Source organism: Lathyrus oleraceus, chromosome 4 (genome assembly GCF_024323335.1).
Source record: "Lathyrus oleraceus cultivar Zhongwan6 chromosome 4, CAAS_Psat_ZW6_1.0, whole genome shotgun sequence".
Classification (NCBI taxonomy): Eukaryota; Viridiplantae; Streptophyta; class Magnoliopsida; order Fabales; family Fabaceae; genus Lathyrus; species Lathyrus oleraceus.
In genome coordinates this window covers 50,216,664-50,288,752 of record NC_066582.1, presented here as the reverse complement: position 1 = coordinate 50,288,752, position 72,089 = coordinate 50,216,664, and the positions used below count along the sequence as shown (strand labels likewise).

The window sequence follows — 72,089 nt, the reverse complement described above, 5'->3', positions numbered from 1 at the left end:
TTAGTTCTTGCATTAAACTCATTTCAAATTCTGCCTGCATTAACTTAGAAAATTCTTGGCAAACAGAGATATTAGCAGAACCAAAAATAATATCATCAACATAAATCTGGCATATCATGAGATCATTATTAAGGTTTTTACAGAAGAGTGTAGAATCAACTTTCCCTCTGATAAAATTTTGTTCCAGAAGAAAATTGCTTAAGCGTTCATACCAAGCTCTGGGAGCTTGTTTAAGTCCATATAAGGATTTCTTAAGTTTAAAAACATGTTCTGGAAAGTTTGAATTTTCAAAACCTGGAGGTTGATTGACATACACTTCTTCTGAAATATAACCATTAAGAAATGCACTCTTGACATCCATTTGGTATAATTTGATAGAATGATTAATAGCAAAAGATACAAGAAGACGAATAGATTCTAACCTCGCGACTGGAGCAAAAGTTTCATTATAATTAATACCTTCTTGTTGACTATAACCTTGAGCTACCAGTCGTGCTTTGTTTCTGACAACTTCTCCTTTCTCATTCAGCTTGTTTCTGAAAACCCATCTGGTTCCAATGACATAAGTGCCTCTGGGTTTAGGAACGAGATCCCAGACATCATTCTTGGAGAATTGATCTAATTCTTCTTGCATAGCTGCCACCCAATCGTTATCTTGAAGAGCTTCATCACAGGACGTAGGCTCAATCAGAGACACTAGTCCCAGAGGAATATCTTCAGAAGTTCTGAAGGTAGATCTGGTTCTAACAGGTTCATCTTTGTTTCCCAAAATCAAATCTTCAGATACGTTAATACGACTTTTAACTTTCCTTGGAATTTCTGGAGATTTAATTTCTTCAGAGTCTTGAGTGACAGTTGCTTCTGGAGTTTTCTCAGATTCTACAAGAGTGATTTCCAAATCTGCAAACTTTTCAACTAGCTTTGACTTTTCAGGGTCAAGCTTATCATCAAATCTGACATGAATTGATTCCTCCACAATTTTGGTTTCTGTGTTGTATACTCTATAGCCTTTAGAGCGTTCTGAGTATCCTAACATAATACCTTTCTGTGCTTTGGAATCAAACTTGTTCAGATGTTCTTTAGTATTTAATATAAAACAAGAGCATCCAAAAGGATGAAAATATGAGATGTTGGGTTTTCTTCCTTTACACAGTTCATAGGGAGTCTTTTCTAGAATAGGTCTTATAGAGATTCTATTCTGAATGTAACACGCTGTATTTACAGCTTCTGCCCAAAAGTGCTTTGCTACATTAGTTTCATTGATCATGGTTCTGGCCATCTCTTGGAGTGTCCTATTCTTCCTCTCTACAACTCCATTTTGTTGTGGAGTTCTAGGGCAGGAGAAATCATGGGATATTCCATTAGAATCAAATAATTCTTCAAAATCTTTATTTTCAAATTCTCCACCATGATCACTTCTGACTCTAACAATTTTGGAGTCAAATTCTTTTTGCACTTTGGAACAGAAACTGGTGAATACAGAGTGAGACTCACTCTTGTGCTTTAGGAATTTTACCCATGTCCAGCGACTGTAATCATCAACAATGACTAGTCCATACTTCTTTCCATTAACTGATGCTGTTTTCACAGGACCAAATAAGTCAATGTGAAGAAGTTCCAGAGGCTTAGAGGTAGAAACAACATTTTTCTTTTTAAAAGATGTTTTTGAAAATTTTCCTTTCTGACAAGCTTCACACAGAGCATCTGAAGAAAACTTCAGTTTAGGTAGGCCTCTGACTAACTCGAGTTTAGTTAGCTGAGAAAGTTTCCTCATGCTAATATGGCCTAAGCGTCTATGCCATACCCATTGCTCTTCATGAACTGACATTAGACATTTAACATTTTGATCTTTTAAATCAGAAAGATTTATTTTGTAAATGTTGTTTTTCCTCTTGCCTGTGAAAAGGACAGAGCCATCGTTCTGATTAATGGCTTTACATGTTTTTTGATTGAAGATTACATCATAACCGTTATCACTTAATTGACTTATGGATAACAAGTTATGCATTAATCCTTCTACATAAAGAACATCAGATGTAGAGGGAAGAGTACCATTACCAATAGTTCCGGAGCCTCTGATCCTTCCTTTCTGATCTCCTCCGAAGCCTACAAATCCAGCGTCTTTAAGTTCCAGACTTTGGAACATAGACTTTCTTCCCGTCATGTGTCGCGAGCATCCAGAGTCCAGGTACCATGACTGGTGTCTGAACTTCGCTGCATAGGATATCTGCAACATAGATAATCTTATCTTTCGGTACCCAGAATCTCTTGGGTCCTTTTAGATTAGTTTTCCCAGAGTTTCTTACAACTTTGGGTCTTCTAGCATTTTTAAATTTGTGTTCTTGTGTGTGTGTGTAGTGATATGAAAAAGGAGATTTAATTTTATCACTTGCAGAAGTTTTATCTTCATTAGGATCATACCCAATTCCCCTTTTATTGTTCTGACTTACTCCATAAATCATGGATGCCATAATACTCCTATCTATCCCATTCTTCAGAAATTCTTGAAAGGCTTCTTCATATTTATAAATAATTTTATTTGAAATTTGTGGTGCTTGAGATAACGTTTCTTCTAATTTTATTTTTGCTTCATTTCTTTCTAACATTAAAGATTTGATTGTATCTTCTTGTGATAGAATTGTTATCTCAAGTTCACTACACTCTTCAAATTTTGCTTTAAGACAGCCTTTAACGTTTTTAAACTTTTGTTTTAATTTCTGATAAGAAGTAAGAGTTTCTGACAAACATGATTCTAAGTCAGATCTAGAAAGTTCAGAAAATACCTCTTCAGATTCTTCGTCTGAACAGCTGGATGTGGTAGCCATAAGTGCTACGTTGGCTTGTTCATCAGAGTCAGATTCTGATGATCCAGATTCACTGTCATCCCAGGTAGCCATCAGTCCTTTCTTTGTTCTGAAGGTGTTTTTCTTGAAGCTTTCTTTTCTAGGGTTGTCTTTCTTCAACTTGGGGCATTCATTTCTGTAATGACCTGTTTCTTTACATTCATAACAGGTAATATCTTTGTTAGCTTTACCTTTTGAAGTTGACTCTGATCGATCCCCTCTGGGTCTTGGTCTTCTGAAGTTGTTGTTCCTCTTTTTCCAGAGTTGCTTGACTCTTCTGGTTAGTAGGGACAACTCTTCTTCATCATCAGAGTCTTCTGGTTCAGAATCGTCAGTATCTTCAGCTTCTTCCTGGAGAGCTTTGGTTCTGTCAGGCTTCCGTCTTTCAGATCTGGACTTCAGCGCTACTGACTTGTTCCTTTTCTGAGGCTCATCCTCCTCTAGTTCTATCTCATGGCTTCTGAGAGAACTAACAAGTTCTTCAAGGCTGATATTGTTCAGATCCTTTGACAGCTTCAGAGCAGTAACCATAGGTCTCCATTTCTTTGGCAGACTTCTGACTATCTTCTTAACATGATCTGCAGTTGTGTATCCTTTGTCCAGCACCTTGAGACCTGCAATAAGAGTTTGGAATCTAGAAAACATAGCCTCTATAGCTTCATCATCTTCCATTTTGAAGGCTTCGTATTTCTGGATAAGTGCCAGAGCCTTTGTCTCTTTGACTTGAGAGTTTCCTTCATGAGTCATCCTCAGAGAGTCAAGTATATCTTTGGCAGTCTCTCTGTTGGTGATCTTTTCATATTCATTGTATGATATAGCATTTAGAAGTATTGTTCTGGCCTTGTGGTGATTTTTGAAAATACGTTTCTGATCTTCTGACATCTTACTTCTGGGAACTTCAGCTCCATTTAAGACTGGAGGTTTGTATCCATCTGTGACAATGTCCCAGAGGTCAGCATCATAACCCAGAAAGAAACTTTCGATTCTGTCTTTCCAGTAATCAAATTTCTCTCCATCAAAAACAGGAGGCTTGGCATTGTAAGAATCTCTTTCATTTGAGTGGGCCATTGTTTTTCTCGAACTGGATCTCTCTACACGGTTAAGTGTTTGATTAGAAAATCAATAACAGAGCCGGAGCTCTGATACCAATTGAAGGTGAGAAAAACAAGAAAGGGGGGGTTTGAATTGTTTGGAAAAATAAGCGCTTTTCAAAATGAAAATCACACAATGATTTTATACTGGTTCGCTTATAACACAAAGCTACTCCAGTCCACCCGGCCAAGGTGATTTCGCCTTCAACAAGGACTTAATCCACTAATCTTGAAAGATTACAAACAACGTCTAAGATAAAAATCTCTTAGCCCTCTCAAGTATACAGACTACACAGAGTCACTTGAGGAAATTAACAAACAATAGAAGAAGGATTTATGTAAACTAGAGTGCTTCTAAGAAAGCAAGTATTACAAAATTAAGAACAAGAGTTTTTCACGTAATAAGCAAAAGCTTCGTGAGATAGAGAGCAAGAGTGTTTTTCTTGTTGATGTTTCAGTATAATTTTTCCTCGTATGTGTGTTACTGAAAATTGATTTTCAATCCTTTATATAGATCAGTTGAAGTAGTAGTTGAAACTGGTGGATATTGAGATGAAGTTACGCCATCACATAATTAGCTAATGCAGGATGACTTTTTCTTCTTGAAATGACTACTTACCACAAGTAGTATTTTCTTTATTGAGATTGGAGATTAACGTCTCTTTCTCAATTAGGAAATCCATTTGAAAATCTTTACTTGTCTTCAACGTTACTCTTTCATGATTAGCAAATCCATAATCAGAGTATTTGTGTTTCTGGAGAACCTTGGAAACTTGCTTCTGATGTTGATCTAAATAGATTCTTCAGATAGCGTTGTTCAGAGTCAGAGGTTCTAGGACTTACTTCCTGTTAAGATGCTTCTGATACTTGTTGTTTAGTTCAGAGTTTGACTTTCTTGAACTTGTTTCTTCTTCAGAGCTTCTGATCATTTGATAATATACTTCTGATCTGGTACTCTATCTGATGATGTCATCAGAGTCCTGCACACTTAGAAACTTTTCGTTAGGGTGCCATTTTTGGTTTCATCCTTTGTTATCATCAAAATCAAGGAATCTGTTGTATCACAATTTTTGTTCTTACAAGGAGAAGGCGTATAGCCTCGAGTCGGGCAACCGGCGCATAAGTTTCCTCATAGTCGATGCCTTCCTCTTGGTTATACCCTTTCGCGACTAAACGCGCCTTATTACGGGTTATTACCCCGTTTTCGTCCAGCTTGTTCCTAAACACCCATCGGGTGCCGATTACTCGATGATCTCGCGGAGGAGGGACAAGGTCCCAAACCTCATTTCTGGTGAACTGATTAAGTTCCTCCTGCATTGATAAAAACCAGTGTTCATCGAGTAGGGCTTCTTTAGGGTTTTTAGGTTCCATCTGCGAAACGAAAGCGAAGTGATAACAGAAATTACTTAGCTTAGATCGAGTTGTTACACCCTTTGAGATATCTCCGAGAATGTTGTCGATTGGATGGTCTTTGGAAGACTTCCAAGCTTGAGGGAGATCATCGTTTGAAGGCGGATGAACTACCTCGGTTTCCTCATGGTGTACATCTTTGTCCTCCTCAATTTTGACTATGTCGGGTTGATCAATCCCCGGCTCGCCACCTTTGAGTATGTCTTCGGTAGATGTACCTGCACCATGAAAAACACTACCCTTTCCGACGTTTCTCGGATTGGATTCATCAAAAGTGACATGTACAGACTCTTCTACAGTAAGTAATCGTTTGTTGTATATTCTATATGCTTTGCTAGATTGAGAGTATCCGAGGAAGATACCTTCGTCGGCCTTGGAATCGAATTTCCCTAAGTTTTCCTTTCCATTGTTCAATACAAAACATTTGCAGCCAAAGACATGTAAGTGAGAAACATTTGGCTTTCGCCCTTTTAAAAGTTCATACGGTGTTTTGTTTAGAATGGGGCGAATGAGCACCCTATTCAGAATATAACAAGCCGTACTAATGGCGTCGGCCCAAAAATATTTCGGTAAGCCACTTTCATTGATCATTGTTCTTCCCAATTCTTCCAAAATTCGATTTTTACGCTCCACAACCCCATTTTGTTGAGGAGTACGTGGAGCGGAGAAGTTATGATCAATACCATGGTTACCGCAATATTCTTCAAATAAGTGATTTTCAAACTCACCCCCATGATCGCTTCTAATTGCAATAATGTTTGTATTTAGTTTATTTTGGGAAAGCTTAGCAAATCGTTCAAAGGCGGCGAACGTGTCGCTTTTACTTACTAAGAAAATAGTCCAACAAAATCGAGAAAAGTCGTCCACTATTACGAAACCGTAATAGTTTCCTCCTAGACTTTTAATCCTAGATGGCCCAAATAAATCCATATGAAGAAGCTCGAGAGGTCTCGTTGTTGAAACGATATTTTTGGATTTAAATGAGATCCTCGTTTGCTTCCCCTTTTGACAAGCATCACAAAGATGATCCTTGGTGAACTTAATTTTGGGGAGACCTAGGACTAGATCTTTTGAGACTACTTTGTTAAGTAAGTCAAAGTTAACATGTGTTAAACGCCTATGCCATAACCATGAATCTTCACTCATTGTTACAAGGCATTTGTCACTTGTTAACGATACTTCATTTAAGTCAAGCATATAGACATTGTTCACACGTAGGCCATTAAACATACTCTTCTTATCATCATTATGTACAATTTTGCAACAATCTTTTGAAAACGATACATTGTATCCTTTGTCACATAATTGACTGATGCTAAGTAGATTGTGTTTAAGACCTTCAACAAGCAAAACATCAGAAATAGTAGTAGAGGAGGGATTACCTACACTACCTTTACCAAGAATTGCTCCACGGTTGTTGTCGCCATAAGTTACATATCCCTTCTTCTTAGCCACGAAGTCAATGAAGAGAGATATGTCTCCTGACATGTGCCTTGAGCATCCACTGTCGAGAACCCATCTTCTCTCGGTAGTCTCGAGGCATTGTACCTATGGCAATATAATTAACAAGAGAAGGTACCCAATGGCTTATTGGGTCCTGAATGGTGAGGAACGAAATGGTTGCATTTGGGCATCCATTGATAAATGCCTTTAGGAACTAAAAATCTCCTAAATCTACATTTAGCAATGGAGTGGCCTTTCTTGCAACAATAGAGACAAGAGAAATTTACATTTAGATTGCTTTTGCTATCTTCATCCTTTATAACATATTTATACTTTTGATATGGATTAACCATACTTTTTCGAAAGTTTGATTTGTCGATAGCAAAAGTAATCTTGGGCTCAAGAGCCTTGTCAAGTTTGGCCTTTAGGTTTCTTACTTCACCTTGCCAAATGTAACAAGTATCACACCCAAAGTTCATCATTCTACTTCTAAGGTCCTCATAACTTGTTTTTTTGCTTTCCACTATAGAAGCTTTAAGTGCCTCAAGTTTCCTTTCGGATTGTTGAATTTTATGTTCCAAATGTGAAAAAAAATTCTTATTTGAGGCAAGCCTTTTAAAGGCCTCTTTCGCTTCACAGTGTAAAGTATCAAAAGCATTTTGCAATTCATGATGAGACATACTGGAGGATTTTTCATATTTAGCATGTCGTACCTGTTTCTTTTTGTTCTTTTGATGAGCAGAGAGACATAGGTTTGCATTTTCATCTTCATCACTAGAGCTTTCATCATCGGAGGAGTCGCTATCGCTTTCCCAAGCTATGTATGCCCTCCTTGGCTTTGATGGTTTCTTGTGTGATTTGTATGATTCTTTTTCTTTTGTCTTCTTGTTCATCGGACAGTCCGGTTTGTAGTGACCCGGCTTTCCACACTTATAGCACGACCCTCTAGTTATTTTTCCTTTTGAGTCATCATTTTTAGAGTACCTAGATTGCTTCCGGAAGTTTACCAAGTTCTTCTCGGAATGTTGGATGCCGTTCTTTCTCACGTAACGGTTGTAGCGTTTAACAAACAGCCCCATATCTTCGCTCTTGTCCTCTTCTTCTTCGTCGCTCGATGAATAATCACTTTGCTCTTTTGCTTGAGACTTTGAGGAGGAAGTCTTTAGAGCTATTGATTTCTTTTCACTCACCTTTGCTTTGTCCTTCTTATCTTTCTTTTCGTGTTGTTCCAGGCTCAAGAGAACTTGTTCGTGCTCTTGTAGTTTACCAAACAATGTTGTCAAGTCCAATGTGGTAAGATCATTTGCCTCTTTGATGGCGGTCACTTTCGGCTGCCATTCCCTGTTAAGACATCTTAAGATCTTATTAGTAGCAATATCATTGGAAACAGACCTACCAAGTGAATGTAATCGATTGATGAGATGAGTGAATCTCTTTTGCATGTCAGCAATGGTTTCCCCTTGCTCCATGAAAAAGAGATCAAACTCTTGTGTTAGTGTATTGATTCTAGCCAATTTAACATCATTCGTCCCCTCATGGGCAATTTGTAGTGAATCCCACATAGCCTTAGCAGTAGGACAATGGGATACACGATAGTATTCATCTACACCTAATGAGGAGATTAGGATATTTTTGGCTTTCCAATCATAATTGTATTTCTTTTCATCATCATCGGTCCATTGTGCTTCGGGCTTAGGCACCACTTCGTTGTTCTCATTGGTCATGGTTATTTGAATTGGACCATTGAGAATAACATTCCATATTTTTCTATCTATGGAATTTATGTGCACCCGCATACAGTCTTTCCAATAACTATAATTTTCACCATTGAAAACGGGAGCTCTATTATAAGCCCTTTTAGGTTCGTTAGCCATTTTCTATCAAGGTTGTATTTTGAAGCACGGAGTGAACCGGAGCTCCTGATACCACTTGTTAGACTATGGCACGGATCTAGAAGGGGGGGGTTGAATAGATCCCAATTAAAAACTTGAGTCGGCGCTGCCAATTTAACAGAAAATTGGTTTTGAAAATTTGTTTTAAGTGCGGAAGCGGCCGAGGAAAATTTTAGTCTAAAACGAACCGTTATTGGAAAACCGGATATGCGTTAAGCTAATGGATTAGAGATAAAGTGAAATACAAATCACTACACTATTTGCACACTCAATGATATCTTTCACTTACTAGCAAGCCTAGTTCCAATGATCCAAAATACCAAATTAAACTGGATGCAAACTTAAGACAACTTTGGCTTATGCAAATTTACAAACACTTGGTGTGCATAAACACTCCAAGAGATATTTGAGTTGAGTAAGTAATTCAAATTTATCTAGTACAATATACTATTGTACTTTGGATTCAAACAACAGTCTTAATCTCTTACTCAACTTATATCAACGTTTGGTAAAATTGCTTAAACTAAAATCACTTAATTTTTAAGCTGAAAAACACTTATGCAGAAAATTAAAGAAGACAGAGATTTGATGAGGCAGTTCCCCCGCCGTCCTCGCTTCGGGGTACGTCTGCCCTCAATTCTAAACTTAGAATTGAGATGATTTAATTTGATATCACCTGTGAAATTTAACCGTTTATACAAGGATTGCAAAGCAAGTAAACAACAGAACTTCCAATGTGTTGAATGATGCTTCCTATCCTTGTTCCTTGATTCAAGATGAATCAAGACCTTCGATCGTTGTTGCTAGACCTCCGATTCCAGCCCCTTTGTTAAAGAATCTTCCGTTCTTCAAACCCTCGGCCCGGCTGATCTCAAATACAACGAATCGAACCCGAATCCTCCACTTCAATATCACCGAATCCGTTACTAGACTGATGAAGACTTCCTCTTCTCAATCACCTTCGCTCGGCTGAATATTGATGAAGCAATTCGTCCAAAAAACCCCAAACACAAACCGGTATTGGAGGACAAAACCCTAACGGTTTTATTCAAGAAAGAACCTGCCACAAGCTTCAACCCGAACCGGATACTTCGATCACAGCTTCGAACCTTATCACCTTTAATCGATCACGAACCACATCAAAATGATTGTAGTTGATGTGTTGTGAAACGTTGAAGATGAAGATGATGAGTCTTGGACACCTTTTTCACTCTTTCTTGTTTCCTTGAACACTTGAACTCAAATTGACAAATGTTAGTTGATAAAAGTGTTTTGACTTCTATATATAGTAACTGGCAAACCAACCAAAAATAACAGTTTTTCAAACAGTGGAAAATACTCAGAAAAACTGAGTTTACGCACGAGCGGTCGACCATAGGTCGGCGTGCGCTGAGCCGTGGGAAATGCGCTGACCCCTATGGTCGACCCAAGGTTTCATGCGCTGACCCATGGATAGCATCATTATGCCATGCGCCGACCTCTGGTCGACTCAAGGGTTTTATGCGCTAACCCGTGAGTTATGCGCCGACCCTTATGGTCGACTCAAACACGCATGCGCTGACCAATCTCCAATTTGGCTGAGTTTTGCGCTGACCCGTGAGCTATGAGCTGACCCTAATGGTCGACTCAAAGTCTTCAAATCTGCAGAAATCTGTGTTTTGTGATTTTCATGCATTTCGTCATGATCACACTTTGTCCACATATGTTCTTAAACATTATAATAGATTTAGATAAGCGTAGGAAAGGATATGATGGGTAATATGTTGCATTTGTTTGTAGACGTGCATGATGGTCTTTTGTCATCATCGAAACTTGCGATCGTATGTTGTCTGACTCTTTGTCTTTACAGAGAGGGCCCTCATTAAGTAATTCTCGTAATTAGAAGGGTCAAAAATGGCCTAAATGAGAAAGCCCCAACAATTAGGCCCCCTATTCGGCCCAATTTTTTTAGACCCCCTACTAAGATAATACTTTTTTGACCCCTTATTTTTAAGCCCCATCTTAATTTTGGTTTTTAAGGGGTCTAAGTGAGGGGCTCAAAGTATAATTTATTTAAAACAAAATATTTTATATTTTAAAAACTAAAAAAAAATTAGAAAATTAAGTTTTTTTTCTGAAAATAAAAAGAAAATTATTTTCAAAAATTTTAAAAAAAAGTTGATTTTTTCAAAAAAAACATTAATTTTTTTTCAAAAAAAAATATCTGAAAAATAAAAAAAAATCATTTTAAAAAAAATAACATAGTCGATTTTTTTAAAATTATTTAAATTTTTGATTCTTTTTGAAAATTGATATTTCTGAAAATACAAAAAAAAAACTGATTTCTTTTTTAAATGATAAAGGCGATTTGTTTTTAAAATAAAAAATTTATTTTTTTTCAAAAAAAAAAGATGATTTTTTTTCCGAAACATAAAAAGTCATTTTTTTATAAATAAAAGAAGTCGTTATTTTTGAAAATAATAAAAAATGTGATTTCTTTTAAAAACGGCTTTTTTCGAAGAAAAAAAATTGACTTTTTTCCGATAAATTAAATTGACTTTTTTTAATAAAAGAAGTTAATTTTATTTGAAACAAAATCGACTTTTTATGAAGAAAAAAAAAGCATATTTTTTTCGAAATAAAAAAATAATAATTTTTTCTTTAAAAACAATCAATTTTGTCGTTAAAATATCAATTTTAAGAAATGATGGGCCTTAAGGTCTCACTTGAATTTTATGGGCCTGTAGTTTAGGGGGGCCATATATTTTAGGGCTCATTTATTTTTAAATTTTTGGGCCCCCTATATTTTTGGAGCCTTAAAAATTAGGCCCCGACCCCCTAAATTGACAGCTCTACCTCCATAACCCATTAGAATGGAACTGTAATGTTTTAAATTTTTTATAAATTCAGATATATTTAAGGGAGAGATATATTATATGAATTGAGATTTGGTGCAGTGAAATATGTTATAAAATCACACGTTAAAAAATGGATAACCGTGTGATTAAGAACAGACGAATATATTTTTAAAAAATATAAATATTTATTGGAAAACGTGTGATGAAGATGGAATGATCGAAAAAAAGAATTGAATTTTGATGGTTTGTCTCCACATTCCTTCTTCAAGACATTTATTTTGTTTGGTTTCAGAAAACATTATATTACATTTATTTTGTTTGGTTTCAAAGAACATCGCATGTTCTATCAGGTTAGAAAACCAAATGATATGTTTCTCTATTTAATATAGTTAGGTTATAGGTAAAATTTTGAGATGTTATATAAAGCTGTGAAAGTATATTCTATAATCGCACTTCATTCTTCTTTCTATATTCACTATGAAATCTCAAACAATAACTTTTGTATATTTATTTATTTTCATTGTAGTAACGCATTCTTCCCGTATAAGAATGACAAATGTTGGTCAAGTTGCTGAGAAGGTAGATTTTGGTGAGGCTTTTCGTCCAGTTGTTGAGATGATAGATTTTGGTGAAGTTTGTGGTCCAACAGTTGATGTTTCTAAAGCTACTGCCACTCAGGGAAACAAGAAATGTTTCTTTTGCTGCATTGAGAAAAATTGGGGGAAGTGTATACTTTTTATTCCTATTCCTGCTCCTCCAATTCCAACTCCTCCTTCCTTTGAATGAATTAGTAAATATAGGATTTGGATTTTTATAATATATTAAATAAAAATAATCCATATTCGTTTTATTATTTCTCAAATATAAGATATGATTATGGTGTTGTGTCAAAAAATAAAGCAAGGGACTTGAGTTAAGAAATTTTATGAAAAATTTGGTCGAAAGCTATGGACTTGAAACTTCATGCCTCCATATAGAAGGGTCAAAAATGCCATAAATGAGAAAGCCCTAACAATTAGACCCCCTATTCGGCCCAATTTTATTAGGCTCCCTACTAAGACAATAATTTTTTGACCCCTTATATTTATGCCCCATCTTATTTTTGGTTTTTAAGGGGCTTAAGTGAGAGGCTCAAAATATAATTTATTTGAAACAAAATATTTTATTTTTTAAAATATATATTTTAAAAACTAAAACAAAAATTAGAAAATTAAGTTTTTTTCTGAAAAAAAAAAAGTAAAAATTATTTTCAAAATTTTTTAAAAAAGTTGATTTTTTCAAAAAAAAATATCTGAAAAATAAAAAAATCATTTTAAAAAAAATAACATAGTCGATTTTTTAAAATTATTTAAAATTTTGATTCTTTTTGAAAAATTGATATTTCTGAAAAAAAAATACAAAACTAGAAAAAAATGATTTTTTTTCGAAAATACAAAAAAAAACTTATTTCTTTTTTAAATGATAAAGGCGATTTGATTTTAAAATAAAAAATTTATTTTTTTTCAAAAAAAAAGACGATTTTTTTCCGAAACATAAAAAGTCATTTTTTTATAAATAAAAGAAGTCGTTATTTTTGAAAATAATAAAAAATGTGATTTCTTTTAAAAACGGCTTTTTTCGAAGAAAAAAAATTGACTTTTTTCTGAAAAATTAAATCGATTTTTTTTAATAAAAGAAGTTAATTTTATTTGAAACAAAATCGATTTTTTATGAAAAAAAAAAAGCAGATTTTTTTCGAAATAAAAAAATAATAATTTTTTCTTTAAAAACAATCAATTTTGTCGTTAAAATATCAATTTTAAGAAATGATGGGCCTGAAGGTCTCACTTGAATTTTATGGGCCTTTAGTTTAGGGGGGCCATATATTTTAGGGCTCATTTATTTTTAAAATTTTGGGCACCCTATATTTTTGGGGCCTTAAAAATTAGGCCCCGACCCCTAAATTGACAGCTCTACCTCCATAACCCATTAGAATGGAATTGTAATGTTTTAAATTTTTTTTAAATTAAGATATATTTAAGGGAGAGATATATTATATGAATTGAGATTTGGTGCATTGAAATATGTTATAAAATCACACGTTAAAAAATGGATAACCGTATGATTAAGAACAGACGAATATATTTTTAAAAAATATAAATATTTATTGGAAAACATGTGATGAAGATGGAATGATCGGAAAAAAGAATTGAATTTTGATGGTTTGTCTCCACATTCCTTCTTCAAGACATTTATTTTGTTTGGTTTCAGAAAACATTATATTACATTTATTTTGTTTGGTTTCAAAGAACATCGCATGTTCTATCAGGTTAGAAAATCAAATGATATGTTTCTCTATTTAATATAGTTAGGTTATAGGTAAAATTTTGAGATGTTATATAAAGCTGTGAAAGTATATTCTATAATCGCACTTCATTCTTCTTTCTATATTCACTATGAAATCTCAAACAATAACCTTTGTATATTTATTTATTTTAATTGTAGTAACGCATTATTCCCGTATAAGAATGACAAATGTTTGTCAAGTTGCTGAGAAGGTAGATTTTGGTGAGGCTTTTCGTCCAGTGGCTGAGATGATAGATTTTGGTGAAGTTTGTGGTCCAACAGTTGATGTTTCTAAAGCTACTGCCACTCAGGGAAACAAGAAATGTTTCTTTTGCTGCATTGGGAAAAATTGGGGGAAGTGTATACTTTTTATTCCTATTCCTGCTCCTCCAACTCGAACTCCTCCTTCCTTTGAATGAATTAGTAAATATAGGATTTGGATTTTTATAATATATTAAATAAAAATAATCCATATCCGTTTTATTATTTCTCAAATATAAGATATGATTATGGTGTTGTGTCAAAAAATAAAGCAAGGGACTTGAGTTAAGAAATTTTATGAAAAATTTGGTCGAAAGCTATGGACTTGAAACTTCATTCCTCCATATAGAAGGGTCGAAAATGCCCTAAATGAGAAAGCCCCAACAATTAGGCCCCCTATTCGGCCCAATTTTATTAGGCTCCCTACTAAGACAATAATTTTTTAACCCCTTATTTTTATGCCCCATCTTATTTTTGGTTTTTAAGGGGCTTAAGTGAGAGGCTCAAAATATAATTTATTTGAAACAAAATATTTTATTTTTTAAAATATATATTTTAAAAACTAAAAAAAAATAGGAAAGTAAATTTTTTTCTGAAAAAAAAAGTAAAAATTATTTTCAAAATTTTTTTAAAAAGTTGATTTTTTCAAAAAAAAAATAGTTTTTTTTCAAAAAAAAATATCTGAAAAATAAAAAAAATCATTTTAAAAAAAAATAACATAGTCGATTTTTTAAAATTATTTAAAATTTTGATTCTTTTTGAAAAATTGATATTTCTGAAAAAAAAATACAAAACTAGAAAAAAATGTTTTTTTTCGAAAATACAAAAAAAAACTGATTTCTTTTTTAAATGATAAAGGCGTTTTGTTTTTAAAATAAAAAATTTATTTTTTTTCAAAAAAAAAAGACGATTTTTTTCCGAAACATAAAAAGTCATTTTTTTTATAAATAAAAGAAGTCGATATTTTTGAAAATAATAAAAAATGTGATTTCTTTTAAAAACGGCTTTTTTCGAAGAAAAAATATTGACTTTTTTCCAAAAAATTAAATCGATTTATTTTTTAATAAAAGAAGTTAATTTTATTTGAAACAAAATCGATTTTTTATGAAAATAAAAAAGCAGATTTTTTTCGAAATAAAAAAATAATAATTTTTTCTTTAAAAAAATCAATTTTGTCGTTAGAATATCAATTTAAAAAAATGATGGGCCTTAAGGCCTCACTTAAATTTTATGGGCCTTTAGTTTAGGGGGGCCATATATTTTAGGGCTCATTTATTTTTAAAATTTTGGGCCCCCTATATTTTTGGGGCCTTAAGGATTAGGCCACGACCCCCTAAATTGACAGCTCTACCTCCATAACCCATTAGAATGGAACTGTAATGTTTTAAATTTTTTATAAATTGACATATATTTAAGGGAGAGATATATTATATGAATTGAGATTTGGTGCAATGAAATATGTTATAAAACCACACGTTAAAAAATAGATAATCGTGTGATTAAGATCAGATGAATATACTTTTAAAAATATAAATATTTATTGGAAAACATGTGATGAAGATGGAATGATCGAAAAAAAGAATTGAATTTTGATGGTTTGTCTCCACATTCCTTCTTCAAGACATTTATTTTGTTTGGTTTCAGAAAACATTATATTACATTTATTTTGTTTGGTTTCAAAGAACATCGCATGTTCTATCAGGTTAGAAAATCAAATGATATGTTTCTCTATTTAATATAGTTAGGTTATAGGTAAAATTTTGAGATGTTATATAAAGCTGTGAAAGTATATTCTATAATCGCACTTCATTCTTTTTTCTATATTCACTATGAAATCTCAAACAATAACTTTTGTATATTTATTTATTTTCATTGTAGTAACGCATTCTTCCCGTATAAGAATGACAAATGTTGGTCAAGTTGCTGAGAAGGTAGATTTTGGTGAGGTTTTTCGTCCAGTTGCTGAGATGATAGATTTTGGTGAAGTTGTTGGTCCAGCAGTTGATGTTTATGAAGCTACTGCCACTCAGGGAAATAAGAAATGTTTCTTTTACTGCATTGGGAAAAATTGGGGGAAGTGTATACTTTTTATTCCTATTCCTGCTCCTCCAACTCCAACTCCTCCTTCCTTTGAATGAATTAGTAAATATAGGATTTGGATTTTTATAATATATTAAATAAAAATAATCCATATCCATTTTACTATTTCTCAAATATAAGATATGATTATGGTGTTGTGTCAAAAAATAAAGCAAGGGACTTGAGTTAAGAAATTTTATGAAAAATTTGGTCGAAAGTTATGGACTTGAAACTTCATGCCTCCATATAGAAGGGTCAAAAATGCCCTAAATGAGAAAGCCCAACAATTAAGCCCCATATTCGTCCCAATTTTTTTAGGCCCCCTACTAAGACAATAATTTTTTGACCCCTTATTTTTATGCCCCATCTTCTTTTTGGTTTTTAAGGGGCTTAAGTGAGGGGCTCAAAATATAATTTATTTGAAACAAAACATTTTATTTTTTTAAATATATATTTTAAAAACTAAAAAATAATTCGAAAATTAAGTTTTTTTCTGAAAAAAAAAGTAAAAATTATTTTCAAAAATTTTTTAAAAAGTTGATTTTTTTTAAAAAAAACATTAATTTTTTTTCAAAAAAAAATATCTGAAAAATAAAAAAATTGTTTTAAAAAAAAATAATATAGTCGTTTTTTTTTAAATTATTTAAATTTTTTATTCTTTTTGAAAAATTGATATTTCTCAACAAAAAAATTTCAATACTAGAAAAAAATGATTTTTTCAAAAATACAAAAAAAAACTGATTTCTTTTTTAAATGATAAAGGCGTTTTGCTTTTAAAATAAAAGATTTATTTTTTTTCAAAAAAAAAAAGACGATTTTTTTCTGAAACATAAAAAATCATTTTTTTTATAAATAAAAGAAGTCGATATTTTTGAAAATAATAAAAAATGTGATTTCTTTTAAAAACGGCTTTTTTCGAAGAAAAAAAATTGACTTTTTTCTGAAAAATTAAATCGATTTTTTTTTAATAAAAGAAGTTAATTTTATTTGAAACAAAATCGATTTTTTATGAAAATAAAATAGTAGATTTAATTTGAAATAAAAAAAATTGCTTTAAAAAAAATCAATTTTGTCGTTAAAATTTGAATTTTAGAAAATGATGGGCCTTAAGGCCTCACTTGAATTTTATGGGCCTTTAGTTTAGGGGGGCCATATATTTTAGGGCTCATTTATTTTTAAAATTTTGGACCCCCTATATTTTTGGGCCTTAAAAATTAGGCCCCGATCCCCTAAATTGACCGCTCTACCTCCATAACCCATTAGAATGGAATTGTAATGTTTTAAATTTTTTATAAATTGAGATATATTAAAGGGAGAGATATATTGTATGACTTGAGATTTGGTGCAGTGAAATGTGTTATAAAATCACACGTTAAAAAATGGATAACCGTGTGATTAAGATCGGACGAATATATTTTTAAAATATATAAATATTTATTGGAAAACGTGTGATGAAGATGGAATGATCGAAAAAAAGAATTGAATTTTGATGGTTTGTCTCCACATTCCTTCTTCAAGACATTTATTTTGTTTGGTTTCAGAAAAATTATATTACATTTATTTTGTTTGGTTTCAAAGAACATCGCATGTTCTATCAGGTTAGAAAACCAAATGATATGTTTCTCTATTTAATATAGTTAGGTTATAGGTAAAATTTTGAGATGTTATATAAAGCTGTAAAGTATATTCTATAATCGCACTTCATTCTTCTTTCTATATTCACTCTGAAATCTCAAACAATAACTTTTGTATATTTATTTATTTTCATTGTAGTAACGCATTCTTCCTGTATAAGAATGACAAATGTTGGTCAAGTTGCTGAGAAGGTAGATTTTGGTGAGGCTTTTCGTCCAGTTGCTGAGATGATAAATTTTGGTGAAGTTGTTGGTCCAGCAGTTGATGTTTCTGAAGCTATTGTCACTCAGGGAAACAAGAAATGTTTCTTTTGCTGCATTGGGGAAAATTGGGGTAAGTGTATACCTTTTATTCCTATTCCTGCTCCTCCAACTCCAACTCCTCCTTCCTTTGTCAAAAAATAAAGCAAGGGACTTGAGTTAAGAAATTTTATGAAAAATTTGGTCGAAAGCTATGGACTTGAAACTTCATGCCTCCATATAGAAGGGTCAAAAATGCCCTAAATGAGAAAGCCCCAACAATTAGGCTCCCTATTCGGCCCAATTTTTTTAGACCCCCTACTAAGACAATAATTTTTTGACCGCTTCTTTTTAAGCCTCATCTTATTGTTGGTTTTTAAGGGGCCTAAATGAGGGGCTCAAAATATAATTTATTTGAAAAAAAATATTTTATTTTTGAAAATATATATTTTAAAAACTAAAAAAAAAATAGAAAATTAAGTTTTTTTCTGAAAAAAAAGTAAAAATTATTTTCAAAATTTTTAAAAAAAGTGGATTTTTTCAAAAAAAACATTAATTTTTTTTCAAAAAAAAAATATCTGAAAAATAAAAAAATCATTTTAAAAAAAAATAACATAGTCGATTTTTTTAAAATTATTTAAATTTTTTATTCTTTTTGAAAAATTGATATTTCTGAAGAAAAAAAATTCAAAACTAGGAAAACATGATTTTTTTGAAAATACAAAAAAAAAACCTGATTTCTTTTTTAAATGATAAAGGCGATTTGTTTTTAAATTTATTTTTTTTTTGAAAAAAAAAAGACGAATTTTTTCTGAAACATAAAAAGTCATTTTTTTATAAATAAAAGAAGTCGATATTTTTGAAAATAATAAAAAATGTGATTTCTTTTTAAAACGGCTTTTTTCGAAGAAAAAAAATTGACTTTTTTCCGAAAAATTAAATCGATTTTTTTTAATAAAAAAATTTTATTTTATTTGAAACAAAATCGATTTTTTATGAAAATAAAAAAGTCAATTTTTTTCGAAATAAAAAAATAATAGTTTTTTCTTTAAAAAAAATCAATTTTGTCGTTAAAATATCAATTTTAAAAAATGATGGGCCTTAAGGCCTCACTTGAATTTTATGGGCCTTTATTTTAGGGGATCCATATATTTTATGGCTCATTTATTTTTAAAATTTTGGGCCCCCTATATTTTTGGGGCCTTAAAAATTAGGCCCCGACCCCCTAAATTGACAGCTCTACTCGTAATGTCATCCATAGTGCCCTAATCCACACCCCCAAAGTAAATTATGCATTTGCTAGCATTGGCTTTGAGTCTTGTAGAAGCGGAAAACTTATTGAAAGCATTCATCATCAACTCAATAGAATATGTATCATCTCTTGCAAACATTAAGAGATAATTAGCAATACTAAGACTTGTAAGTTTCACTTTTTCACATTTAGAGTGGTAATTGAAATTCTGATTTTTCTGCATCTTGTGGAGGCACCTATTTAAATATTCCATCATAATCATAAACAAGAGAGGGGAGATAAGGTCTCCTTGCCTGAGCCCTCTTTTGGCTTGCACAAAACCTGTGCACTGCCCATTGATATTGAATTTATAGGACACGGTTGTGACTACAATCATGATCCATCTTGTAAATTTCCTAGGGAACCCAATCTCATTTCAGATACACTCCAAGGCCTTCCAATCAATTGTGTCATAGGATTTTTGGAGGTTTAGTTGCATCATACGTATAGGTGTTCCAGCTTTCCTAGAGTATCCTTTAATAAGCTCATAGGCCAAGAAATGTGGTTGTGAATATGTTGGCCTTGGACAAAAGCAGTCTGGTTCTGACTCACAATGCTACATGGGACTTTACCTAACCTATTGGTGAGGACTTTTAAGATGATTTTATACACATTAGTGCAGCAAGTGATTGATATATAGTCTCTAATGGTTTTAGCCCCATCACTTTTAGGAATAAGGGTAACAACAATGATATTCATTGCTTTATACATCATATCATTAACAAAGAAATCTCTAACAACAACTATAACATCTTCTCTAACTATGTTCCAGCTAGCTTTAAAGAATTTAGATCCAAAACCGTCCATACTTGGAGCCTTCAAGTCGCCAATACCCTTGAGAGCTTTGAGTATCTCTTGGTCAGTAACATGCACAATTAAAGCATGTCTTTGATCAAAATTTAATTGGGCCTTATCTCTCATAGCAGGGACATCAATACCATCTAGGTTTTCATTAGCTCTCCCCATCAAGGTACTATAGAAGTCCAGAAGTTCCATTTCAATCTCAGCAAGTGTTGTCACAATTGTGCCATCCTCCTTTTGCAAGCCCTTCATACCTTTGTGTTTTTTCTTGGCTTTGATGGATGCATGTAATATGCATTATTTCCATCATCCAACTTTAGCCATTCTATTTTAGCCCTCTGTTGTAACACTTTCTCCTCTAGCTATTTCCATTTGAGGACATCATCAGTAAATTTATTAACTTCCTCAATCAAGGTAATATTTATTCTATCTTGCACAAATTTGTTTTGAGCTTCCATCAAATTCTCCCTAGCCTTCACCACATTTGCAGACAAGTCAGACAAAGGTCTGCTAAGCTATCTCAAGATAGGTTGGAGCCTCCTCATTTTTTTCCAAACCACAAACATGGGTTTACCTCTCACAGGTTCTTGCCAACTGCTAGCAACAACCTTCTCAAACCCTTCCATTTGCAGTGACACTATTAATGAACTTGAAATGGCCTTTCTTCTCGTGATTCTCTTATTTCCCTTAGAAGCACAGTAAGGCATGATCAGATACACGTGGTTGCATAATAGTAAGGTTGGCGCCCATATGGATTTGGTACCACTCAATATTCCTAAGGACTCTGTCTATCATTGAATATATAGTCCCCTTAGCTTGCTTGTTAGACCAAGTGTAGTAGTCCCCACCACTATCCATCTCAAAGAGCCTTGTGTTATTCATCATGTCCACTAGATCAATATATTCCTTTTCTGTCACCTGATTGCCACCAATTCTATCTTGAACTTTCACCACATTATTGAACTCACCAATAATGCACCAAGGTCCATGTTGTTGGCCATGTATCTTCTCAATGTCCTTCCAAAGAAGTTCCTCTGCTCAAGTTGGTTCATAGCATATATAGCAGCCAATCAATGCTTGAGGTTATCATTCATATCATACATAACACAATGTATCATTTCGGATGTACTACTAATATGTTTGATATCAACTTTGTTCTCATCCCACTCCATCCAAATCCTACCTGTCGTACCCCAAATTTGACTACCCTCTTTGTCCTTATTACTAATTTAGGATGGAAGTCACTAACGTATTCAGGTCATTTGGTCAACTCCAATGACCTGAAAAGTCAAAGGAGAACCATTTTGACTTTTCTAAACCATTTATCCCATTTTCGGATAATTAATAGGTTAATGTTGTCATTAGATAATGAGGGTTATTTAATTTTTGTTTAGGATTAATTAGGTTTTTAATTTTCTTTAGGGATAGTATTAGGGATAATTGGACTTTGATTAACATTAGTGAAATTATTCAAATATTATTAATAAAATGTCAAGATTATTAGTTTAAGATTCTATTGTTCAAAGTTCTTAGATTAATTTGGTATTAGCAGGGTTAAATTAAATATCATTAATTTATGATTAGATTAATAAAATGGTGATTAATTGGGGTCATTAAGGTGTGTAGTTTTTAAGTGATTAGATTAATATATTATTTAGTTTATTATTATATATGAATTTAGTTAAGTGTTTGAGTAAGTAATTAGCTTGTTACAAGACTAGCTTACTAGCTAATTTTATTTTCCGCTATTTTGCGTTGTTGTTTGAACTTGGAAATGGGTCTAGCCCAGCCCGGCCCCCATTTGAACTAGGTCAAATGGATGTCCCAAGTTCCAATTGGGTCAGGCAAGACCCAGGACCCATCCCCAGACCGGGTTGATCACATGACCCGAGTCCATCCCCGTCATCTTCTTCCCCAATCAAACCCTAATTTTGCACACAGAATAAGCAATCAAATAGTAAACCTAAATTAATTCAATCTAAAACTTCCATTTTCATTCCAATACATTCAGAATTATAAAAAACGAACCATATACATCATGGAAACCGAAAACCCTGAATCTATTTTTGAAACAAAAAACGAACCATATACGTCATGGAAACCGAAAACCCTAAATCTATTTCTGAAACAAAATCAAATTATAATCAACGTGATTTACAATCAAAGTCTAACTTTCTAAACCCGTACAACTCCGAATTAAAATTAAAACCCTAATCAATCTAATTAAAAACCTAATACTAACCTATAAATATAGAGAAGTGTGAGATGAACAGGGACAGAAAAAACCGTAAGAAACATTCATTGCTGCTGCAATCCCAATTTTTCCACTAGAGCTTGAATAAAAGTAGGATTAGGGTTCCAAAGCTTAGCCTCCATTACAGTTCAATAAGTACCTCGCACAAAAATGAATTGGAAGAGGTCATGAGGAGGAGGAGATAAAGAGTTCAAAACAAACAAAGGAAAATAAAGTAAAGGATAAAGTTAGACTTTGATTGGTACTCTGATAATCACTTGATTTCGCACTTGTATAGTGTTTAGAGTTTAAATGCATGCTCGATGCTATTAATTGATGTTAAGAGTTTATTTCCGGGTAGAACGGTTAGGGTTAACATAAGGGGATATGCTTTAGGTTTATAATATTTGTCTGAATTTAGGAACTTGAAAGGTAGATTGAGGTTCAGAGGGGGTCGATCTAAGGATCAACCAAAGGTTTGGTTTCATTTGGGTAGGTTAGGGATGAATCTAGGTCAGATTAGGGTTATGGTTAGGGGGAGAAGATAAAGTTTCATCTTCTCCATGCTAGGGTTCAAGTCATATAGGGTTAGGGTTATGGGTGGATGGGTTAGGGTTCCTCGTCTATGGTTAGGGTTCTTGGGTTTCTAGGTTGGAGAGGTTAGGGTTCTTGTGAACCCAGGTTATGGTCCGTCTGGGATTGATAGGATTTTGGGTTGAGACTTAGGGTTTGAAGGTTGAGATGTAGGATTCTTTAAGGGTGAAGGAAATCTGGAATTTCCATATGCATGTTTGAAGTTTCCGGTTGAGCTTCAACCGGAAACTGGAGTTAAGGGTGTTTTATGGGGAGAGGTTCATGGTTTAAGGTGGACAAAGGGGGTAATCTAAGAGAGAGGAAAGGAGAATAGAGAGAGGCTCCTAGAGCGAGAAAGAAAGGAAGAAATTAAGAATTGTTGAAGGGATTTTGTTTATGTACCCCTCTGTTATTCTCTGGATGTGTGCCAAGCGGCGTCCTGGAGAAGCTCTGATAAGTTGACCTCCTTGGTCAATTGAGGACTGAAGAAAACAAGAAGGACATTAATGTCGGCACTTCCTTAAAAGATGAAGTCAAGAAAAGGTTGATCGAGCTCTTACATGAATACGCAAATGTGTTTACTTGGTCGTACCAAGATATGCCAGGGTTAAACACGGACATTGTCGTACACAAACTACCGCTCAAACCAGAGTGTCTGCCAGTTAAACAAAAATTGAGAAGAATCAGACCAAACATGTCTATCAAGATCAGGGAATAGGTTTGAAAGCAGCTCGATGCAAGGTTCTTAGTCGTTGCAAAATATCTAGAATGGATGGCTAACATTGTGTCAGTTCTGAAGAATGACGGCAAGGTCAGAGTGTGTATGGATTATCAGAATTTCAATAGAGCAAGTCCCAAAGACGACTTTCCACTACCACATATCGATGTACTGGTAGATAACACCGCTCAGTTCTTAGTCTTCTCCTTCATGGATGGATTCTCTGGTTATAACCACACACAAAAATGGATCCCGCAGACATGGAGAAAACTACCTTTATCACTCCTTGGGGGACCTTCTGTTATAAAGTAATGCCTTTCGGGTTAAAAAACGTTGGGGAAACATATCAAAGGGTAATGGTGACTCTATTCCACGATATGATCCATAAAGAAATAGAGGTCTACGTCGACGATATGATTGCCAAATCATAGACTGAAGAGGATGACATAGTCAACCTACAAAAGTTGCTTGATCATCTGAGAAAGTTCAAGTTACGTTTGAATCCTGTGAAGGGCATTTTTAGGGTTAGATTAGGAAAATTATTGGGGTTCATAGTCAACCAGAGGGGAATTGAAGTCGATCCCGATAAAGTGAAATCCATCCAGGAGATGCCAGCTCCAAGAACAGAAAAGGAGGTTTGTGGATTTCTAGGGAGATTGAATTACACTATTAGGTTCATATCACCTCTCACGGCTATGTGTGAACAAATCTTCAAATTACTCAGGAAAAATCAAGCCATTTAGTGAAATGAAAGTTGTCAAAAGGCCTTCGATAAAATCAAAGAATATTTACAAGAACCACATATCTTGGTGCCACCAGTTCTCGGAAGACCGCTTATAATGTACCTAACGGTGCTCGACAATTTTATGGGTTGTATACTGGGGAAACAAGATGAGACCGGAAGAAAGGATCACACAATCTATTACCTAAGCAAGATATTTACCGATTGTGAATCCTGATATTCACTCTTAGAGAAAACTTGTTGTGCTCTGGTCTGGGCTACTCAACGGTTCATACAATACATGGTGTGTCATACCACTCTATTGATATCCCAAATGGATGATATCAAGTATATCTTCAAGAAACCCAGCGTAACCAGAAGGTTATCCCGATGGAAGATGCTAGTAACAGAACACGACATCCAGTATGTTACACAAAAAGCTATAAAAGGGAGTATGCTAGCGGATTATCTCGCGTATCAGTCAACCGAAGATTATCAACCTATACAATTCGACTTACCTGATGAATATATTATGGTAATAAGGGATTGTAAGGCCCCGGGTCCCAATGAGGGACCTAAACCAGGATCACGATGGAAACTGGTATTCGATGGTGCCTCAAACGCAACCAGACATAGAATTGGAGTTGTCATAACTTCCCTAATAGGGTATCATATTGCCTTTACATCTAGGTTATGCTTTACTTGTACTAATGACATGGCAGAATATGAGGCATGTATCCTAGGGATTGACGAAGCCATTGACCTGAGAATCAATATCCTAGAAGTATATGGAGACTCGACTCTCCTCATCAATCAAATCAATGGAGAATGGGGAACTCATAATGCTAAGCTACTTCGGTACCGAGGCCATATCCGGAAGATGATCACCTACTTTGATGAGATGAATTTCCACCATATTCCTCGGGAAGAGAACCAACTAGCATATGCCTTAGCCACCTTGTCATCTATGTTCAAGGTCAAGTGGCACAACAAAGCACCAGCTATAAGAATTCATTGTTTGGATGAGCATGCCTATTGCATTGTCGTAGAGGTAGAGGTCGATAATAAACCATGGTTTTATGACATCAAGCAATTCCTTCAGAAGCAGGAATATCATGCAAATGCCTCAAGCTGGGGATAAGAAGACACTCAGAAGATTGGCCTTCTAATTCTTCCTCAATGGGGATGTACTTTACAAGAGGAATCGTGACATGGTTTTACTCAGATGTTTGGATGGATACGAAGCAGACATGCTCATCAAAGAGATTCACTAGGGATCATTTGGTACTCATGCCAACGGATATTCCATGGCTAATAAAATTCTCAGAGCGGGATATTACTGGATGACTATGGAAACCGATTGTTTCAAATACGTGAAGAAATGTCACAAGTATCAAATTTATGCATATAAGGTACATGTGCCACCAACGCCCTTGAACGTACTGACTGCTCCATGGCCTTTCTACATATGGGTTATAAACATAATCGGGATGATCGAGCTAAAAGCTACAAATGAACAACGTTTCATCTTAGTTGTTATCGATTACTTCATCAAGTGGGTAGAACTTGTTTCTTACACCAACGTGACAAGACAAGTAATTGCGCGCTTCATCAAAAAGTAGATCATTTGTCGCTATGGGATTCCTAACAAAATCATCACATATAATGGGTTGAATCTAAACAACAAAGTGATGGTGATGATGGTGAAGCTTGTGCGATTAGTGGTGGTGATAAGGAGAAGGGACCTGCTTGTGTCAAAGTTAGTGAAAAAAGAAAAGGTAATGATGTGGTTATTAGGAATTGTGAAGCAAAGACAAAAAGTAAGAATATTTTGGAAGAGGAAACTTATGAAGTAGAGACTAAAAAAATTCAGAACTAAAAAAAAAGCCCAACATAGAAATTTTCAGAATTAAAAAAAGAAAATTATCATTCATATTCCACTTCCCCGCTATAAAAACAAGACATTTAGAATTCCTTATATTTTCATATTTCACTCTTCTGTCTCTACATGATTTTTTTTTAATATTTTCATATTTCACTCTTCTGTCTCTACATGGTTTTTTTTATCTTCTTAAAAAAAATTCCATCTTCGTCGCACACCGCTGCCACAATCTTTACAAGGCTTTTTCACTGGATTTTTATTTTATTCTTGTAGATGTTTCTGGATTTTTATTATTCACTGTCGTACTATACATACATTAGATGATAGTGGATTTCTTTGTTGACTTGTCTCTGGATGAGTCAGGTTTAAAGGCTCGTTGTCTCAATGTGGAGTGACTATGATATGATTTGTATAATTTTGTTTTTGATGGATCTATGTTTTTTCGTTGACTGAAAATACTAAGTTTAAATAAACATAAATTTTGTTTCTCATTTTAAACTCTTTATAAATTATGCTCATAAATTACATTATTGTATTAATATATAAAATATATATATCAGTGTTAAATGCACCGTAACTTAGTTGTTTAGCGATCCGCTCTCGGGCTTTCGAATTATAAAATAACACTTATTCTCATATTTTCTCATTATTCAAATATGAATGATTCAATTGGGATTGCCATGAGATAGGTCTCACGACCTCTTGTCTCTAATAGACTACTCACTGATAGTGGTGTTTATTGCAATTAAACAAAGTGTAAACTTAGAATACATAATCGAATACAATAGATTAATAGCGATAAATCTGAATGAGAATAAGAATACTTGAAGCAGATGAAAGTACTCTACAAATTAATGAAATTTAGAATTAAAACTCCAAAAATGAGAGAATGTAGTATGAAATAAGTTCCTCCCTTTCTCAAGCTAATGATCCCCTATTTATATAAAATAATCACCATAAATCACACTAAATTCGAATAAACACAATTAAGGTCTTTGATCATTGAGTTGGAGAAGTTTGGAAGAAAAAAAAAGACATATATATATATATATATATATATATATATATATATATATATATATATATATATATATATATATATATATATATATATATATATATATATATATATATATTAATGTGTACCTGGTTCATTTACATAAAATTCTAACTCAACAAAGATAATTTAGTTTTAAGCATTATTTGTTAAAGTTTTTCTAAATAATAGAACACATATTTTCTTTTCTAAAGATAGTAATTTTCTAAGAGGGTTTCTTAAAACACATTATATGTTTCTCAGGTATCACACAAATTTTCAAAAATAATCTCTGATTTTGGAGATCCATCTCCGAACACATTTCATATATATATTTTATTCGTTTTTAAGTCAGATCCCAATTTTATAAATAAATTTATTCCAGAAATATATCTCCAAAAAAAAATTCAAAAAAATATTTCTGAATAAGTGATTGATGCAACCGTTGGACAAATTGGGTGCATACCATATGAATTAACACGTTTTAATGGAAACAACAGCAGATGCAACGACAAAATCAACGACGTGATTGTGTATTTTAACTCAGATCTTAAACAGTTAGTTCAGAAGTTCAATGGAGGACAGTTTCCAGGATCAAAGTTTGTGATCAAAACAGTGAAGATCTTGCTTAAAATGAAAAATCATATGGTAATGTTCTTTTCTAGAATCATGACAAAAAAAAGTATATATTTGAAATGCTGATTTTGAACTTTGTTTTGTTGATGTTATGAAACAGGATTTGATGTTGTAGAAAAAGGATGTTGGGGTGTTGGTAAAAACAATGGACAAATCACTTGCCTTCCATTGCTACAACGTTGTGAAGAATATGGAAAGTATTTGTTTTGGGATGTTTTTCACCTTATAGAATTGGCAAATATTTTGCTAGTAAAAATATCATACACTTTCTAGACTGATGTAATATTTAAGTAGATTTTTTTTCCAATATATATTTTCGAAAAAAATTTAAATATGCATTTCCAAAATAAATTTATCATAAAATCTGAGTCCGATTCAAAAATGAATGAAATATATGTATTGAATGCGTTTGGGGAAATCTAAAGCATTTTTGAAAATCGCACAATATTTAAAAAATATATAGAATGCATTAAGAAACCTTCGTTTCTAATAGAGGTGGTTTTATGGACCTCAAAATCATAAAGGTATTTGAACACAAAGATTGTTTATTGCATCCTTAATGATACTCTCGCACGGTGAAAAATAAATAATGTCTTTAAAATTTTAAAATACAGTTTCGAAGGCCCCAAAAAGTTTCACACATCAATCAAGTCTCAAACTCAGACCAAATGAAGCTGAACAAATCCAAAATTATAAATACTTGTGAAAGTATATCTCCAGAATCTTTACCATCTTTCAAGCTTAAAATATTGACTATGAACACTTGCTGGGCATGGCAACTGGGCGGGTCGGGGACGGTTGTTACCTCTCCCAAACCCAAACCCGAATCCCCAAACAATCCCCGTTCCCCGCCCCAAACCCAAACGGGGATGGGGAATCAAAACCCAAACTCGTCCCAAATGGGTTCGGGTTGGGTTCGGGTATCCCCGCCCCGCCACCATTCATTTAATAAAATCAATTTTTTAATAGAAATATTTATTTTTCCAAAATAAAATTACATTACAAATAATAAAATAAAACAATTTAAAAAAATTCCATACATACATTTCAAATATTTTAAATAATAAATTCAAATTAAAATATCAAAACATTGACCACATATTTAATATTTTAAATTATCAAAAATAAATAATAATGTACATAGTAAAATAAACGGGGCGGGTTCGGGGACGGGTTCGGGGTGGGTACTAGTGTCCCCGTTACCCGATCCGTCCCCATATTTTAAAATCGGGGAAAACCCAAACCCAAACCCAGTTAAAGCGGGTTTTCCCCGTCAACTTCGGGGCGGATTCGGGTTGATACCCGCGGGTACGGGTTATATTGCCATGCCTAACACTCGGTACATATGATACTTTCAATTTACTGTAAAAATTATAATTTAAAAGCAACAATAATTAGAAAAACATTTTCTCACTAGGTTAGGTAAGCCTAAAATCTGATTTAAAAGCTAACATTAGTTTTCAAAATGGTAAAGAATGCATGTGAAATTTTATTAATTAAACCTAATCATCACCAAAGATTATACTATAAAAATGAAGCACTTGGCATTAATCTAGTTAGTTTCACTGATTCAATGTGAAAAAGAAATAAAGGAAAATGAAACCAATCTCTACAAGTGCAATTACTGTCTGTAGTATAGTTTGTTTACATTAAATTACAAAATATTTCTTGTCTTCAACACATGACAAAACATCTTATATGCTAATATGAGATTACTACCTTTTTTTTTGGTCCAAGGTTGCAAAACAGCTTAAACAAACAGAATAAGTCCCAATAACCTAACTGAACTATTCAAGAGACACTGATATGTACTACACAAGGCTCAACCTTCAACTATTACCTGTATTTTGAACTTACACTTTTATCTGGTCTCCATATCCTTCTTGGAGACGAAATTTTGTTGGGGGACGACGTTTTCGTTGTTTCCAATTGAACTTCCAACTTTGACACATCTAAGGATAACTTTTTCATAATGAAACGATCCAAATCAAACTCACTTTTATCACCCTCGTTGGTATTATCATCATCCTCACTAGAATAATCAACCATGTTTTTCTTCGTTCCGGTAATATTTTTCATGGAATCTGGTGACACTTGGAATGAATTTGGGTCCATCTTCAAGAGTCTCTTCAAACTGTCAACGGCAGGGTCTAAAATATCTAAGAATCCCGTAACCCATGAAGCATCATCTACAACTTCTGTGCGCTGTTGCAAGCAACAAATAAATAGGTTTCTCAAATCTCAACTTATCACCCATAAATCGACAAATAACATAAGATAAAGACAGTGATCTTGACAGTTACCTGCTGGAAATAAAGGTCACGAATCTCGTCAGCGCGCTCGGGATTTCCTTGATCTTCCTCCAGTGATGCCCAAGTCATCCATGTCACATAACTCTGAGAACTTACATTCAACGAGGATCTAAATAATCTCCGAGCATTTGAAAGATTGCCAACCCTCTGCTCCAGAACACCCCATGCCTGCTTATTAAAAAAGGTTTGTTTTGAGAAGTGAATATCAAGCTAGGTAAAGAATCAAATAGTTGTCACAACATTTATTTATCATTTGAAATCATGTCACCTGGAGGCACCTGGCCGCAGATTCAGTGTTTAGATTAATTGATAAAACTTTTTGGTATAATTGTCTTGCTGTATTCAAGTTTCCTTCCTTCCATTCCATCCAACCCCAAGCCTGTATATCCCCAGAGATAGAATTAGGCTTTGTTTGGATAAATAGATTAATTAAGCACTTCTAGCATACGCACCTATCATGGGGAGTTTATGGAAATAAGCTGAAAACAACTTATACACATGCTATAAGTTATTTTCATAAGCTCTCTCAAACTGTCACTCAAGTGTTTATGTTAGCAAATAAATTCAATTAAACCAATCCAATCGAACACCTAAGTCATTTTGCAACATTGTTCTTCCTTCCAGTTGGAACAACAACATGAAGTGTAAAGTAATTGCAGAAGACATAAGTATTCACAATGTAAAGTTCACTTCACAATAAACCATATAAAAATGGATAGAAATTTGAATAATGATACCCATGATAGGTAAGATCCAACTGAGTAAGCCACTTACCAACCAAACAGGTTGATGCTTCGGATCTATTTCAGATGCTCTCTTGAACAAAACACGAGCACGGTTTGCACTTGAGTGTTTGTATTCTATCAATGCAAGAGACTGAAGGAGAACGGCATCCCTTGGATTTAGAGCGTGGCCTATCTTTAGAAGTTTTCTTCCCTTGTCTATCTCTCCCAAGTTAGCTTCAAAAAGGCCCCATACATGCCAAGCAAACCGATTTTTCGGACTTGCCTGCACTGCACTCTGTTAAATAAAGAAGAAATGAAAATAAGTCACACATAGATGAAATATCATCTGCTAAGTTCTATGGAGCAAAGAAATCAGAAATGAAATACGATTGAAAGGACAATATTAGGTATAACCTCAAACAACTTCCTTGCAGTACGATAATTTTCCTGTTCCGCCTCCATTTGTGCCCAAGCCTATTCAGAAAAAATAAGCATGACTTGATAAAATAACATGCATCACATAACATTAACATGAACAATAACATATAAGTTTTATTCAGAAACAATGTCACTCGGATGACGGTGACTTACGAGCCAACTAGCACAGCTATTAGGATTGCACTTTGTTGCCTGATTGAATAAATATCGAGCCTGCTGACATCGATTTGCCTTAGCTTCAAGCAATGCAAGTGTTTGGTATATGTACTCATTAGGTCCACAATATTGAAGACCTTTCGAAAGCAGATTCCTTGCCTTTGTTATATTTCCCTGCTTTAACTCTAGCACTGCCCAACCATGCCAAGCAGCAACGTGCTTCTTATCAGCAACCGTTGCAGCATCGAAAAGCTCTCTTGCTCTTCTGACATTTCCCATTTTATTTTCAAGAACAGCCCAACACTGTTCAAAGAGAACTTTCAATTGTTAACTTCAGCAGAACACAAGTTAAATCGAAATTGGATATATCATCTGCGTACTGGAAGCAATCTCTTTTCACTCCCAATGTTACCAGATGAAGACAGTTCTACAAGCCTCAACCGCTAGATTAAATCAGCTAACTTATCTATTACCAGCTATAAACTAGTGTGTATGCAAAAATCCTAACTAAGCTAATTAATCCTAAGGGTGTGTTCGGAATAGTGGAATGGAATGAAGTGGTATATAATCAGATTTCATTGTTTTTATTCGCAAATAATGGACGGAGCAAAATGGAACATTATGGAATTCGTTCCATCTTATTCTATCCAATCCTTCAATTTTCATTCCACCCAATTTGGGGTGCATGCAATGGAATGAACTAGTTTGTTCCGTTCCACTCTGTCAAATTATTAAAAATATACAAACAGTGGAATGAAATATCTGTTCCATTCCACTCAGCTCCACTACAATTGATCGGGTTCCATTCCGCTCCGCTCCGTTCTAGTCCATCGATCCACAAATAGCTTAACTAACATGCAAGTGATGCAACTAACTTTAACAATCTCCAACTATATCTAACACATGACATGCAAAAATAAAAATGAACACTAACCTGCCAAATGAAGGCATTTTCACCCTGAGTAGCTTGACAACCCTTCTCATAAATCTCTCTAGCTTGACCCATTTTAGATTGCTTGCTCAAAACTTTCCCAAGTGCCACATAAGGTCTACCATCTTCAGGCCAATGGCATAAACACTTTCATAAACAAAACCACACACAAAAAAAAATCCCCATTATCAGAAAACACTCCATAAAACCAAATATAGCATCATTCTCAGAAAACCTCAATGATCAAATAATCAAACACCTCACCTTCCTAAGTATTGACTCTGCTTCTTCATAATGAAATTTTCTAGTCAAAACCTTTGCCTTATATAACGCCAACTCCAAATTCACAGTCAAAAGTTTCTCTTTTGAGTCTGATTCGACCCGCCCAGGTTCAAATATCGGCATCTTCTTCGCAAATTCTGCAAGACCAGCATCCATAGAAGAAGCTTTTGGTTCATCTTCGTCTATTTTGTCATCCTTTTCCTCCACCTCATCGGAGTTTTGGCCGGAAAACTCCTTCACCGGCCGGCGAACCACAAGGGTTCCATCAAAGTTGGTGTCTTTTGGGGAACTCTCTACGGATGGAGGGGCATTTTTGTCAAACAATGAAGTTGAGTCCTTGATAGTGCAACATGGTGCTATAAGATGAGAAGATGAAGAATGGAAAGGTAAAATGGGTACTTTGAGGTTGAATTTTAAGAGATAGTTAGGGTTTTTGGACTGAGTGAAGAGTGTGAAAGTGGGAGAAGAGGAAGAAGATGGAGGAGAAGGAATTAAGTTCATTTCTGGTTAACGGATTAAACTGTTTCCTACTACAAAGTTTACAGACCAAATGTGGAGGAAGAAGATACCATGTACAATTACCATGATAGCCCTCTACTTTTTTTTACATAAAAAATGACATATTGTAAAGATCAAAAATTGAGTGTGTGCAAGGGTAATTTAGTAAATGTGCATGCTAGAGGTAGCTGGAATGAGATTATCCACGTAGCTACATGGCTTGTGTGGCTAAGGCTATCATCTAAAAAGCAGATTGCAGTGACACGTGTAGGTTCGTGACTGGCCAGTGTAATCCGGTTCTTGATTTAAAAAACTCTAGCAAAAAAATACTATATAAAAAATGGTGAATAAACAAACAACATGCTCTTTAAGAGCCAACATTTACCCGAAAAATCACAATTAATAATATTTGTTATTTTAGAAGTATTTAAGATTGAAGTCAAATATTTTTAATTAATCAAAAAATTATAATTGATTAATATTATAAAAAATAGTTACACTAACAATATACTATATAATGTGATTGAATTGAATATTTGTGTAGAAAAATTTACACCAATAGCCAAATGTATGCAACACAATTTAAAAACTTCTACACCAAAGTCACTGAGTAATCTTCCAGTTACAAATGAAATTTATGTCCACCAGAGTCTAAGAATCAGGTACAATATAAAGCTGAATTCTCAGCCATTACTGCAGAAATATAGTTAAACAACAAGAGAACCCTTTCCAGATATTCAATAATGTAAACATCAATTAAACCAATTCCTCCAACATAAAAACTAACCACCGTTCCAGCGCCTCTTTCGAACTGGTCTATGTTGCTTTATTTCACCTATATCAACTGTCGACTCGGTGCTCAGCTTCAAACTTTTTTCAGCTTCTAAACTCTTTTCAGCTTCTTTTTTCAAACTGATGGGCTGCTTAAAGCGCTCCCTACGTTTCTCCATTTTAGCCAATGTAACAAGAATCTTCTCGCTGTCAATATTACTCATTTGCAATTCAGAATTGCTCACATTTTGTGAGATTTTGTTCTTCCCACTGTCAGCAACTGCTGTATCTTCAGAAACACCTTTTCTGGATACAGAAACCTCTGCATATGGCTCTTCTGTTACTATTTCACCTTCTTCTACATCCAAACCTTTTTTCTGCCCTTCATCTGAAAGGTTCTGAAGCGGTTTCTTATTTCTGTTGTCATACTGAGGATTTGAGTAATCTAGTTTGATGGTCTTCTTACGAGAATCATCATAACCTACCAAAGCTTTCCGCTTCTCAGCAATCCCTTGATCCACATTTTCAAGTCTATCATTGCACAGCACTCTGGAATTTTTTGCAGACTGCAGAATCAGTCACAAACACCTCATAAATTTGTTATCAAAACACGAACTATCTATCAAATAAAAATCACTATTGTTGAACTAGTATAATGCATCAAGTAAATCAAATAAATGAGTGAAAGTGCAACAAAGAGAAATGATAAATGTGAGCTACCAAGTTAGAAGGCCTAATATAAATATAGATACTAATGGAATGCTCGACAGCAGTAGAAGGAAGTCATTAAAGTAAAAGCATGCTACATAAAATTATTTCAAGAAAAATATCTACATGTTACCCACATAGATTAAGGTCAAAAGTAAAACCAATTGACTTATGCTAGCTCGTATACTCAACATAAGGTGAAAATATACTATGATCAACAGCGTCATTCATTTTTAAAGTTAAAAGCTGTTAAATCAATCTAGTTATAAGAAGTGTAAGAACTAAATGTACAAATGTCACTGAAGCAGTTATCTCAGACCAATCTAATCCAATCATATAAATGGGATATAATATATTGATTTAAGTATATAATGATCAAAATATTAACAATAATACATCTTCAAATTACTAATTATGTTCCAGGAATCCATTTTTAGCAGTAACCTGGTTAAAATATATAGAATAGTCACAATGCATAGCCAGAACCTAGTCATCAAATACATATCTTGAAAATGTCAGACAGACAGAGAGACACCATTATAAGAGGAGGGTGTCTAAGATACTGCCTTCACTGCAAAAGAACACTTATTCAGAAACATTAACAAGGTCCAAGAATTAGACTAAACATGTAAGTCCACTATCCATACATACAAAATAATATTTCTACTTGAACACTAGTGCAAACTTTTGAAGATCATAAAATATCACAAGCCTAGCAGAGAAATAAAACCAGTGACGGATGTTCTTTTGGCAACTACTCATGCTTGATGTCACACATGCATATATCCAAGACTATTCTTAAATTTCTTGGGACTTTTCAGACATGATTACATAGTGGACTCTGGTTGAAGGTATCAACTGATTAAGAAATTCAGAAAATAAATGAACGATGAGCGAGCAAAATAAAATGTGCAGTGGAAAAGCTGTAACCAACTGAATTACAAATAAAAAACATACCACAAGCCACAAAACTATATAAATTACAAAAGATCAAAGGATGTAACTAGCTCCTGATCAGCCATGCTAATTATCTATGTTGGTGATAACAATCATAATCACCACAGCCCATTCCATAATGTCACATTCCCAGCACAGCTCATACATGAATGTTTAGGCAGGTCGATTATCCAAGGGGAAAGGAAGAAAATGGGAATAACATTAGAGTTCCATTAAAAAAATCATGAAAGTATAGACTATGCCCAAGAAAAGGGCATGTTGGTGGCAGAAAGATCCTGCCACCGACCCATTATAGATGTTTATATGTGGTCTTACTTTGCATAAGCAAGAGGCTGATTCCACAAACCTGTAACCACTTAGGCACGTGACAGCAATACCAACCTTTGCATCATGGCTCCGTTTCAGTGACTACCCAGAATAAAATTAAACTAAGTTGAAGGAAAATATAAAATCAGCAATAACAAAAGGAAAAATACAGGCCATGAAAGTAATGCCAAACAATATGACATACACATGACACAAAAGTAACACCTTCAAGCCATGAAATACCACATTTTATTTTGGAAAGGAAGTCTGAGACTTATGCTATAATGACTTCATGAGCTTGCTTTTAGTTTTGACTTGAAATTCTCTTCAATTTAGCTTCATGGGATGCTGAACTTAAGGTCATCACTACAATCTTAACTATTTTAAAAGTATGAAAATAAAGAATGTAAAGATAGAAAAATATATATAGCTGCATGAGGGCAGTGGTACAATAGATATTGAATGAAAAAAAAATTGGAGCCCAACAGATGTTGAGTAGCTCATATGGATAAAAGGTACAGCAATACAGGTTCTTAACCATAATTTCCCCAGTTTTACCTTTCCTTCCCTATTAACTGTGTCAACTGGTTTCCTGCATTTCAACACTGTCTGGTGACAGTGATCTCTACTCATAACCTTAGAGCTTCGTTTTAAAAAGCTGTCTCTATCTCTCTTTGACAATATTATCTGATGCTGCAGCAATTTTATATCATGTCTTTGCATCCTAGCATGCAAAGTTACATTTCTTGCATGTCTTTCGTGCGTTGGAGTTTCCTCGTAGAATATTGCACCCTCGTCAGGGTGCAATCCAGATCCATCATGATGCCAATCAATATTATCATTGTTGCTCCAGTGTGGAACCTCAGATGGGAGAGGGTAAAACTCACATTTGTCTACAGGAGATGTTGTCCAATCTTCTTCAGTAGCATCAGTATAATCACAGTGCCAGTCATTTCCTCTGTTGGTAGCATTGTTATGTCTCTCGTGTCCTCTAAAGCTATCACTTCCTCTATGCATATAATATCTTTCTGAATCAGTATAAGGTTGTCTCTGATACTTCAAATATGAATCCTGATTATATAACTCATCTTCACGTTCCCCAGACCACAGGGTATCCACAACTAAGGGGGGCCTGCCATGATGTCTACCCCTTCCTGAATATCTTTCTAATACTCTATCACTTTGAAGAAAATGTTCTTCATGTGTACTATTCAAAGATTCCCTTTCTCTTTTGGCAAAAGAAGAGGGCATTCTATAACTTCTGTTTAAAATCTCAAACTCATCTTCATCAAAATATTGATCAAAATCACAGTTTCTGTCCTTAAAGTGAGGCCTGTAATGCTTTATTTTCCTTTGATCTTCCCTATCTTTAGCAGGAAAGGAGGAATGCTTTGGAAGAAACTGCCTTGACTCCCTGTATGAGAGGAGACTTGGGTGATCATCAACATAATGTTTTCTACTAGCAGCATGCCAACCACTGTCTTCATTATATTTTATTAGAGTTCTTTGTTCAAAAACACACTCCCTCTTAGCCCCACTTTTTCTGATATATTGATTTCCATTCTCCCGGAATCTGTCTTCACTTTCCCTATCTGAATATTCACTGTATACTGCGTGATCCAGGTCATCAACATTTTTGTCAGCACCATAATAGCAAGTTTGTTTTGTTTCCCAATTATATGAAACATCGTTTCTTTCATGACTTCCAAAATATTGCAGTTGTTCGTCCGATCTGTAATTAACAAATTGATGACCCCGTGTAGACAGATTCCTTCCACTGGATCTCGGGATGTGAGAGACATTATTATCATTTTCTATGGGTTTTTTCAGCTTGGAACTGGGCATATGCCTACTACCACTTTGATGCCTACTACCACTTTGATGCCTCTGATCCTGTTGTACTGCACCTCTATTTCTTGAATAATAAGATATATTTACTGGTTTTCTGTTGACACTGATGTTCTTTGAGGTTTTATCATAAAGTGACAAAGACTCCTTTAAGCTGGTATCAGAACTCACCAAATGACTTCTTAAAGGGCTGTGATTTCTTTCATTATAAACATGTAGACTATCTTCGGTTCCCTCAGAATCACTGTCAGAATAGGAAGTCAGACTAAGTTCTTGATCACCAAGTGATAACTCTGGTTCGCTCCAGCATGGATCTGCACTACATGTGTCAATGCCAACTCTCTCTGTTTTTAATTCTTCCTCCAGCAATTTACCATCTTCGGAATCTCGGTCCTCTTCATCTGGATGCTGAACTTTAACCACGTCAGGAATCATCTCATTTCTGTGAAAAATCAAAGTCCACATCAGTTACGTTATATGCTCATTTCCCTAAGAAACAAACAACTTCAAGAAGCACAGTATATTTTATCAAGGAATTTATATTTCAAATTCAATAGAAGGAGAAAATCTTAGAAGTCATTTAGAAAATACAATGAAGGAATGGTTTGTAAGAAGAAATGCTTGCGACTATATGAAAGATATATTAATTGTCCATAGGATGGAAGGTACTAATCAGTATGACTAAATTACTACCGTTATGCAATACCCCCTCTCTTATTCTCTACAAAATGATGTCTGGTTTCATGTCTCCAGTTTGCTAGTAAAAAAAAAACTTCATATCCTTAACACCTGATACTTTCCAATGAAGAATAAAATATGATGTCTGATTTCACATCTCCATAAGACACATCGGTGTCCCATCTCGACACAGCTGCGTACAAAGCTCACAAACACTAGTTTTGACGCAACACAGCTGTGATGGTGTCGCGAGTGCAGGAACTTCAGAATGGCCATGAATCTGTTATGTCTCATTAAGACACGGTTGTGTCTCTTTCTATCTTTCTATTCCATTTATTAAAAAATTATTTTTTAATCCTAATGGTGTTAAAGGGTTACGGAAACCTAATGATGGAGCTTTTTTGATATAGTGGAAGATTATCTTTGACACCGTTAGAGTGGTCTAGAGCTGAGGAAGGAAATTGAAGGTTGAGGGTGAAGATCATTTTGGTAAACGGGTTCTTGTCTTAATCCTTATGTATCTCTATGATTTTAGTTCTCATTGTTATTTTGGTGCCGTTGGTTACTGCTAACATGGGAGAAACACATAAAAGCTACATCCTACAGTGGAAACACAGATCATGAGACATATAACAGACCTTTCTTGACCAGACGACTCTTCTGATTTTTTAGCATTTGCTAGCCGCTCATCAGATAGAACATCACTTCCACTGGAAGAATTGCTTTTGTTTCTATTTTTTCCTGAAATTAATTCCCCCACTTCAGACAAATCGTGTACGTTGCTTTTGACAGAACCAGAATCGTTGCCAGGGGATCCCTGCACCTTGATCTGCTCCAAGGCACCGACGATTACTACATTGACATATGACAACTACATCATAAGTATCATGGTAACCAGAGAGTGAGTGCAAACCTGTATAACAACATCAGAATCTATATCACGTGGACGCCTCGCATGAATGGACGGTTGGCGCTCAACCACACTGTCCTCAACCTGTATTGCCCTGCCCTTTGGCTGAACAAACAGTGAATAACAAAGTCTCAGTTTCATGTTTGCATTCAACAGTTAAAAAAAAGCATGAAGGAATAATAAATATCAAAAGTGAAATGATTAAAATGTAGCAATAACTTAATATTGGCATACCACTTCACATTTTGAGGAACGAGATTGTAAGCTCTCTGATACAGGTTGATCAAATCGCTCCTGTGTGGATGCCTGAAATACCAATTTCAGTAAGCAAGGTCAAACAAGACCATTCAGCACAGTAAAACAGCTTAATTGTTTTTTACACGTTTTTACAAACCTGATTCAGTTTAGTAGATTTATTAACAGGGATACCATTTTACATTGATGTTTGCCACAGTTGACCCTTTGAAAATTTGAGAGCATAAAGTTCTTAGTAGATAAGTAAACAAGAATTTCCTAATTGAAACCACGCAACAATAATAGCAACAAGTTTAACACAGACAGATAATATGATGAGCAATGCTGAAGTGATTGTAGCGGAGCTACAAGCGTATTAGTATTAAAAGCACAAGTTATGCTTGAAGCTGACTAGAAAAACCAAGAGACAAGCATAGTATCACATTAAACTACAAGTTGTGCTATTTGGGGCACAATATTGAACTCACCATAGACAAACAGTACTGCTTCCAGGTGTTCTCATCAAAACCAAAATTGAAGTAATCTGTTATGTCAGCTCCAGGAAGTCTCCACGGCTTCTCCTCAAATTTATCAATGGTTACATCATATGTTTTCCTGTAGGGAAGGGGAAGAAATCAGCAAAGAAGATAACATAATTGAAATCTGGAAAGAATAAAATACATAAAAAATACCATTGTCAATGGACTAAAGTTTGGGATCATAAAACTGCACCATAATATAAACTTAATAGCTTCATTTTCAGTTTATTAAGTAAGTTGCAGCTCTATGTAGTTTCGCATTTTCTTTCTGAAGGGATTTAAGTAAGACAGTGGAAAATGAAATATAATAAGTTAAAATATGCATGAACAACAAAAACAACAACAAAATATAGACACTGACCAATGCCAAGGAAGAAACGATCCATCAAAGTATCTGGTGCTTGATGTCCGATTCTGGATATTATCCCCCCTTCCTTGAGTGAAAGATGAACAATTACCGGCCTTCACATTGTTCACAAACATGGACCCTTGAGTCTTCATAAACTACATAATGAATCATAATAAACTAACCATTAAATAAATGTTTCAATTGCATAAGTACTGCCTCATTGTGACTTCTAATATCAAATCAAATACTGAAACAAAAGTTATTTTACCATCAATTTTGGACCACAAAATGTGACAAATTTTTATATGGTTATAGGATATATCTGATATTGCAACTTATTATGGGTTCACTAAACTTTACTATCCACAAATTTAAACTAGATTAACCTTGACTTCAAGTGGTTAAATCTACATATAACTGAAACATCTTAAATCATGATCAATAATATTCAAATCTTCAAGTGATTTTTAACGAGCTATCTAATAGAAAATGGAACTGTCTACAAACCTTAGAACGAAAAAACCGTGAACCGTATCCACTTTTCACACCATCAGACGCAACAAACTCCGAGCCAATTTTCGACTGCTCAAAGCCCTCCCCGCCGCCGTTGTTGTCCAAACCTCCATGAACATCCTCATCACAACCACGACAATCGTCGTCGTTCAACACTATATCCAAACCATCGTCGCTGTCAGTTCCAGTATAATCATCATTTGCAACGGCGGCGGCATCGGAGGCATCGCCGCAATCATCGTTATCACGTTGTTGTTGTGGTGGTGGTGGTGGTGGAATGGGTGGAAGTTGGAGGTCGGCGTAAAGTTCTCCAAAATCATCGTCGGCGAAACCGTTTTCCATTAATTGGTTATGAATGTGCAGAGTGGGAACGTCAGTGAGTGAGTGAGGTCATGAGCGGAAACGGGGGAGAAAATAGGCGGCTCTTTATCATTTCTATGCGGTGTTTATGCTATTCATTCAGTGACAACCCAAAAACCCTTGCAATCTTAAACCCTGCCAATACTTGTTAAAGTTTTTTTTGTGAATAAATTATTTTTTTTAAATATACTTATTAGCCTTGATTAAAGTTATACAAGAGAAATGCTTCTTAAGACACTCTCTACATCATATATGAATATACTTTGATATTCAAATGTATATTTTACACTTACATAGTAAAATACATGAATACATACTAATTATTTTTTAATAATTTTTTCTCACATTGAAATCCGTGCACCACTAAATCAATTATATACATCGATATCAATTTCATTTGGTGTTGGTGTCATAGCTCTTTCAATAAATTCGGACTACTTTTATAATTGATCTATTTCAAATTTTCATAATTTCGTGTTAAGGATATAATTTGTAATCTTCTTTATTTTTAGGAAATATTATTAAAAAAAATTGAGGAATTTTGATTATGAGGATTTTGAGCGATTTTTTTATTTATGGCTCAAGATTTCCTAATTAGGCAAAATTGAAAGTGATAAAAGTTATTGTTGGTGGGGACGAGGGAGAAGGCACATTTCAAATTGGTTAATGTGTTTTACATATTTTTGATTTAGGGTTTTCGTATTCAAATGTCAATTGTTTTATGCTTTAAGATTTATAGATTTCAATTGTTTTTTTTGTTCATCCCCTTTCTAATTTTAATTATGCTAACATAAGTAGTCATGGAACAATGTTTGGTTTTGTTTATTCATTATGACGCTTTATTTTTAGATGATGAACTAACTATATATGAAGGTGGAATAGTTACTAAATTTAACATTGATGCTGACAAATGAAGTTTTTTTAGTTGGTAGGCATAGTGAAAGAAGTAGGTTATATAGACATAGATGGAATATGATAAAAGGACCTAACGATTGGGATGAATGTGTGAACTGATGACAAAGGTGCATTATATATTCAAGATCTTTGTAAGGTGCATTTGAGTGTTGATATTTATATATAACATGATGTGTATGAGTATGAGTTATATGAGGGGTCTATTGAAGAAGAAGAATTAAATCTTGATGACATTCTAAATTTCGAGGAGGAAGAAGAATTGATTGCTAAACTATATGAAGAAGTAGTTAGATATGGACAACATGATGAAGTGTCGGTGGTGGTGTTGATGAAGGTGAGGGACGGGATGGTGGTCTGCAATGTGGTGGTGTTCATGATAACGCGAAAATACATTGTATATTTACCTTGATTTATACTCAAAAATCGTACCACTTTAATTTATATTCCGATTATTCCGTAAGTGTTCGAGTTATTTTTGCAGGTATTTCAATTCTCATGTTTAAATGAGTAAAGTATAGAAAAGGAAGGAAAAGAAGAAGAAACAGAAGAGAAAATAGCACAAAAGCAGAAAATACAAATCTTGTGCATGTGACGACCGTCACAAACCCTGTCACGACCGTCACAGGCCCACCACGACCGTCACAAGGCCAAAAGCGGCGTATTGAATTTGTCAACATAAGTGATCCACGCGCCCATATTTCTCGTTCCTCGGCCCATTTTCCCGTAAATTACTCACTCAACCAAGTCACCCTTATTTCTCTCAACTGCCAAGACCAAATGGAGAATATAAAAGGATGGTAGTTGGAAACCTACGGGGACGCTTAATTTTCCTCCCTGAAGCCAACTTTCAAGACCTTTCTCTGCATTTATTTTCCACAACAATCCTGTTTTTCTTTTAATTTTCTTCAGCAACATTGTTTTCTTTTACCGCAATTTGTTTACCGTTCCGTTCAGAGCTTTGATTTTTCCTTTCCCTTTCCGTTTTTCATTTAACCAGAGTAGTAGTTTCCTACAATGGGGAACTACTGCAATTTATTTAATTTAGTTTAAGCAATTATTTCGAAGAAGCAGAATCCTACCGACCTGTGAAGGACTGCTTAAGTACTTCAAGATTCGACATATTCTATTAATCCAACTTTCAGGTTTTTATTCAATTATTATTATTATTGCTTTATTATTATTATAATCATGTTTGCTTTATTGTTGATCTGTTTATGCTCGTCTGTGTTTGCGTTATTTAACATGTCCGGCTAAACTACCGGTATCGGTATGTAAATAATTTAATTAGACGGGATTTAATAATAATCGGTGTAAAACTTCTTTTCTCAAACAATCATTCTGGCTGTGATTTTTAATTTAAATTTAATTAACTTTGTCACGATAGTGAGAAGCTATTCAATACGGTTTTGCCACGAGAGTGGGAAATTAACTAAGGTGAGAACCAACAATCGCGAGAGCGTGAGGGTCGAACTGGATAGTAAAAACTAGGCATTGGTTTTAAAAACAGCGAGAGCACTTTAAAAGCAATTAGAACTTATTTATTTTTAAAAAGTATTTTTAACTTCAAATGGGACAGCGAGAGCGTATATTTTGACTTAAAAGTATAGTCCGAGTCAACAATCACGAGAGTGTGAGATAAAGCCTTTTAAATAAGTATTTTCTACTGAAAGATATTTGGTACTTAAAATATACACCGGTGACTTATCGAATCCCTGACGATTAATGTGTTGCATACTAATATCCCTCTATTAATATTTTCTTAAAACTTAACTTCCTCTAGATTTAGTTTTTGTTCAACCAAACCTCTAAAAATCATCTCCTTAGCTAAACATAGTAACATCGATAGTATTAGTTTGACCATCGGTCCCTGTGGGTTTGATGTCTTTGAAGACTAAACCGACTAGACTGTGCACTTGCAGTCAAGCACCCGGTAGACTATATTTTATATACAGTCACGAGACGTATCAAGTTTTTGACGCCGTTGTCGGGGACCTAATTTAGTCAAATAGTGTGATTCTTTCGTTGCGCGGTATAGACTAAGGTAAAAACTAATTTCTTTTCCCCTATTTCCCCGATTGTATGCCAAGTACTCGCTCACAAGGCGAAAACTTAGCACCACCAATCGTAGAATTAGAGCGTTTCTTATATTTAAGACGCCGAATACTAGAGTACCAACGAAGGTACGATGTTCCCGATATCTTCTTTCCTACTGCTGAACCAGTTGAAAAACCAACCATGGCTACAGTGGAACCACAGAATCGTCCTCTTAAGTTCTACATTACCCCGTCCCAACAAGAACCTCACAGCAGCATTGTTGCCCCTGCTATCAATCGAAACGATTTCGAGTTAAAACCCTCATTATTATCAGCCGTCCAACAACATCAATTTGCTGGAAATCCTACGGACGACCTAATGAATATTTGACCAAGTTTGTGCAGTACGCATACACTATGAAGGTGAATGGTATATCTCAAGATGCGATAAGACTGCACCTTTTTCCTTTCTCTCTAAGAGACAGAGCTTGGGCTTGGTTGCAATCCTTGCCATCCAACTCAGTTATTACATGGGAAGAACTGAAGAACGTTTTCTCATCCCGATATTTTCCGCCAAGCAAAACTGCTATGCTGAGAGCTCAAATCAACAGATTTCGACAAAAAAATGTAAAATCTCTCTACGACGCATGGGAGAGATACAAAGACATGATGAGGATATGCCCACATCACGGTCTCGAAGACTGGGTGATCATTCACACATTTTACAATGGGTTTCTGTATAAGATAAGACTGACAGTAGACGTTGCTGCGGGCGGTGCACTTATGGACAAGCCATACAACGAAGCCTATCAACACATTGAAAACATGGCCCAAAATCATTGCCAATGGGGAGGTGAAAGAACTCCAGTAGAAAAGTCCCAAACAAAAAGTGGAATGTACGAAATCAGTAACCTTAACCATGTCCATGCAAAGGTAGATGCCCTTGTTCAAAAGTTAGACAACTTGATCATACCACCTGTAGCCACCGTGGCTGCCGTGACTCCAAACTGTGAGTTATGTGGAACTGCTAGACACGCTGCACCAGAATGTCAGATATTAGCAGGAGTCCCCACTGATCAAGTAAATTACGCACAAGGAAATCCATATTCGAATACCTACAACCCAGGTTGGAAAAATCTTCCTAACTTTTCGTATAAGAATAACAACACCCTGTATGCACCTGGCCAAGCACCCGTTGTTCCGACTGGATATCAAAAGTCAGCTAATAATGCTCCTAACATTCCTAGGAAGTCCAACCTTGAACTAATGATGGAAAGCTTCATAGCTACCCAAGCTCAAACAAACAAAAACTTCTTGAACCAAAACATACATACTAGCGAGCAACTTAAACAATTAGCGAGCAAAGTAGACGCCTTAGCCACCCACAACAAAATGCTTGAAACATAGATTTCACAAGTGGCTCAACAACAAGCATCTACTGCTACTCCCGCTGACACATTTCCTGGACATCCATAACCTAATCCAAAAGGACATGCAAATGTCGTTATATTGAGAAGTGGAAAAGAACTAGACGGACCCGTAGATCCAAGACTCCAAAATCCTACCATGTACCAAAAACCTGACAAAACAACAACTGAGAAGGTAAGTAAACAGAAGGAGCGGGAAGATAATACCCAAGAGGCCGGAGAGAAAGAAAAATCTTATGTGCCTCCACCACCTTATAAACCACTCATTATGTATCCTCAAAGACTCGCAAACTCTAAAACTGCAGGGAAATTTAGGAAATTTGTTGAACTTCTGAAGCAACTGAATATTACAATTCCCTTTACGGAAGCCATCACACAAATTCCCTCATATGCCAAATTTCTTAAAGAGATCCTATCCAATAAGAAAAAGGTCGACGATAACGAAACAATTACACTTAATGTTAAGTGTAGCACAATAATCCAAAATAACATGCCTCCCAGACTAAAAGACCCAGGTAGTTTATCCATACCCTGTGTCATTAGAAAGTTCATCATAGACAAAGCTCTATGCGACTTAGGAGCCAGCATTAGCGTAATTCCCTTAACCATCTGTAAAAGGCTCAACATGGGAGAACTAAGATCAACCAAGATGTATGTTCAACTAGCTGACCGCTCAATCAAATATCATGTTGGTATACTAGAGAATGTCCCAATACGTGTAGGACAATTCTACATTCCTACAGACTTTATAATCATGGACATCAAAGAAGATGTCAGTACACCTATTATATTAGGAAGGCCATTTTTAGCTACCGTCGGAGCCATAATAGACGTGAAAAGAGGTAAGCTAACATTCGAAGTTGGAGAAGAAAAGGTTGAATTCATCTTGACACAATTTTTACAAGCGCCAGCTATAGACAATACTTGTTATCTACTTGATGTCATAGACGAGTGCGTAAGAGAGATGGAGATGCAAGAAACCACATATTCTGATATAATGAAAATCCAAATCCCTCAAATATTTGAAGATGATAATTGGCGTGAGCCATACCAAAATGACAGTCTAAGCGAATGCTTAGAACTTATACCCAACCACATGCCATGCCCGAAGAAATCCGACTTAGAATTAAAAACACTACCAAAGAACCTAAGATACGAATTCCTAGACACTGAACTCAAAAGACCAGTAATAGTCAACACTGACTTAGGACAGATGGAAACTGAAAAGTTACTAGATGTCTTAAGAAAATATCCGACTGCGTTAGGCTACAACATTGCTGACCTAAAAGGAATAAGTCCTTCTATCTGTATGCATCGTATTATGCTAGAGGAAGATTGTAAAACCTCTATAGAACACCAAAGAAGGATAAACCCAATCTTAAGTGTTGTAGTCAAGGATGAAGTAAAGAAGTTATTAGATGCAGGAATCATATACCCGACCTCTGATAGTCAATGGGTTAGCCCCGTTCATGTAGTACCCAAGAAAGGGGGTGTTACAGTTGTTAAGAACGAAAAAGGCGAATCTATAGCACAAAGAGTTATGACCGGAAGTAGAATGTGCATCGATTATAGGGAACTAAACAAAGCCACTAGAAAGGATCATTTTCCTCTGCCTTTCATTGATCAAATGCTTGAACGATTGGCAACCACCTGACTGGACATTACCATTCGAAATCATGTTTGATGTGAGTGATTATGCCGTAGGCGCAGTGCTAGGACAAAAAAAGGATAAAAAACTTCATGATATCTACTACGCAAGTAGAACATTAGATCCTGTCCAAATGAACTACGCCACCACTGAAAAGGAACTTCTAGCCATTGCGTTCGCTTTAGACAAATTATGTTCCTACTTAGTAGGAGCGAAAATCATCATCTATACTGATCACACTGCTATTAGATATTTGCTAAGTAAGAAGGATGCCAAACCAAGACTCTTAAGATGGATCCTACTCTTACAAGAATTTGACTTAGAGATAAAAGATAAGGAGGGTATTGAAAACGTAGTAGCAGACCACTTATCACGAATCGAAGGGAATAAGCCTGAATAAATTCCAATCAATGAGGATTTCTCTTACGAACGACTTATAGCACAGATGGAAAGAGACATGTTTGAACTAACCTTAAATGATACCGAAATAGAATAATCCGTGGAAGAAATTCATGCGAATGCAACAAAAGAAGAAATTCTTTCATGACCTAAAACAATACTACTAGGATGAACCTCTGCTTTTCAAAAGAGTTACTGATGGTATTTTCCGTCGATGTGTTCCTAAGGATGAGATAGACGATATAATCTCTCATTACCATTCTGCTCCCTATGGTGGGCACGCAAGCACTTCAAAAACTTGTGCTAAGATATTATAATCGGGCCTCTTTTGGCCTACTCTATGGAAAGATGTCCATAATACGGTTATAAATTACGACCGGTGCCAACGCACTGGTAACGTTTCAAGACGCAACGAAATGCCACAAACATGCATTTTAGAAGTGGAAGTCTTTGATGTGTGGGGGATTGACTTCATGGGACCATTCCCGTCTTCTTTTGGTAATAAGTACATACTCGTAGCGCTCGATTACGTTTCAAAATGGATTGAGGCTGTAGGTTCTCCGACAAATGACACACGAGTAGTGATTAAGTTGTTCAAGAACATAATCTTTCCTAGAGTCGGTGTGCCAAAACTAGTCGTTAGTGACGGTGGCTCCCATTTCATATCAAATATCTTTGGGAAACTTCTTCTGAAGTATGGAGTCCGACACCGTGTAGCAACACCTTATCACCCATAAACCAGTGGGCAAGTCAAAGTTTCGAATAGAGAGTTAAAACAAATTCTAGAAATGACTGTCGGAATATCTAGAAAAGACTGGTCATCTAAACTAAATGAAGCTCTATGGGCCTATATGACAGCCTACAAGACCCCAATAGGGACCACACCTTTTAAATTAGTTTATGGTAAATCATATCATCTCTCTGTGGAATTAGAACACAAAGCTTATTGGGAAATTAAGACCCTAAATCTAAATTATACTTCCGATGCGAGAAGCGAATTTTAGACATTCACAAATTGGAAGAACTTCGACTAGACGCCTATGAGAATGCCAAGATATACAAAGAACGAACCAAAATATGGCACGATAAACGTATATCTAGGAAAGAGTTTAATGTCAGCGACGTAGTGCTACTATTTAATTCAATACTTAATCTTTTTCTGGGAAAACTTAAATCTAGGTGGTCAGGCCCTTTCGAAATTACAAAAGTTTTTAAAAGCGGTGCGATAGAAATCAAAGGTAGAAATAGTGAACCGTTTATGGTAAACGGGCAGCGATTAAAACATTATCATAATATTGACAATAGAGACTATTCAAATAGTATAAGACTTATAGAGCTTCCTGCTCAACCCCAAAACTAGTATATTGCAACGTTACTGTCGAACTTACGACATTAAACAAAGTGCTTAGTGGGAGACAACCCGCCTCTTTTTAATTTGTTATTTTTGTTTTTAAGCGTTTCCCTTCTTTGATTATTACTTTTATTTTGCTCCATTTCCTTGATTCTATGCAGTAATGTGTAAGAACAAAAATAGTTCTACAATAGAATTCCAGGATTTTGATGATAACAAAGGATGAAACCAAAAATGGCACCCTAACGAAATTTTTCTAAGTGTGCAGGACTTTGAACAGCAACAAAGGACTCTGATCATGTTATCAGTTACAAACACTGATTAGATACAAAGTGCTAGAAGATCAGACGCATCTGAGGAAGAAGTGCGCCCAAGAAGTTCCGAATCTGAGCAAAGCAAGACAGTAAAAAGAAACCAGAAGCTCTAACAACTACTGGTCTTAGTTCTGATGATCTAAAAGACTAGTACTCTAAGAAGCTCTGATGAAACTTCGACATAATCTCCTTCTGACGCATGACTCCGATATAACAAGACTCTGATGAAGATTCACCAAATCCAGAAAGAGTAACGGAAATAATTTCTCAATATGGAAAGGAAGTATTTTAAGAAAGAAGTTATTCAGGGAGACAAAATGGTTATGGAAAGAAACACAGAAGTAATGACATTGAATGCTCATCAAAGACCAATATTCTGTCATCACTCCAACGGTCCTTCTCACTACTATATAAAGGACAGCCTACCTCATCGAGAAAAACAACAACAACGCATAGAAAAAGTCATTCATACTCTCTCTCAATTTTCACGAGTTACTGCTCATACGTGAAAACTCTTGCTCAAATATTTTGCTGTAATATTTGCTTACTCTTAGAAGCACCTTCTATTACAAATTTATTTTGCTAAATTGCTTTTGTTCCTCAAGTGACTCCGCGTAGTCTATATATTGGAGAGGACTAAGAGATCATTCTCTTATACGTTTGGTTGTATAATCTTTCAAGATTAGTGGATTAAGTCCTTTTTGAAGGCGATATCACCTTGGCCGGGTGGACTGGAGTAGCTTTGTTTTCTAAGCGAACCAGTATAAAATTCTGTGTGTTCTTATTTTTTTTAAAAAGCTTTTATTTTCTAAAACAATTCAAACCCCCCTTTCTTGTTTTTCTCACCTTCAGTTGGTATCAGAGCTTCGGCTCTGTTATTTATTTTCTAATCAAACACTTAACAGTGTAGAGAGATCCAGAACGAGAAAAACTATGGCCAACACCAATGAAAGAGATAGTTACAACGCTAAGCCTCCAGTCTTTGATGGAGAGAAATTCGATTAATGGAAAGATAGAATTGAAAGTTTCTTTCTGGGCTACGACGCTGATCTCTGGGATATTGTCACAGTTGGATACATACCACCTGTAACAGATGCTGGAGTTGCCATTCCCAGAAGCAAAATGACAAATGATCAGAAGCGTGAATTCAAGAATCATCACAAAACCAGAACGATACTTCTCAATGCCATATCCTACAATGAGTATGAAAAAATCACCAACAGGGAAACAACTAAAGAAATACTTGACTCCCTGAGAATGACTCATGAAGGAAATTCTCAAGTCAAAGAAACAAAGACTCTGGCTCTAATCCAGAAATATGAAGCCTTCAAAATGGAGGATGATGAAGTTGTAGAGGTAATGTTTTCTAGATTTCAAACTCTAATTGCAGGTCTCAAAGTGCTAGATAAAGGATATACAACTGCAGACAATGTCAAAAAGATAGTCAGAAGCTTGCCAAAGAAATGGAGACCCATGGTCACAACCTTAAAGCTATCAAAGGATCTGAACAACATCAGCCTTGAAGAACTTGTCAGTTCACTCAGAAGTCGTGAGATAAAACTGGAGGAAGATGAGCCTCAGAAGAAGATCAAGTCTGTAGCACTAAATTCCAGATCAGAAAGGCGCAAGTCTGACAGAAACAAAGCCTTCCAGGCTGAAGAAGAAGACATTGATGACTCTGAAAAAGAAGATTTTAATGATGAGGAAGAATTATCCCTTCTGACCAGAAGAGTAAAACAACTCTGGAGAAAAAGGAATAATAACTTCAGAAAACCAAGATCCAAAGGAGATCGATCAGAATCAACCTCAAAAGGTAAATCTAACAAAGATGTTACGTGTTATGAATGTAAGGAAACAAGTCATTACAGAAACGAATGTCCCAAGTTGAAGAAAGACAGTTCCAGAAAAGAGAACTTCAAAAAAAATTCCTTCATAACCAAAAAGGGACTGATGGCTACCTGGGACGACAGTGAATCTGACTCTGATGAATAGGCGAATGTGGCACTTATGGCTACCACCTCCAAGAATACTTCAGATGAAGAATCTGAATCCGAAGAGGTATTTTCTAAACTTTCTCGATCTGACCTAGAATCATGCCTATCTGAAACTCTAAACTCATATCAGAAACTCAAACAAAAATTTAAGGTTGTAAAAAGTGTGCTTGAAGAAACTCTAGAAGAATGTGGTAAACTTGAGATAACAATTTTAGAACTAAAAGATGAAAATAGAACCTTGATATTAGAAAGAGATTCAACAAAGAAAAAATGCTCAAAACTTGAAGAAGCGTTATCTCAAGCTCCACAAACTTCAAACACAATAACTTATGAATATGAAAAATCTTTTCAAAAGTTTCTGAAAAATGGGATAGAGAGGAGCAGAATGACATCCATGATTTATGGGGTCAGTCAGAACAATAGAAGAGGAATTGGGTATGATCCTAGTGAAGATAAAACTTCTACTAATGACCAACCTAAATCTCCATTCTCCTATCACTATACACATACACAAGCACAACGATTTAATAATGCTAGAAAACCCAAAGTGTTAAGAAACTCTGGGAAAACTAATCACAAAGGACCCAAAAGATTCTGGGTACCAAAGGATAAGATTGTTTATGTTGCAGATATCTTATGCAGCAGAGTTAAAATACCAGTCATGGTACCTGGACTCTAGATGCTCGCGACACATGACGGGAAGAAAGTATATGTTCCAAAACCTGGAACTTAAAGATGTTGGATTTGTAGGCTTCAGAGGAGATCAGAAAGGAAGGATCAGAGCCTCCGGAACTATTGGTAATGGTACTCTTCCCTCTATATCTGATGTTCTCTATGTAGAAGGATTAATGCATAATCTGTTATCAATAAGTCAATTAAGTGATAACGAGTATGATGTAATCTTCAATCAAAAAACATGTAAAGCCATAAATACAAACAATGGATCTGTCCTATTCACTGGCAAGAGGAAAAACAATATTTATAAAATAAATCTTTCGGATTTAAAAGAATAAAATGTAAAATGTTTGATGTCTGTTCATGAAGAGCAATGGGTATGACATAGACGCTTGGGCCACATTAGCATGAGAAAGTTATCTCAGTTAAATAAACTCGAGTTAGTCAGAGGTCTACCTAAGCTGAAGTTTTCTTCAGATACTCTATGTGAAGCATGTCAAAAAGGAAAATTTTCAAAATCATCTTTTAAAAAGAAAAATATTGTTTCTACCTCTAAGCCTCTGGAACTTCTTCACATTGATTTATTTGGTCCTATGAAAACAACATCAATCAATGGAAAGAAATATAGACTAGTTATTGTTGATGATTTTAGTCACTGGACATGGGTAAAATTCTTAAAGCACAAGAGTGAGTCTCACTCTGTATTCACTAGCTTCTGTTCCAAAGTGCAAAACGAATTTGACTCTAAAATCATCAGAGTCAGAAGTGATCATGGTGGGGAATTTGAAAATAAATTTTTTGAGGAATTATTTGACTCTAATGGAATATCCCATTATTTATCCTGCCCTAGAACTCCATAATAAAATGGACTTGTAGAGAGGAAGAATATGACACTCCAAGAGATGGCCAGAACCATGATCAATGAAACAAATGTGGCTAAGCACTTTTGGGCTGAAGCAGTAAATATAGCGTGTTAAATTCATAATAGAATCTCCATAAGACCTATTCTGGAGAAGACTCCCTATGAACTGTGTAAAGGAAGAAAACCCAACATTTCTTATTTTCATCCTTTTGGATACTCTTGCTTTATTCTAAATACTAAAGAACATCTGAACAAGTTTGATTCAAAAGCACAAAAAGACATTATGTTGGGATACTCTAAACGCTCTAAAGGCTATAGAGTATATAACACAGAAACCAAAATTATGGAAGAATCAATTCACGTCAGATTTGATGGTAAACTTGACCCTGAAAAATCAAAGCTAGTTGAGAAACTTGTAGATCTAGAGATTACTCTTGTAGGTTCTGACGAGAAGATCAAAGCACCTGAAGCAGCTGCCACTCAAACTTCAGAAGGAACTAAATCCCCAGCAATCCTAAAGAAATCCAAAAGTCGCCTCAACATATCTGAAGAGTTGATTCTAGGAAGCAAGGATGAACCTATCTGAACTAGGTCAACCTTCAAGGTACCTGAAGAAACTCCTCTTGGACTAGTATCTCTGATTGAGCCCACTTCCTGTGATGAGGCACTTCAAGATAGCGAATGGGTTCTAGCCATGCAAGAAGAGCTAGATCAATTCACAAAGAATGACGTCTGGGATCTTGTTCCTAAACCTACAGGCACTCACATTATCGGAACCAGATGGGTGTTCAGAAACAAGCTGAATGAGAAAGGAGAAGTTGTCAGAAACAAAGCTCAGCTGGTGGCTCAAGGTTACAGTCAACAAGAAGGCATTGACTACAATGAAACCTTTGCCCCAGTCGCCAGGTTAGAATCTATTCACTTACTTATTTCATTTGCTGTAAATCATTCTATCAAACTATATCAAATGGATGTCAAGAGTGCATTTCTTAATGGGTATATATCATAAGAAGTGTATGTCAATCAACCTCCAGGTTTTGAAAATTCAAATTGTCCAGAACACGTTTTTAAACTTAAGAAATCTTTATATGGACTAAAACAAGCTCCCAGAGCTTGGTATGAAAGATTAAGTAATTTTCTTCTGGAACATGATTTTATCAGAGGGAAAGTTGACTCTACACTCTTCTGTAAAAACATTAATAATGATCTCATGATATGCCAGATATACGTTGATATATCATTTTTGGTTCAGCTAACTCCTCTGTATGTCAAGAATTCTCTGAGCTAATGCAGGCAGAATTCGAAATGAGCTTAATGCAAGAACTAAAGTTCTTTCTAGGAATTCAGATCAATCAAGCTTCAGAAGTCACCTATGTTCATCAAAGTAAATACATAAAAGACATTCTGAAGAAATTTGAAATGGCAGAATGCAAACCTGCTAAGACATCCATGCATCCAACTTGCATTCTGGAAAAAGAAAAAGTTAGTCAAAAGGTTTGTCAGAAGCTCTATCGTGGTATGATATGCTCTCTTCTCTATCTGACTGCTACACGTCCTGATATTCTATTTAGTGTTTGTCTCTGTGCCAGATTCCAATAAGATCCTAGAGAATCTCATTTAACAACCGTTAAGAGAATACTCAGATATCTTAAAGGAACTCCTAACCTGGGCCTGATGTATGAGAAAACATCAGAGTATAGACTATCTGGTTTCTGTGATGAAGATTACGCAGGAGATAAAATGGAACGAAAAAGTACATCTGGAAATTGTCAACTTTTGGGAAAGAATCTGATATCCTGGGCCAGCAAAAGACAATCAACCATAGCCTTGTCTACTGCAGAAGCGAAATACATTTCAGCATCACTATGCACTACCCAGATGCTCTAGATGAAGAATCAACTAGAGGATCTTCAAATCTTTGAGAGTAACATTCCTATCTTCTGTGACAATATGGCTGCCATTTGTTTAAGCAAGAATCTTATTTTGCACTCCAGAGCTAAACACATAGAAATAAAACATCATTTCATTAGAGACTATGTTCAGAAAGAGGTAGTAACGTTGAAATTTATTGATATAGACCATCAATGGGCTGACATCTTTACAAAACCCCTTGATGAAGATAGATTCTTCTTCATATTAAAGAATCTGAACATTCAAAATTGTCCTGAATAAAATGTGCCTCTGAGTTTGCGAAATAAGATTCTGATGTAAACAAAATGGATTCTGCATCTGACTTTGATACTCCTACCAAGTTAGAAGTCATCTGAGTTAGAAGTCTCCAGGAACCAACCCTTTGGTATTCCTGAAGATCAGATAGAGAAAACACGTGGAACACCTTGCGTCTGACCTTGGAACTTCTAGACAGCTGCCTAGCAGTAATTAAGAAACTGTCTCTTGAGATCTCCTCGAGCAGTGTACTGACTGTTGGGATTAGACATCATTTATGAGTTGTAATCATTCTCCCTCTAACGTGCATACTTGATTTTTGCGCTAAACTCATGTTTTGTGTGTCGTTTTGCATGCGCCCTAATTTGGGTATTTAAACTATTCTCTTCACACATTGCACACTTTTCACTCTCATAAACACTCTTAACCTTCTTGCAAGTTCTTTTCTCCCTCAAGGCATTCCTGCAGCGTGCATTCAAGCTCTTCAATGTTCAACTCAGTTCATCAATAATCTTCATGGATTCTCAACAACAATCAGTGTATAACTTCTCTCAACAGATGAACTCAAATGAGCAAGCTCCAAGTTCAAGCACTCCAAACCCAACTGTTACCGGTGTCGTCTCCACTCCCATCTACAAAGAACCTCACATTCTTGATCGTGAGCTTCATATCCACCTTGCAACACCTTTTGAGAAACTGGAAGTTTTGTGTGAATCACTGGTGGATTTTGAAAACATGCGAAGGAACGGTGTTGACCTCACTGAAAAACTGAAGAATCAAGGTTGGGGAAACTACTTCCAACGTCTCTATGGTCCAGTTTACACAAACCTGGTTAAGGAATTCTGGAGATTCGCTGACGCTGACGATCACTGCATAGTCTTCTATGTTCTGGGAGTCAAAATGGTGATCACTGAAAAGTCCATTGCTGCTCTTCTGGGCATGGAGAAAGCTGGAGGAAGAAGAATTTACAACATTAATCCTAGGGCAAAGTATTTGTCCCATGAGATTAATCCAACTATCTTCCAACTGAACACTGAAGGCAAACACTCCAAGAACAAGGAACTACATCAGAACCTCTGGGTCTGGCTGAAGATCATCTTGGGCACCATCCATCATCGCCCAGCTTCCAACTCCTCAGACTGCATCAACACAGACCAGAAATGCATTCTGTACTGCATCCACAAGGGTTTGAAGCTCTGCCTTCCTGCACTTCTCTTCAAGTATCTCAGAGACTCTGTGAGAGATGCCAGAAACAACATGAAGCCCAAAAACTACATTCCTTTGGACAGACTCATCTCTGACGTTCTAATTGGAAGCGGTCTCGTAGATCATCTGATTACATTCAGACTCATGGAAGACGTGATGATCGACACTAGAAGAGCTTTGAACGCCCGCAATCTAAAGAGCATGGGGATTCTGAATCAAGTAAGGGTCAAACCTACTCTGGACACCTCCTGGGAAGCTCTTAAAGATCAGAGAAAGATTCCAATGAACTCTATCTGTTCTCAAAGATCGACCCTCCAGAGGTAGTCATGTATTACTTAGATGATCTGCGAAAACAAGGAGTTGAGTTCTCAGACTTCAACTTAGACTGGCTACCAGAACACCATCCAGACTTCATGAAGCGACCACGAGGACCATTTGAGAAGGCGAAGCAGGCGAAGAAAGTGAAGTTGGGAGAATCCTCTGGATCAAGACCTCCAGTACCTCTGATTGGATCTTCTGGTAAGTCTGTCTCTCTCCCTCCTTCTATACAAGTTAAGCCTATTACTTCCTCTATCCCTCAACCAACACCCATATACACTAACTCAGAAACTCCTCCCTCAACCACCAAACCATCTAACCAACCCTCTAAAAAATTTAACCTAGCCACCACATCTCTGCCCCTTTCGGAAGCAGAAATGCTAAACGAAACAACCTCACCCTCTTTATCTTCCTCTCCAGAATCTCCACCATCTGAAATAATTCACACTGAAACACAACCACCCAACTCTGACTTACCCCCACCAAACACATCCGCTGAACCACAAACTCCCACACTCAACCTAAGCCCTCCCATTTTCCACCCTAGCCTCTGAACCTGAAAACACTCTTCCAACCCTTGAGGAAGCAATAATGGTGTTTGCAGAAGCTTCAGTTGACAAGGTCAAGTCTCTAACCATCAACTCTGGCATTAGTGATGATCCTTCCGCTGTAAGGACTCACTGGAACAGAGTGATTAGTTGGATGACCTCTGAAGCCTTTAAGCTGAAGGGCCTCTCTGAGCAAGTTCGCAATGACTTCATTAGAGACCCTGAGATCAAACTTCAGAAGCGCCTAGCCAGAGAAGCTGAGGAGCGAGCACGCAAAGAAGCAGAAGAGAAAGCCAAGCAAGAAGAACTGCAAAGGATCAAGGAAGTTGAAGCCAAAGCTCTAGCTGAGGCCGTTGCTGCCGTTGAAGCTAAAGTACAAGCCAAAGCTGCCGCTGAAGTTGAAGCACGCCTAGTTGAAAAGTCTGCCACCAAGATAGAACAGGATGCTCTGACTCAGGGGGAGTCCTCCACTTTTGTCCCTCTGGTTCTAAAGACTCTTGAAGAACTTCAGAAAGAACAACAGGAAGTCCGAGCCAGATTAGATCAACAGGACTCAGTAAATGTCAACATTTAGAATCTGCTGACCCAGCTGCTCCAGAGGATGCCTCCACCTTCAAACCCTTAGGCACCTAGGACTTGTTTATGTGTTCTTTTCCATTTGCTTGTTGCTCTGATTTGCTTGTTGTTTTCTGCTATCTTGTTTGTTGTTTGCGTTTCTGGAATTTGTACCTGCTACGTGAATATATCTATATATCTCTTTGCTCTTTCATTTTCACTAAGTCTTTTTTATTCTGACAAAAAGGGGGAGAACTAAAAACAACTCTGATGAAAACATATCTAACTCCTATCAGAACTCTGCAAACATTGTTTCTAATCTTTTTAACTTAGAAATTTGCAGGAGAGTAGCTAGAAATACCATATCATGGAAGGTTCGGTAAGAACTTCTGAACTCCCAGACTTATCTCAGGGGGAGCTCACTTCCATCTGATCTAAAACTCTTATCTAAAAATGTTTCATCTCTGATTTAAAATTGTTTTGTCATCATAAAAAAGGGGGAGATTGTAAGAACAAAAATAGTTCTACAATAGAATTCCAGGATTTTGATGATAACAAAGGATGAAACCAAAAATGGCACCCTACCGAAATTTTTCTAAGTGTGCAGGACTCTGAACAGCAACAAAGGACTCTGATCATGTTATCAAATACAAACACTGATTAGATACAAAGTGCTAGAAGATCAGACGCATCTGAGGAAGAAGTGCGCCCAAGAAGTTCCGAATATGAGCAAAGCAAGACAGTAAAAAGAAACCAGAAGCTCTAACAACTACTGGTCTTAGTTCTGATGATCTAAAAGACTAGTACTCTGAGAAGCTGTGATGAAACTTTGACATAATCTCCTTCTGACGCATGACTCCGATATAACAAGACTCTGATGAAGATTCACCAAATCCAGAAAGAGTAACGAAAAGAATTTCTCAATATGGAAAGGAAGTATTTTAAGAAAGAAGTTATTCAGGGAGACAAAATGGTTATGGCAAGAAACACAGAAGTAAGGACATTGAATGCTCATCAAAGACCAATATTCTGTCATCACTCCAACGGTCCTTCTCACTATTATACAAAGGACATCCTACCTCATTGAGAAAAACAACAACAACGCACAGAAAAAGTCATTCATACTCTCTCTCAATTTTCACGAGTTGCTGCTCATACGTGAAAACTCTTGCTCAAATATTTTGCTGTAATACTTGCTTACTCTTAGAAGCACCTTCTATTACAAATTAATTTGCTAAATTGCTTTTGTTCCTTAAGTGACTCTGCGTAGTCTGTATACTTGAGAGGACTAAGAGATCATTCTCTTAGATGTTTGGTTGTATAATCTTTCAAGATTAGTGGATTAAGTCCTTTTTGAAGGCGATATCACCTTGGCCGGGTGGACTGGAGTAGCTTTGTTTTCTAAGCGAACCAGTATAAAATTCTGTGTGTTCTTATTTTTTTGAAAAAGCTTTTATTTTCTAAAACAATTCAAACCCCCCTTTCTTGTTTTTCTCACCTTCATAATGTACTTGTTGCTTCTCGTTACTAACTTAGAAATATTGGAAATTGATTAACAGGCGAATTTATAACTAGTTAGTAAGTAACTTTCATCATGCAACTAGTAGATACAATTTTCAGAGGAAGAGTTCAGAGAAGGCGCTATGATTATTTAGCTCAAAAGGATATGACTTTATCCATATATTATGATGGACCTACCATGGATAGGTTAGGTATCCGAGATAGCATCTTGTTTATGTTTAACCAGCTAGGTTGGGAGAATGATGTTATTAAGAGAAGGTTTGTCACATACCGTGAGCTTACCCTAGAATTCCTTAGCTCCCTAGTTTACCACCCCGAGCATGGTTACGGACTCAACAAAGGGTTGATTTCCTTTAGGCTGTTTAGTATGGACTTCACTTATAACCGTAGAGACCTTGCTGACCTCCTAGGATTTCCTAGTGGCCCATTTGTTTTCACTACCCGCCAGGAGGAATTAATCGATGACATCGACCTAGATTACTTTTGGGATAGTTTAACTAGAGACTACCACCCTGACCCACACGAGATGCACTCCCAAATGATACACAATGCTGCTATCCGCTACTTCCACAAAATACTAGCCCACACCCTGTTTGGAAAAGAAGCGAACAACACCTTAGTGTCACGGGATGAATTTTTCATCTTACTCTGTGTCGACCAAGGTCAACATATCAATGTTGTGACATTTATGATAGAAAGATTCATTCACCTTGCAAAGAACAATCGCACCCCAATCATAATAGGTGGCCTAGTAACCATGATATCTAATGCCATTGGACTTAGACACCCACTTTACGAGCATACACCTTTTGGACACATCCGACCCATGAATATTGAATTTTGCTTCGACCGAAGAATAGGGAACCTTGGGCCGAATACTTTTGACTACCTAATTAATAATGAAGTTGTCCAGCTATTTACCTTACCAAACCATGAGAGAACAAGTGTTCATAACCGAAATAACCGGCTATAAGATATTTCCATCGAGTCTTAGGGCACACGGTTTTCGGAAGAGTCAACAATCACAATGTAAACTCTAAGGAGCTCTTCTTTCTTCATTGTATGTTCACTCTAGTGGCATTCAATGCCACCCCATTCTTGTTGGCTAACATACAGGTTGCCTGCATGAGAGGCAACACGGCGTTCTATTTTGGAGGAATCATCACCTCCATAGCATTAGGCCTGAATATGGGGGATAGGCTCGCCAACTTACCCGCCTTGTCGGCCGAGTTCCTCAACATCGACTATTATCGTTCCTCGCACCTCATTAAGGTCAGAGACGACGAGAAGTACCACCTTGTGGTTCGGAACAAGATAGTTCGATGCATCATTATGCCCAACAGGAACCGTACAGATCCGCAGAATATGGCGAATTGGATTTTTGATCTGAACGCTCCTGAGCCCAATGAAGGAGATCCTAATAATGGAGCAGATGAAATTAAGGAGGAACTTGACCGACAAATGTCGCAGCCACCTCCTAAGTATGTTGTAGAGACATCTTCTCGAGGCCAACGAAGAAATGATCACCGACCCGCCACCATGGAAGACATATACGCTGAGATGTTGCGACATAACCATAGGATGGAGGAGCGCCATACGGAAATGATGCAAACGATCCAACAGATACAGAGGGATCAACATGACTATGCGAACTGGCATGACCAGGGGATGGCGGAACTTTATGAAGAGATGAGTTCCTTGACACATCGCGTTGATGCCATCCAGGAGTACACTCAGCATGTGGGGTTGGATCCTACCCAGCATGGTAGGAGTGAGCGTGCACGAGCAAGAGTTAGAGCATGCAGAGCCCAACGTCATGACGAAGAGTAGCAATCTCCATGTTTCTTCCCTTTTCATTCTTTATATTATCGCATTGAGGACAATGCTTTGTTTAAGTGTGGGAGGGAATCCTTGTCTTTCCTTTATTTGTTTCTATTTTTACCCATAACAAAAAAATTGTTTTTCGTATCTAATCGTTCATTTATTTCTATCTTATTTGCCATAACAATTTTTTTTTTTTAAAGTTAAATGCATACCCTACAAGTATATAGGTTGTCTTATAGAGGTTCTGTTAGGAAACTGAGAAAAATCTAACAAGATTGATACCGTCCTGACACCTTAGATCTCTCACTTTTGTGAGATCAGTTTGAATACCCATTATACCGATACCTTAAGTCTCCGTTCTAGATTAACCCCTAGTAGTTTATACTAGCAGTCAACATCGTCTTAAACATAAACCATGTGAAGAGCCGATGAATATAAGTGATTGATGCATACGAATTAAGAAGATCCTTCATACTTTTGCTATCGAGAAATTGAAAATGCACCATACAAACGGTTGCAAGATATACAAAAGGAAAGAAAAACTCGTTGCTGGTTGGTTCAGAGGTACCTGATACTGGACTCAGTAGGGCGAACTACGGTTTGATCCCCCACAACCTTCAAATGGGATATATAAAGGGTTACCACACTAGTCTATCAGACCCCGTGCTAAAAAGGATCAAAGCCATTAAACAACTACTTCACTAAGTGTGTGTAAAGGCAAAGGGCTTAATGTGATTGCGCTAGAATGAAACCGGGTGAAATAGGAACGAGAAGCATTAGGTTGAGCTATAATAGCATGATTCGATCTGGTTTTTACAAAGGAGAGATCTATGTTAATGCTTATTGCTTGTGTCGTCACTGTATCTTTAGTGTTTTGCTTGAGTATATGTCATCTTAACGAAGTACCTAACAACCATGTACGAATTGGAAATGTGTTATGTATTCGCGTTTAACTAATGTTTCAAATTTTATACTGATTATTTGCTTGAGGATAATCAAAGATTCAAGTTTAGGGGAGTTTGATAACGCGAAAATACATTGTATATTTGCCTTGATTTACACTAAAAAATCGTACCACTTTCATTTATATTCCGGTTATTCCGCAAGTGTTCGAGTTATTTTTGCAGGTATTTCAATTCCCATGTTTAAATGAGTAAATTATAGAAAAGGAAGGAAAAGAAGAAGAAACAGAAGAGAAAACATCACAAAAGCAGAAACTACAAATCCTGTGCATGTGGCGACCGTCACAAACCCTGTCACGACCGTTACACTCTGGGTGTCACGACCGTTACACCCTGGGTGTCACGACCGTCACAGGCCCACCACGATCGTCACAAGGCCAAAAGTAGCGTATTGAATTTGTCAACAGAAGTGATCCACACGCCCATATTTCTCGTTCCTCAGCCCATTTTCCAGTGAATTTCTCACTAAACCAAGTCACCCTTATTTCTCTCAACTGCCAAGACCAAATGGAGAATATAAAAGGATGGAAGTTGGAAACCTACGGGGACGCTTAATTTTCCTCCCTGAAGCCAGCTTTCAAGACCTTTCTCTACATTTATTTTCCACAATAATTATGTTTTTCTTTTAATTTTCTTCAGCAACATTATTTTCTTTTACCGCAATTTGTTTACCGTTCCATTCAGAGCTTTGATTTTTTCCTTTTCCTTTCCGTTTTTCATTTAGCCAAAGTAGTAGTTTCCTACAATGGGGAACTACTGCAATTTATATAATTTAGTTTAAGCAATTATTTCGAAGAAGCAGAATCCAACCGACCTGTGGAGGACTGCTTAAGTACTTCAAGATTCGGCATATTCTATTAATCCAATTTTCAGGTTTTTATTCAATTATTATTATTATTGCTTTATTATTATTATAATCATGTTTGCTTTATTGTTGATCTGTTTATGCTCGTTTGTGTTTGCGTTATTTAACATGTCCGGCTAAACTACCGGTATCGATATGTAAACAATTTAATTAGACGGGATTTAATAATAGCCAGTGTAAAACTTCTTTTCTCAAACAATCTTTCTGGATGTGGTTTTTAATTTAAATTTAATTAACTTTGTCATGATAGTAAGAAGCTATTTAATACGGTTTTGCCACGAGAGTGGAAAATTAACTAAGGTGAGAACCGACAATCACGAGAGCGTGAGGATCGAACTGGATAGTAAAAACTAGGCATTGATTTTAAAAACAGCGAGAGCACTTTAAAATCAATTAGAACTTATTTATTTTCAAAAAGTATTTTTAACTTCAAATGGGACAGCGAGAGCGTACATTCTGACTTAAAAGTATAGTCTGAGTCAACAATCACGAGAGTGTGAGATAAAGCCTTTTAAATAAGTATTTTCTACTGAAAGATATTTGGTACTTAAAATATACACCGGTGACTTATCGAATCTCTGACGATTAATGTGTTGCATATTGATATCCCTCTATTAATATTTTCTTAAAACTTAACTTCCTCTAGATTTAGTTTTTGTTCAATCAACCCTCTAAAAATCACCTCCTTAGCTAAACATAGTAACATCGATAGTATTAGTTTGACCATCGGTCCTTGTGGGTTCGATATCTTTTAAAACTAAAACGACTAGACTGTGCACTTGCAGTCAAGCACCCAATAGACTATATTTTATATACAGTCACGAGACGTATCAGTTCACAAAGGTGGGGGACATTAGGATGGTGTGCAAGGTGGTGTTGTGGAAAGTGATGGTGTTCATGATGGTGAGGAACAAGATGGTAAAGTGGATTATGAGGATAATGTATGAGTGATGAATGAGGGTGGCATAGTTAGTTTTGTAAGTTCTGGTGAGAGTTGTAACTATAATAGTACATTGGAAGTTGTATTTTATGACCCTTGTGATAATGATGATTATGTGGATGATGGAATGGATGATCTAATTGAATTTAACAACGTTCGATATGGTATTAGTAACAAAATAAATATAAGACTTTTGGTTTCAAATAGATCGCCTTGATAGGAAATTTCATATCCTCCATGAGCTTCATAAGAAATGAGAAGATGACAATGGAACGTTTGGACTTTTTAAACTTTATTGTTACTTTGTGGATATAAGGATACCCCTTAGAAGGGCAGTTAAATCATCCCTTCCAATCGAATCTTTATGGATGTCGATTTCAACTCCTTTTATCGTTGACTTTAAGGATAATCCTTCAATAGTTAGATTTTAGTATAATTCTTTCACAACAATTAGAAATATTTGACTAGGTACCTTAGTGAAAAATGATCTCAACATTCCTTGACATATATATATATATATATATGGCTTAAAGCTCCCAAGGAAGCTTTCTTCCATAAAAGATGCTCGAATAACTCTTCAGTTGGTCATCATATCTCTCTCTCAAATTCTTGATGATATACCCTTTACAAATATTCTTCTTAATAAAGAATCTTTATATTTAAGGTACTTTGATGAGGCCATGAATGATGATACTTACAACATAGAGTGAGACTCACACAAGAACACAAGAAGAGAGAAGAAAATATGAGATGCAAGAGAAGTTATAAAAGTTGCATATTTGTCGAAAAGTTCTGACGATTTTGAGCGTGCAAAAGTTGCACAAAATGAATAAGGATTTTTTCCAGCAAATATGAGAACTAAATATTTCTAAATTAGCTCATCTAATTGATTAGATTCAGATATTTTGAATATCTTGCGCATTTTCCATTAACGCACATATTTGATTGACTCGGAAGCGAAGTTTGAATATGATTTGATCTGAAATTTTAAGTGTGTATGTCACCTAGTCGATTAGTATATGGACCTAATTGATTAGACTTTTACTCTTCAGCCTCCTTGATGCTTTTTAGACCTTGGGTTGACTTTAGCCTAGTCTCACTTCTTTTTGTACCCCTGTCCAATTTGTGACTCTGTGAAGAGGCCATGATGATACTTATGGCGAGAGAATGAGAACTTACACTAGAAAGATGCTAGAAGATATGGAATTTTGAGACGTAAGAAAAGAGAGAGAACATACATATTTATAGTGTGTGATTTTATGGTTTGATCGCGTACTTGTGGCAAGCAGTCAGTGGAAATTATGTTGATTGAAATCATATTCAAAACATTCTAAAATATGTGAGTCGGTTAATTGACTTAGGGCTCCAATCGATTGGATGGTTAGATCTTTCAAGATATTGAGCATTCAAAGTCAATGTTGGGATGTAATTACCTTGAAGTACACATTTGGTTTGGATATGATATGAAAATATGAGCATGAAGCTTCTCCAATCGATTTCCCCGATGTGCTAATCGGTCGGGCTTACGTCAGTCAACCTTCTTGGTGTATTTTAGGCTTTGGGCTGGATTTTCTTTTGGCTATTACTTTTCTGCACCCCTATTTATCTTTAATTGCACCTCCTTTCTGTAAAGTACTTAGAAACACATCCTTTTGGTTAATAGACATAATTTATCGAGATGAGCAAAATTAAATTAACTATTTTAATGGATTAATCAGAGTTTTCTGATTATTTTGACTTAAAAATATTATACTACCTCTATTATCGAGAGGCCTAGATAAAAAATTCTCTTAAAGGAAACACCAACACATTATGGTGTGTGCTTCTCTATGTATCGTTGGATGCAGGGGCTTGTTCAAATTGTGAGATGGGTAAGTCCATCACAGACATATCCATTATTCCTACTTAATGGATAATTGATCATTAGGGAGCATAAACGTTGAAATATCCTTTACAAAAAAACCTTGCTTTGATCGCAGTCGTCGATATCCACCATCATCGACTTTTCATAGATTAGAGACTTAAAAGAATGTACACTTGAAATTATAATCTTTACACATATCCATTTAATATCCTTTAAAGCTTCGAGCTGCAAAGTATTCCTACAAATATATGTTACGGTTTCACCTTTGGCGCCCATATTTTCATGGGTCCTTATGCGTTAGTTTTTCCATATGGCCTAAGGTTGTAACCTTTAGACCTTTTCAATTTATCAAAACAGAAAGGCTCTAAAAGCCCTCATTTTTTACAGTTTATGTATTTATAAACTGAACGATTCTTTTTCTTATGATTTAAGCCTTTACTATAAATTATATATGTTAATACTGGTCCATTTTTATTTAAGAAAGGTTTTTGACTTGATAAGATCAAGTCAATATTTTATTTCCCCTTAGTAAATTTACTTAAGGTTTTATGCAAGTCGTACACTTCCTTTTTCCGCGAGACACGGGTCTCACAAACCTCTAATGAGTTTCTAATATTGGTTATTTCTAATTTATGTGATTTATTGCTTTTTTCAATAAATCCTAAATATTCCTTAAGGTATAAGTTATATTTTTTAATCTTATCATTTTCTTCAACCAACTTAGCACTAATTTTAAGTAATTGCTTGTAAGAAGGTTTAGTTATCTCATAACCATCTTCCTCGTATGATGTCTTTAAGAAAACTTCATATTCTTCATTTGAAGATGGTTTTTCTAAGATTATCCCCGAGGTTGACTCTTCTTTGCTTGTGATTGCTTTGTCTATTCTTCTTTTAAAGATTACACTGGACGATACTTCTTCTTTACATCTTCTTACATATGAGGTCCTTCATTTGATGTTGAATTCTCCAAAGATCATTCAACTACTAAGTATGTTCTTTTTAAGAAAGCTATGAGAGTTGTTTGATAGGAGTTTGATGAAGTTGATGATTCTTTAGTTCTTTAACATGTACCTTCATTGTTAAGTAATTTAACTATTTCATTTAGTTTTTCTATTATTGCATATGCCTTGGATTTTTCTTGAAATTTACAAACATTCTCATCTTTTGATTTAAGGATTGGATTGTGTTTCCAATTCTTAATTCTTATATATTGATTATTGACAAAAGTTCCAATATAGTTTCTAATAATTCTAAATTTTGAAAAGCATTGTTGAATACTATATTCATCTTTTTCGCCTAGTATGTTCATCTCCCCTTGTTTGATACATGGAGAAACTCCATATATCGTCTCAAAGTTTTACAATTATAGATATAAAGAAGTTTATTATCATCTAAAGTTATAACTAAAGAGTTTTGGCTTTCAAATCTATCTCAAATTTTCTCTTTTCTTATATTGTCTAAAGAGAATAAGATTAATCTACTCCTCCTCCATCAATTTGGTGAGTAGGGATAAACGGACAATTGATTATATTTTTCCATAATTCAAAACTAATACTTTGAATAAAGATTATAAATTCAGATTTCCATGAGTCAAACCTAACACCATTAAACAATGGAGGTGTATTCAAGAAAGATCTCTTATTTAAAGATGTGTTGGAACTCATCTTCCTTCTGAGGCGGTTAGTCCTTAAACAGTAGTTGGGCTTTGATGCCACTTGTTAGACATATGACTCCACGCATAGGAGAGAGAGAGGGGGGGGGGGGAGGGGGGGAGTTGTGGGTTTCATAAAAATTTGAGTTAAAAAAATTTGTAGGATCACTTTCAAAGTTTAAAAACATTTAAAAAATGTTTTATAATTAAGCAACTGAAATTTAAAATGTAGAAAGTAAAAGTTAAGTGAATATAGAAGACACCATGAATTATACAGGTTCAGTCAAAAAGACTTATTCATGTCCCCAAGATTTGATCTTAATAATATAAATAAACTTAAAAGCTTTAAGTAAGTTGAAGTCTTGAACCTTGTTATATAAGAAAAATGAAGTTTATGGCTAACTTCCAACCGAATAACAAAAAAGAAGAGAAGCGGTGAGTCTTCCTTCCAAATAGAGGATTGAGGTGGTTAGTCTTCTGTCCAAATAATAATTGGAGCGGTTAGTCTTCATGTCTTAAACTGGGATTTCACCCGGATTGATTTCAACCCTTGGTGAAATTTTACAACATGTTGAACTCGAACCGAACCGGGGTTTTAAACAAGATAAACACGAACCAATAAGATTTTATATCGGGCTTATCTCAAACCCTAGCAAGCTTTTAATTGGGTTGAGCTTATGAACTGGACTATGGTTTTCACGGGCTGACCACGAACCAATGAGATTTTATACTGGGCTTATTAACAACCTTAGAAAGATTTTAATCATGCTGGTCTTACAAACTGAACCAGGAGATTTTACACAGGATAACCATGAACCAACTTTAGATTTTAATACAGATTGATCTCGAACCATTGAAATCTTTTAAATGGGTTGAGCCTTTGAATCGAAACGATGACTTAGTAACTCAATCCCCAAACAAAGTTATCAAATAGTTTAGATTAGAACCCAAATAAATAATCCTTAAATGGATAAATTATTCAATAAAGGTAAAAATGTTCCTTGGTTAATTTTAAATTCTACCCTTCCAGAATTATAGAAACGCATCACTCGCAAAAGATTTTTCTCGAAAACACTATGCCTAAATTTCTAAGTGAGACAAAGTAAGAAAATATTTTTAGAGAGAATGGGGTGTGAGATATGAAAGCTCACGATTCTATATGTGAAAATATGAGGGAAGGGTCATCTATAGGTTAGAGGGTGTCACGAAAAAGAAAAAAAAATATAGGCAAAATTAATGAGTCAATCGATTGACATTATGCACCAATCGATTGGTAGGCATAAACATTAACATTTAGAAGGTTTTAAAAGAAAATAAAAGATATATAGATATTACCATTCATTAAAATGTGTCCTAAAAATTTAGGTCTCATTTTTGCACTAACCCAATTGATTGGGTATAAGTGGCAATCGATTGGCCAATAGAAAAAAAATCGACCTTAACTTTTTTGACAATTCTCAATTTATCTCACACGACTTCAATATATTTTTAGAAATATTTTCTTAAGAAAAAATAGGTTTTAAACCTTGTTTTGTTGTGTGTGATTATTCTTATAACTTTGTGAGTAATACCTTATGCTTTTCCAATATACTGTTTACTCAAACGCGTCACTGTGAGTTTTCACACACTTCAAAGCTTGTCAAGTACTTCATTCATATAGACACTTGCTTTAGCTTTACTTGGAGATGAGTCATGATTTATATTCCACTTCAATGTCATCATTAGAGAATCAAACTCATTAAAACCTATTAAGTATGCTTGCACCTTTAGCCGCTTTATACTTGACTTTAGTTGTCATCATCCAAAATAAATTTTAGTTGTCATGTTCAAGACTTCTTTGATCCATAACCTGCAAAACATGGTTCCATAATATATATATATATATATATATATATATATATATATATATATATATATATATATATATATATATATATATATATATATATATATATATATATATATATTGTACTTGTTAAAAAGTACATATGTGTGGCACCCATATGCTAGTATGGATGGACAAGGCTTTAAGGATTTATGGTGGGCTAGCTCACAGTGGTGAGAAACCCTGTTGTGAGATGTTTTTGCCAATGGAGAGAGCAAAATCACATTAGGTAAGAAGCTTTATATCTTTGGGACTTTTTTCGTGTAACCATGGAGTTGAGTTATTTATAAAGGTTTATGGGCTTGGATTTTGGAGGACTCTTGGGAAGTAGTAACCATTCAAATTTTACTTGAGAAGTTATTGACTATCTAATTCATAGGGATCCATGACTAGGACTTATTGCACACGTGATTATAGTTTATGCACACACAACTCTCCATATTTACAATTAGGGCAAGTAGTCAATGAATCAACCGTTATATCTGGATGTTGTACTCAGGGCGATCGCCTTATAGGCCTTGACCTAATATTGTATGGTCATGGACTTTTATAAAAATATCAATACATTATCTCTCTAGCATGAGGGATTTGTGAAGGATGGATAACTTTTAGACTTATGAGTAGTTTTTGTGTTAGCTAGGGGATGTCAAACATTAATCACTCAATGTAAATACTTTATTTCATTAATATAAGCGATGATAGTTTATTCTCGAGATGATAAACAGTCTAGGACTTCAGACGTGTCAGAAACATATTAAGCTCTTTAAAAGCTTTTAGGGGAAACTGAAAATATTTTTGAACACTTGTAGGTTTGGTTATTCTATAAAAGGTTTCCTTGTCCCTTTTTTCCATTTCTTTACTCGTGTTGCTCACATAACTCACAAAAATCTTCTTTTGGTTTTTCGCTCACACTGTCTTCTACGAGCTTCCTCATACTCACAACCCTTGTAAGTATTGTTTTATTTTATCTTTCCCCTTACTAACAGTTATGGTTATGGATTTTAGATAAAAACAAATTTTTAGTATGGCTTTAAGCTAGCGTGGAGTTTTAGCTTTGTGAGACCAAGGGATTTAATAGTCATTTTAGCGATTATGATGGTGTTAGTGATTTATTTTTGTTCTTATGTATTCCTAGGAACAAAGAGATAATGGTTGCCCTGTCCTTTGTGTCTAACTAAGCCAAATATATTGGATCCTCTTAAACTATTGAGGAGAAGATCATCTCTTTTCGGATTAAGGTGGACGTCTCTTCATTAGAAGATGAAAGTATGGTCTTTTTGAAGGTTTGTTCACCATTAGAAAGGGTTACCATTGACATCCCTCTTGAATCCTCCTCTCCTTACTTCTACTTCAACCTCCCAATAATTAAATACATGAGGGTTCTTTTATCCCTTTTCTCCTTTCACGGTATAAGTCCTGAGAGTCCTTAATATTGCATATTCTCAGCTAGTTCCTAAAATTTGGGGCATTGTTAAGACATTAGAAATAGTGTGCCGAAATATGGAAGTCTCCCCTTCTTTTCCATTAGAGTATTCTTTTTGTTTTATTCAACTAGGCCTTCAAAAGAGGAATGGGTAACCCTAGGTGACCTTTTGGGGAAAACCCTGTTCAATCTCAACTCCAACCATTATAAGAGTTGGAAGGATACATTTGCACAGGTGAGAGGGCTCTCACATTATTTTGGGGGAGGATGACATCCCTTTATTCCTATTAGCATAGACAAATAAACTCATGGTGATTGTTGGGTATGACTAAAATAGTTCTCCTCCTAAAGAGGTTTGAGGTCATGGAGTCTCGTTAAGCGATTGAACGATGGCAAAAGGGTGGTGACTACCTTGATAAATACTTGAGTAAGCTTAGTACACTTTGGTGCTTTTATGGGCATCCTCAGACAGTATGTTACCTTTTTACATTGTTTTGCAAGTTAGATGGCTAAGATTACCAAAGAGTGACGGAGGAAGAGATGGGATACAATTCAGGCTGCGTGCGGGGAAATTGGTAGCGCCTATAGCCATCTTAAGGATTTTATTGTCAAGGGGGAGAAAAGGCAGGCTGAATACCGACCTCACGTCTTGCCCATCATCAAAGCATATAAACATAAGGGGAATACTTCTCTGGCTACTAGGGGAAAAGTCGTTATGCCAACTCTGGTGGAAGAGATTGTCCAGAAGCCTCCTATCGGAGAGACTCTGCCATACCCATCATTCTTTATGGTCATAATATGGTTTCAACGCCGTCCAATTTATAGACTCTTACCTCACTTTATCTAAGAAGTTCCCCACGACTATAAGGCCATCAATACTAAGTCATCCTCCAAGCTCACTGACATGAAGGAAAACCACTTGTTGAGGGGGCTGATACTGGAATGTGTTGACCAGGAGAGGCAAGACTAGGTCAAAAAATAGTTTTAGGGCAAAGCTAGAGAGATATGAGGAGGGTTACTCCAAAAGTCAAAAGTTGCTAGAAACCTTGCAAAAGGATAAGGAATCCTAGGCAAACAACGTGGCCATTATGGAGACCAAAGCCAAGGAAATCACCACAAAAGAGGTGTCTTTGAAGTTATCTTTGGAGGATGCCCTCATTTCCAAAAAGGAATTGAAGGGAGAGGTATTATACCTCAAAGATGACTTGGTGGCGACTTTCGATACTTATTTTGACATGTGAAAGAGCATATGTCCTTCTTTTATCCTGAATTAGACCTAGGC

General features: G+C 35.5%; 2 protein-coding genes and 1 non-coding gene across 4 annotated transcripts; all 3 read right to left on the bottom strand.

Moving 5' to 3' along the window:
• Nucleotides 1-29,543: 29,543 nt before the first annotated feature.
• LOC127073191 (protein high chlorophyll fluorescent 107) lies at nt 29,544-33,396 on the bottom strand. The gene is made up of 8 exons (XM_051014325.1): nt 32,773-33,396; nt 32,512-32,655; nt 31,575-31,880; nt 31,398-31,457; nt 31,033-31,278; nt 30,527-30,637; nt 30,250-30,426; nt 29,544-30,151 (listed from the first exon to the last, which is right to left on the bottom strand). The coding sequence occupies exons 1-8, from the start codon at nt 33,289-33,291 to the stop codon at nt 29,783-29,785; spliced, it is 1,932 nt and encodes a 643-aa protein (XP_050870282.1). The 5' UTR covers nt 33,292-33,396; the 3' UTR covers nt 29,544-29,782.
• A 373-nt stretch (nt 33,397-33,769) lies between these two features.
• On the bottom strand, nt 33,770-41,626 carry LOC127073190 (FIP1[III]-like protein). 2 transcript variants are annotated; one of them, XM_051014323.1, is made up of 8 exons: nt 41,096-41,626; nt 40,601-40,743; nt 40,189-40,315; nt 39,701-39,772; nt 39,470-39,571; nt 39,195-39,385; nt 36,589-38,320; nt 33,770-34,625 (listed from the first exon to the last, which is right to left on the bottom strand). In XM_051014323.1, the coding sequence occupies exons 1-8, from the start codon at nt 41,441-41,443 to the stop codon at nt 34,071-34,073; spliced, it is 3,270 nt and encodes a 1,089-aa protein (XP_050870280.1). In that variant the 5' UTR covers nt 41,444-41,626; the 3' UTR covers nt 33,770-34,070. The 2 variants fall into 2 exon arrangements, with proteins under 2 accessions (XP_050870280.1, XP_050870281.1); XM_051014324.1 differs by lacking the exon at nt 33,770-34,625 and adding an exon at nt 35,247-35,338 and having other exon boundaries at nt 41,096-41,625.
• A 3,371-nt stretch (nt 41,627-44,997) lies between these two features.
• On the bottom strand, nt 44,998-45,104 carry LOC127077822 (small nucleolar RNA R71). Its single transcript, XR_007787593.1, has one exon. It is a non-coding gene; the product is annotated as a small nucleolar RNA R71 (small nucleolar RNA).
• Between the last annotated feature and the right edge of the window lie 26,985 nt (nt 45,105-72,089).

Bases quoted from the DNA above. Each gene is read 5' to 3' on its own strand.
- LOC127073191 (XM_051014325.1), bottom strand. From the start codon at position 33,291: ATGAACTTAATTCCTTCTCCTCCATCTTCTTCCTCTTCTCCCACTTTC. The intron at 31,458-31,574 runs GTAAGTCACCGT...TTTTCTGAATAG, and splicing joins ATAGCTGTGCTAGTTGGCTC to GCTTGGGCACAAATGGAGGC. The intron at 30,152-30,249 runs GTAACTGTCAAG...TGCTTGCAACAG, and splicing joins GTGACCTTTATTTCCAGCAG to CGCACAGAAGTTGTAGATGA.
- LOC127073190 (XM_051014323.1), bottom strand. From the start codon at position 41,443: ATGGAAAACGGTTTCGCCGACGATGATTTTGGAGAACTTTACGCCGAC. The intron at 39,773-40,188 runs GTGAGTTCAATA...TTGGTATTTCAG, and splicing joins AGCAGTACTGTTTGTCTATG to GCATCCACACAGGAGCGATT. The intron at 34,626-36,588 runs GTAAAACTGGGG...CTGATTCTGCAG, and splicing joins CAGTTAATAGGGAAGGAAAG to TCTGCAAAAAATTCCAGAGT.